At 35.2% G+C, this 72,089-nt stretch overlaps 5 protein-coding genes across 11 annotated transcripts; 3 read left to right on the top strand and 2 right to left on the bottom strand.

Annotated features, from left to right (window-relative positions):
• The first annotated feature begins 219 nt into the window (after nucleotides 1–219).
• On the top strand, nucleotides 220–933 carry LOC140005526 (secreted RxLR effector protein 161-like). The gene has a single exon (XM_072046532.1). It carries the CDS (start codon nucleotides 220–222, stop codon nucleotides 931–933), a length of 714 nt encoding a protein of 237 aa, XP_071902633.1.
• A 7,193-nt stretch (nucleotides 934–8,126) lies between these two features.
• LOC140006085 (cleavage stimulation factor subunit 50-like) lies at nucleotides 8,127–15,319 on the top strand. 6 transcript variants are annotated; one of them, XM_072047762.1, is made up of 15 exons: nucleotides 8,127–8,417; nucleotides 8,502–8,657; nucleotides 9,663–9,746; nucleotides 9,875–9,993; nucleotides 10,573–10,645; nucleotides 10,751–10,834; nucleotides 10,926–11,012; nucleotides 11,751–11,821; nucleotides 11,967–12,018; nucleotides 12,123–12,180; nucleotides 13,020–13,120; nucleotides 13,260–13,414; nucleotides 13,819–13,927; nucleotides 14,753–14,809; nucleotides 14,891–15,319. In XM_072047762.1, exons 2-15 carry the CDS (start codon nucleotides 8,544–8,546, stop codon nucleotides 15,044–15,046), a joined length of 1,320 nt encoding a protein of 439 aa, XP_071903863.1. In that variant the 5' UTR covers nucleotides 8,127–8,417; nucleotides 8,502–8,543; the 3' UTR covers nucleotides 15,047–15,319. The 6 variants fall into 6 exon arrangements, with proteins under 6 accessions (XP_071903863.1, XP_071903862.1, XP_071903864.1 ...); XM_072047761.1 differs by having other exon boundaries at nucleotides 8,130–8,417; nucleotides 8,507–8,657; XM_072047763.1 differs by lacking the exon at nucleotides 8,127–8,417 and having other exon boundaries at nucleotides 8,518–8,657; nucleotides 9,663–9,760; nucleotides 9,885–9,993.
• Nucleotides 15,320–16,720: 1,401 nt separating this feature from the next.
• LOC140006086 (small ribosomal subunit protein mL104 (rPPR9)-like) lies at nucleotides 16,721–18,781 on the bottom strand. The gene has a single exon (XM_072047767.1). The coding sequence runs from the start codon at nucleotides 18,764–18,766 to the stop codon at nucleotides 16,916–16,918; it is 1,851 nt and encodes a 616-aa protein (XP_071903868.1). The 5' UTR covers nucleotides 18,767–18,781; the 3' UTR covers nucleotides 16,721–16,915.
• Nucleotides 18,782–18,820: 39 nt separating this feature from the next.
• LOC140006087 (psbP-like protein 1, chloroplastic) lies at nucleotides 18,821–24,151 on the top strand. 2 transcript variants are annotated; one of them, XM_072047768.1, is made up of 9 exons: nucleotides 18,821–18,949; nucleotides 20,358–20,440; nucleotides 20,541–20,634; nucleotides 20,971–21,054; nucleotides 21,287–21,369; nucleotides 21,520–21,642; nucleotides 21,897–21,968; nucleotides 22,945–23,041; nucleotides 23,892–24,151. In XM_072047768.1, the coding sequence occupies exons 2-9, from the start codon at nucleotides 20,378–20,380 to the stop codon at nucleotides 23,993–23,995; spliced, it is 720 nt and encodes a 239-aa protein (XP_071903869.1). In that variant the 5' UTR covers nucleotides 18,821–18,949; nucleotides 20,358–20,377; the 3' UTR covers nucleotides 23,996–24,151. The 2 variants fall into 2 exon arrangements, with proteins under 2 accessions (XP_071903869.1, XP_071903870.1); XM_072047769.1 differs by lacking the exon at nucleotides 18,821–18,949 and adding an exon at nucleotides 20,107–20,280.
• Nucleotides 24,152–30,951: 6,800 nt separating this feature from the next.
• On the bottom strand, nucleotides 30,952–33,704 carry LOC140006088 (cytochrome P450 78A5-like). The gene is made up of 2 exons (XM_072047770.1): nucleotides 32,573–33,704; nucleotides 30,952–31,930 (listed from the first exon to the last, which is right to left on the bottom strand). Exons 1-2 carry the CDS (start codon nucleotides 33,593–33,595, stop codon nucleotides 31,331–31,333), a joined length of 1,623 nt encoding a protein of 540 aa, XP_071903871.1. The 5' UTR covers nucleotides 33,596–33,704; the 3' UTR covers nucleotides 30,952–31,330.
• Nucleotides 33,705–72,089: the final 38,385 nt, after the last annotated feature.

Consider the following 72,089-nt stretch of genomic DNA (forward strand, 5'->3'; position numbering starts at 1 on the left):
CTTTAAAATGAAAGATACGGGTGAAGCCTCTTATGTCATTGGCATGGAGTTCATAGAGATAGAACAAGAAAAATTCTTGGTCTATCTCAAAAGGCATATATTGAAAATGTTTTGGAAAGATTTGGAATGAAGCACTGCTCTTCCATTGCAGCTCCTATTGTCAAAGGAGAAAAATTTAGTTTGGATCAATGTCCTAAAAATGGGTTGAAATGAAAAGAGATGGATAGGATTCTGTATGCTTCGCTTGTTGGAAGCCATATGTATGCTCAAGTCTGCACCAGACCTAATATTGCTTTCACAGTTGGAATGCTAGGTATGTATCAAAATAATCCTGCAAAGGATCACGGGAAAGCTACCAAAAGAGTTTTGAGATATTTGCAAGGGACCAAGGACTATAGACTTATATACAAACAATCTGACTATTTAGAAGTAGTTGGATATTCCAATTCGGATTTTGCTGGATGTGTGGACTCAAGCAAATCTACTTCAGAGTATATTTTCCTTCTTACTGGAGAAGCAGTATCTTGGAGAAGTATAAAACAAACAATTGTTGCATCATCCACAACAGAAGCAGAATTCATTGCATGCTATGAAACTACATCACAGGGTTTATGGTTGAAGAACTTCATATCAGGCCTACAAGTGGTAGATTTAATAAATAGACCATTGAAAATCTTCAACTCTGCTGCTGTGTTCTTTACTAAGAACAACAAGAGTGGAAGTCGAAACAAGCATATCGACATTAAGTTCTTAATGGTCAGAGATCATGTTAAAAAGCAGGAAGTAATCATTGGGCATATTAATACTAAATTAATGATTGTTGATCCTATGACTAAAGGATTATCGGCAAAAGTCTTTCAGGATCATGCAATTCATATGGGATTCAACAGCTCATGCTATATTATTTCTATTTTCTTGATCATTTGTGTCTAGACATTTGTTATTAATGTTTGCGCGCATTAAAATTGATGCATGTATAAAGAAGTATTTTTTGATCCATAAAGTTGGATCCTAAGTAACTTATATGAAGTTATTCATAAAGTTCTTTTAGAGCATTTGATTAGAAAGTATAATATATTGTAATACATGGAAGGAAGTGTTCACAATAAGAACATAACCGCCATGATTCGAGTATTATTATTTTCTAGTTAAGCAACTGTTCATAACTATTGAGTCTATTAAGTGACAATAAAGACTTATGGCCGTTTAACCATCATTCAAAGGTTATCTGATTATGGCATGTGGGTCAAGTGAGAGAATGTAAGACTTGCCTCCTTTAAAGGCAATTATGACCTACATAATTGATTCTAAAGTGATTGATATTTTAATTAATTGATTGATATTTTGTCAATAATTAATTAGTATCTCCTATTAGATAGTGATTGATGATTCATATTCTGATTAATTGATTGACATTTTATCAATAATTAATTAATATCTTTCATTTGTTAATGATTGATTGGTATCTACTAGTAATTGATATCTTTTTCAATTAGTTAATCAATGAATTAGTCAGAAAATATTATTTCAGTTATGAATTTTGGCAATATTTCTTTGATGGAAGGAAATCCTAGGGATTTTTGTATTTGCCAGTAAGGGTCTCTAGCCTAACTTATAAATAGCTTGTGATATTCCATCAATTGTACACTTTTGATTAGGCATAGGTTAGAAGATTCTTACTCTAAATTTTCCTTCTACTTTTCTTCTTCTACACATCTACATAGTTTTTTTTGTTAATATAGACAAGAAGAAGGCAAGAAAACAAGGAGCTGTAAGGATTAATCTCTGCTCAACAACAATAGTTAGAGATAAATCATTTAAAACTACTTAGTACAACTCATCTGATTGGGGCTTCGCTCATCCTCCCTCTAGTAGAGGCTTTTCTCTCTCTTGGAATAAGAGCCTTATCTCTCTATTGATGGGAGTATTAGCACCATTTCAACTTTCAAAAACTTTAATTTCCCGCACCTTTAATAAAATCCAGATCTGTCTGAATCTGGCCAAAGCTTTCAATGCAACCAAAACCATTGAATTAGTGAAGTAATGAAAAAATCTGAGAAGTTGAAGTACAAGTATGAGCAATGCAGCAACTAAAAAGCTTCAAGCTAGGTAAAACTTGAAAGCTGATGATGTGAATTCGAATCCCCAAACTCCCGCTCTTGAATAAATGAATTGCACCGGTAGCGGAAGGATATATCTTGATCAGGTTATAGAATAAAAGTTGATGGAAAAATCTCGACTCCTCTAACCCTCGAAATTATGAATCTTGAATTTAATCAGCGAATTAAGATTTGTTGGTAGAATGACACTACAATTCAACGTGATCTTGAATTGATAAGTCAAACTTAAACAAAGGAGATGCAACTCACTTTGTATCAAAGGACGCTCCCAAAGGAGTAAGAAAGAGAAAACTCTCAATTTTAATTCATCTCATAATTGTCTAACTACAAAAAATATCATAAGTTTGACTATTTATAACCTTACAAAGAAGCAAACCTACTCTAAGTTGGAAACAATGCAAGTTTTCTTATTCGACTTGACTAACTAATGGACAATTTACAATCGGCCCAATGAAGACATTAAGCTAGCCGAACATAACCCAATAAAAAGTTAATAACTAACTCAAGTAATAGCAAGTCTAGAGACTCTAAATCAGATCCAACTCAACATGAGATGTTAGACTGAACTTATTCCTACCAAATTAACTAGAAATCTGAAAAATAAACTACTAAACTACTACTAAAATACTCAATCTCTTGCAGCTCAAAACATGGCCCATAAGCGACACATATTTTGCATCGTTCCCCTCCTATTAGAAAAGATTTATCCTCAAATCATAGATGGAAATGAATGACACCAGCAAGAGTTGGCAGTATGCAACCCCAAATCTCTACATATTGGCTCTCTTAAATTGAATGATACTTGCATACGTCATAATTATTATAATTCGGTGCACATGTCTCTTGGATAGCTTAAAAATGCTCACGATCAGCCATGGAAAACTCATGGCTTTACTCCAACGTCTTCTTGAAGATAACGCATGTAGCTTTGGTTCCATGATGCAAGGTAACATGTATGGTTCATTGGCAGCAAAGTCACATCTTCTTGGATCCTCCATAATGCAATTGACAAAATGAAGAACACCTTGAACATAATCAATTTCATTAGATTGAGTATCTCTTAGAACACTTGTTGTGAAATGGTAAGAAGGCATAGGACAAGATTCAAGAGCAATAACTCCCTCTGAAATTTCATTATTCCTCCCAACAAGCAAAGTAGGCTCATGGGTGCAGTTGAATATCAATGGATAGCAAAGGGATATAACACTTAAGATGCAAATTCCATGAAAATTCTGATATTCACCAATGGATTTAGGAATAGAACATGCAAAGATCAACTCAATCTCTCCTTGCTTAACCTGCATAAAAGAAGAAAAGCTAAACATAGCGAAGGTAAGTTCGTTAGGAAAATAAGCCCTCGTATTTTTGTCCAAAGTCAGTGCACTTTCTCCCTTTTCTTCCTTCTCATCTAACTCATGACAACTAATTTCTTAGATGGAACTTCAAGGTTTTCAAACTCAAGTTCATTGTTAGCATTCATAGACAGTTCTTCAATCAATGGCAGACTAGAAGGAACATCTCTTTTATTACCATTGGTTGACACATGATTAAGTTGCTTAAAGTATGAATTCAGCACTTGGCTAATTTTTCCCATCATAGAATCAACCAATTCTTTAGTCCGACTTCGAAAATCATCCTTTGATTCATGAGGCTTTGACTCAATTCGAGAATTCTTAGACTCCATGACTCGATTGTCACAACACTCCTTAGATGAAGCTAGTTTGGTTGATAAAGACCTCGGCTTGGATGCTCTACTCAAACTCCTTTGCTCACAAGTATGCTTATATCTTTCATATACACACAAAGTACGGAAATGATCCATTTCTTCCCGAAGTGAATGAAACTCATGTTGTGAATGCGACATTCTCGAAGAAGTTTTGGAACTAGAGTGATCAAAATCCCTTCTCTTGGAAAGTTCGTACTCCAAGAATTCTTGATGATATGAATGAGATGCAACTCCATGAGACATGGTTAAGTGACTTGCAAAATTGGTTAGCAAAGAAAAGAAATTCCTCACAACACACAAGCTCATGTGTATGCGCTCGTCACTCGTGTATCACTCAAATTTACACACTGTAATTATCTCACCACTCTTTCAAGTCCTTGATCACAATCCTCATGACAATATGGATTGTTTGATCAAGATGGCTCAACAATTCAATTAACAAGTGGCAATGGATAGAATTTCAAGAAAATAGCTCGAATGTGACTCAATGAGATTTGACTCAAAATCTGGAAAATTTGACTCAAAATTACACAAGAATAGAAGAAACAACGGGTATAATTGATAAAACAATGACTCGGCAGAAATTTGAAAACTTAGAGACTCTACCCAATTGTACTTGACTGGAATTTGGAAGTTTAGATCAATTGATTCTTAGATTTACTTTTGGAAAGCGAAATATTATTTTAAGGAGCTTTTCTAAGTGTATCAAGTGGCTTAACAAATCAAATTGGACAAGAATTTATATGACCAGATTTTGGCAACAATCTAAGTCAAATTAGGTTTCCAAATTCAAGACTATTTTCTTGTTTCCAAATTCAAGGCTATGATCCATCCAAGAACTTATTTCTTTTTTTTTTTCGCAGATCAAGTTTTTTTCTCCTTTTTTTATTCTTTCAATTCAAATCAAGAAACAAGAACAGCCGTAATTCCAAGTTCAAGAAGATGAACTAGGGTTTCAACAATCACAATATTTTGAAATTTTTTGATTCAAGATTTCCAAGAACCCAACTATACAATCTAAGAATTTTTTTAAAAAAAAACACCAAAGGTACGGAATTTTTTTTGTTTCGGATGAATGGTAACTGCTACAGTACGATGAACAGTAATCACTACAGTACTGATGTTTTTTTTGACTCAATAAAATACAAACAAAGATGACTAAACAAGAAATCAAGGAAACAACTAGAAACAAACGATACAAATAGAACTATGAAGATTCAAACCCTAAAGGTGGAACTTTTTTTTTGAATTGGGTAGGGTTTGGTAGAAGAATAAAGAAGAAAATAAGAAAAGAAAATGATATTAACCTAGATCAAGAGTTGAAACTCTGATACCAACTGATGTGAATTCGAATCTCCAAACTCCCGCTCTTGAAGAAATGAATTGCACAAGCAGCGGAAGAATTTATCTTGATCAGGTTATAGAACAAAAGTTGATGGAAAAACCTCGACCTCTCTAACTCCCGAAGTTATGAATCTTGAATTTAATCACGACCCACAACTTAACGAATTAGCGAACCAAGATTTGTTGGTAGAATGGCGCCACAATTCAATGTGATCTTGAACTGATAAGCCAAAACTTAAACAAAGGAGACGCAACTCACTTTGTATCAAGGGACGCTCCCAAAGAAACAAGAAAGAGAAAACTCTCAATTTTTATTCATCTCATAATTGTCTAACTACCGAAAATATCATAAGATTGGCTATTTATAGCTTTACAAAGAAGCAAACCTAATCTAAATTGGAAACAATGCAAGTTTCCTTATTCGACTTGACTAACTAATGAACAATTTATAATCGGCCCAATGAAGGTATTAAGCTGGTCGAACATAACCCAATAAAAAGCTAATAACTAATTCAAATAATAGCGAGTCTAGAGACTCTAAATCAGATCCAACTCAACATGAGATGTTGGACTGAACTTATTCCTACCAAATTAACTAGAAATCTGGAAAATAAACTACTAAAATACTCAATATCTTGCAACTCAAAACATGGCCCATAAGCAACCCATATTTCGCATCAACTGACTTTTATTTTCTTTGCCTTTGTAATAGTAGTAGCAATATTGTATGGATTCTGAGCTTCTTATCCGTGTTAGCTTCTTTTCTGTTTTTGAGTGGTTTTAGCTTCCCTTTCTGTCTAGTTTCTGTCTTTCTCTCTAGTAATATAGTAAAGTCGACCTCTCAGTAGAGATAGGACCCTGAGTTCCCACTTGCTACAAGATTCTTATTCCCTTTGCTTTAATTGTAGATCTAGTTTTTCTCTTTCGGGATTAGTTTTTTAATTTCTTTCCTTAGCACTAGAGTGAGGATTACCCTATAGTACCTCGTTATATATCAATGGAGGCGGATTTAGCAGAAATGATGGAAAAGTTCTCCTTAGCTAGGAACGAACTATCTGGAGCTATATTGGATATGGGTGACTTGAAAAGTGGAGTTAGAGAGTGCAAGGATAGTCTCATTGGAAGAGTTATGGGAGAGAAGGTTGCAAACTTCACAGGTGTGAAAAATTTTGTTACAGCTGCCTGGGGTTATCCCAAAAATCTGACAGTTTTGGAAATAGGACCTAACCTTTTCCAATTCAAATCCCCAACACAGAGGATAAGGAAAGAATAGTGGAAGGAGGTCCATGGATAATAGACAACCAAATCCTGTCATGAATAGATGGGAAGAAGGGATAGAAGGAAAAATAGAAGCATTTAAGATGGCCTCTTTGTGGGTACAGGTTTGGAACCTACCTGTACATTGGCTAGTAAGAGAAGTAGGTTGTAAGATAGGAGCAGTGTTTAAACAGGTTAAAGATGTTATAATTCCTCATATGGGAGGAAAGAAGGGAAAACATTTGAAGATGCTAGTGCTAGCAGATCTGTCAAAACCTTTTCTTAGAGGAACCATAGTGAAAACTGCAAGTAAAATGAAATAAGTAGCCTTCAAGTATGAAATGTGCCTAGATTTCTGCTATAACTGTGAAATCATTGGTCATAGTGAGAGAACATGTACCAATCAGCAAGAATTAGCAGGTGGATTTGCAGATAACCAATATGGTCCTTGGCTGAGAGCAGGTACTTTTAAAGGATCCCTACAGAAGGAACAAACAAGGAATGAGATGGACAAAGATAGACGGTACTAGAAATTTCAAAATATGAACTAATTGAAAAAGTTAAACCAAGAAGCCGCTTTGAGAAAAATCAAAGGAACTGAATATGATTCTAGAGAGTGAAAAGACTTATCACCAAGAGCTGGCAAGAGACTTGAACGTGATGTGAATTGAAGCTGAGCAAAATGTTCTTCCTCAAAGTATAAACCACAAAGGAATTCCCCAGGTTCAACAAGAGTATTAGCAAGACCGAGAGGGATTAGTGTCTGAGCAGCTAGAAGCAAACTGCAAAGACGTAGTAAAGACCCAAACTTTGGAGGAAGCTGCTGAGATGGAGGAGGATAGTAATGTAGGAATAAGTACCACTGATAAGCCTAAAACATTGGGAGGTGAACAAGAGGATGGGGTGATGATTCAAGAGACATATAATAATAGTGAGAGGGTTGAATTCTCCCATTAAAGCCAGGCAGCCTTTAAGAGAATTGAATGGCCAAGAGAAAAATCAGACAAGCATGGGAAAGAGGAAAATGACTCTTAGAGATAAGGAAATTGAGGAAGTAGGAACTGAGAATCAAAACTAGAAAAAAGTTGAATCAACAAAGTTGGTGGAAATAAGAGAGCCTTTAAAAGTGGAGGTGTGGTCCTTCCCTGATGGCGCCCCCAAGGACATATGAGACTTGTGGTGTAGAATTGTCAAGATATGGGGAGCCCCTTGACAATTCCCATTTGAGGGAGGTTAACAACCTTCTCTCTCTAGAATTTATTTTCCTTAGTTAGACTAAGAATAGAAAGAGGTATATATGGACAGAGTAAAAACTGGCTAAGGTTTGATAATAGTGTGGTAACTGAGACTATGAACAGTGTAGGTGGTATGTGTTTATTGTGGAAAGATGAGATCAGAGTTTTGGCAATATTCCAAACAATTTTCACTATTGAAACAAAAATAGAGGGAAGGGAACCACAGGAAGAGTGGTGGTTTATAGGAGTGTATGCAAAGCAAGGCAAATTAATATAAAACATTGGGTTGCTTCCTAATAAACGCTATTGTTTATAATAGTTGGCTCAAATCAAAAGTCATCATTTTTGGAGAATATTTCGGAGGGGATAAAGAACTAATTCCTCCCCGAATGTTAAAACTTCTCTTTCTATCCTCCATTTTTTAGCTTACCCAAACTCCAAACCATCTACATTATCAACAAGAAAATGTTAGCATTATTACAATATATATGAGAATTTTTTAAAAAACAATTCAAACAATCCCAAAGCCTACTTGATTTTTTACTTTGTCTATTTGAATTTTAGGACTAAGGACATCTTTTTCTTTATTTCTTAATATTTTTTTGGGTTCAAAATCGTTTTCAAATTAGCAAAAATATTCTTCTCCTCCTCTTCACCAGGAAAATTCTGAACGCCGATACACCGTACGTTCAGGCCACGTTGCCCATCACCCATCTTAACAAAGACGTATTAGCAGTAAGATTTTCTTGCTTATGTTCCAAGTAGATTTTCTTGCTCATAGTCTGAGTATTTAACTGTAGTTTTATTTATCCCGAAAAGTGCAGCAATAGCGGCAGCCTTGCCACCAGTACAAAACAGAGAATGGAGAGCACGAATAACAATAACAGGTTGGAGCAGACACTTCAGGATGGAAAGCTCTATCGACACGTTAATTCACTAATTGTTGCTCATCTTCGTGACAACAATCTCAATCAGGTATTTCGATACTGCTAATAGTTTTTAGATTTTTCCTGCATAATTCTCCTTTCCGTGATAATTTTATTTGTTTTTGTTCTGTGGAATTTTGTTATGTTTATAAATTTATTGTTGTTGTTGGAGATAAACTAAATGACCAACAGATCATTTTTTGGTGACGAATTTGGTTTTTAGTTTGTTAACTTGAATTTAGAAGCTCAATGTATGAGATTAGTTCAAGGAATTAATTTTCACATCTGGCATGAGTTCATTTCTGAATTACAACAATTTTTTAGGAGGGATTTGTCCATTATTCGGTTTATATTAAGTTGAAAATTCACTTGGCATTGAAGTTATACGCTTTGAAGCATGGATACTCTGATTTCTCATAAGTAGCTGGACACTGTTGATTACAAGTTCAAGAACCATGTCACTGCTAAAAAGTTCCTAGTAAAAAGTTTGGACGCTTTCGGAGTTGATAATTTATGAGAGGGTGCTATACTTTATAAGAAGGTTGGGTTCATCTTTGTTAAACAACGATGAAAATGATATGTATGAGTTTCTAGGAAATCTTAACACAAAACATGTAAAAGTGATTTTTTATGAAAAGGTGAAATTATTAGGGAAACATAAATGCATAATTATGTTATTGGATGAATTAGAGGAATCCAATGATTGTTTCTACAACCTCTGCATTTAACCTATGAAACATATGATTGTTGGGATAATATGGCTCTCTAATCCATTCAGTTGTGTGTATTTTTCAAAGAACCTGAACATGTATCTATGCTAAAGTTTGATGTATGGCTAGGATTATATCCTACTCATGCAATACAGTCTGCCTGTGTACTTGGTTTTTGAAAATTTGTATCTTCTGTGACTACTTTATGGTTATATCCTATAACCTACTTGTATTTTATGTCCACATGTTCATATACATTTTTATCCCCAGTCCTGTCTTGCGCTATATTTGCTAATGAATCAGGCTTTTCAGAGTCCTAAGCCACTAGTTCGAATTTTTCACAGGCTGCAAGTACGGTGGCTTTGGCTACTATGACTCCATTAAATGTTGAAGCTCCTCCTAGCAAGCTTCTTGAACTGGTGGCCAAGGTTTGTATTCTTTGGTAAGGTCCCGATTCTGAGTTGGCCTACTTTGTTGGTTCTTCTTTGTGTGTTTATGTTTAGTTATTTATTGCCTATGGCAAAATGGATTTCTAGTATTTTGAAGTGGTTAGCAGGGTCTTGCAGTGGAGAAAGATGAGATGTTAAGAGGAGTTTCTACAGCTGCATTTTTAGAGTCAAATAGACATGCAGGATATGATTCCATTGCAGCTCCACGTGCCGCTCTTGATTTCAGGCAATCCTCCTTTAAACCACCATATTTCCTCATCAGTCTAGGTTATGCGATCTAATTTGTTACATCTGAAGTACTTATTGAATACCAATTAAAAAAATGAAAGATATTAGTTATTCAAACGCATATAAGGTAGTCAGGAGAGATACCTAAGTCAAATATCAATCAAGGTAAAAGTGAGACTTGAAGTTGCATGTTAATGGGATAAGTTTTAGTATGAAAACTCTCATGGTTGTAATTTATATATAACCCCAAACCAGAAAATTTTATTAGTTCATGCTGTGTGCATAAGTCCTAAATCAAGAACTAGTAATGTAAAATTTCAGGTTTGGATTCACTTGAAGTAGATCTGAAAATGAGACGTGGGTGAGAACTAAGGTTCTTTCTTCTGGGCCAAAATGCCACTTGTTTGTAGTTTTTCAAGTCATGCATTTCATTGTGTTTTGTTTACTTCCCATCCTACAACTGAACGAGCATTTTACACTTCAAAATGCAGCACACTACTTGTTGATGTTCATGATCTTTGGAAACAGCAATGATATGTACTGAGTGCAATTGCTTTTTGCTTCACTTGCCTAATAGTGCCATGCTTGATACTAAAGGATCATCAAAGAGCTTTCCAAAGCATGAGACACGACATGTCTCAGAGCACAAGGTGCCCCTTTGATGTCCATGATAATATTCTTCTTATGATGTACTATTCAGAGCTACATTCCAAAAGCTAATTCTTAAATTCATAGGAGATAATGTTTTCATGCAGAATGTCGCAAGATGTGCAAGATTTAGTCCTGATGGAAGGTTTCTTGCAACTGGCAGTGTTGACACATCAATTAAACTGTTTGAGGTGTTTATCCCTTGTGTCTTTTTTTTTTTTTTTGTTATGCATGTTTTCATTTCATTTCTCACTTCCTTCTTGGCTACTAACCCATGTGCAGATATCAAAAATCAAGCAAATGATGCTGCGAGATGCAGGAGATGGCCCTGTACGGCCTATCATAGGGACATTCTATGATCACGTTCAAGTAAATTTTCACATTTATTGTCTTCATCATAGTAAATCTAGATTTTATTTGTGTTGGGGAATTGAAGTATTCCCTGACTCAGTATATACGCTAAATCTCTAGCACACTCTTTCCATTGAGCTTCTATGGATCTTACTAGATAATTGAACTTGGAGTAGTCTAGCACATCCCTTCAGTTTTGCTTGATCAGTTGGTAGCCATTGCTGAATCTTTCTGAATTATACCTCTGGTTTTCTTGTATGTCCAGTTAATTACAGAATGTAGACTGGCAGAAAAACATTAATGTATGAGGAATTGCTTGGGTCTCAATGTTAGTCGTGTCTAAACCTTCCAAAATTACAGACACTTGGTCCTGCTTTTTGGAGAATGTAGTCACTTGTATTTTCTACTGCATTTTTTGTTTAAAGAAACACCTTGCATAAAATTATTGCAGTTCTACTTATTTTGATTTTTGTATCTACTCTAGTTTTTGGACTTGTTCTTTACTTTCTCAGAGTCTATGTTAACAATGAAAAGGAAAAAATCAAATGAGAGGGAGAAAAGACAACAAGGTTTCTGTTGTGGTTTTGAAGCCTAATTGAAGATAATGTATATGCTTGTATAACTCTAATGCCTCTAACTAATGATTTATTTTCAAAAGACCTAGTTATTGACTTGCACAATGGTTTTTGGTTGAGATGATTTTTCTCATGTTAAAAGTTCATCTAACTTTTATCTAATGCTCTATTTCCCCTGCAGCCAATAAATGACTTGGATTTTCATCCTCAAAATACAGTTCTTGTATCCGGGGCTAAGGATCATACAATAAAGTACAGTATTTAGCATACTTACATCTGGATTCTTTTTGTTTTCCATTCATTGAAGATAATTATTGATGATATGCTGGAAAATGTCTCTTGTGTGTTCTCGATAATGCAATCCTGGATATATCTTATTGAAATGCTTTTTCTAAAGGTTCTTTGATTTTTCCAAGACGGCAGCAAAGAAAGCATTTAGAGTTATTCAGGTTAGATTTTTATCTGTTCAGATTCATTCTTGAATGGAGACAAGAATTTATGATATATGTAGTTTTCTGGCAGTTAGTTTTCAATTTTGGATCTCATTTGACAGGATACTCACATTGTGAGGTCAGTATCATTTCACCCTTCTGGCGAATTTCTTTTGGCAGGTCAGTATATTCTATTACATCTGTACTTTGAATACAAAGGATAGCTGCATCAGTCTTGAGATTGCTGTTTCATTGTTTTATCCCTAGCTATTATGAAAACTTTGTGTAGATTTTGAAGCATAATCCTTTCGTAATATGCATGTATGGACCATACCTTTAGGTTAATCTTGGTAGAACTAGTAATGGTTTGAAACTCAGCCTTCTAAGTTGTACTTAAGGTGCATGACTGATATTTTGATGTACAATATTGATGTTTTTAGCTGTCCATAAAAATCGAATTTTCATCGACTTTCTACTCAATCTTTTTGCTTCTTGGACGACTAAACTTTTCTTCCCCACATGTTTAACTTTATGATATTTATAATGAATTAAGTGGCATTCAGACACATTGGACACTACTACTTTCTTTGGAGTTATGAGCTTCCTAATGTGACAGATTAGTTGGTGATCAAGTGTTGGGAGCATTAATGTGATACACGACATGTTTGGTTTCTACTTATTCCTTCGTATTACATATGCTATGCACTTTAGCAATTGATCACCATTGGGGTTTATATGCCAAGCTATATCATTTTTGTGTATCTTATGCTACACGGTATTTATCAATCATTGTAGTCATATCACTCTATTTTGAAATCTCTTGTTAAGATTATAGTCACAGTGTCTAAACTATATCGCAGCCACACAGCATCTTTGTTGTTTGATACTTCTAAGCGTGACTTCATGAAATACGCTGGAAGAGGTTGCTTCCAGACTAAGTGATTAGTACCTGAATTACTAGTATTCTGAACTACTCTCCTGTCATATTGGTTTCTAACAAGGAGATGAAATTAATACAGGAACTGATCATCCAGTTGCACATTTATATGATGTTAATACTTTTCAATGTTATTTATCCGCAAATATCCAAGATATTGGTCTTAATGGAGCCATAAATCAGGTAAAACTAGCACCTTTTAGACTTGAGACTCCTCCCTGCTTTTATCTTCTTTTGTGCATTTGGGGTTTGAAGCTACAAAGGCATTGGTAGTCCACTTGAATAATAATGCGGATGCTTCACATTAGTTTGCATCTTACAGGTGAGGTACTCATCTACTGGTGGTATGTATGTTACTGCATCTAAGGATGGTGCTATACGGTTGTGGGATGGGATAAGTGCCAATTGTGGGCGCACTATAATTGGTGCACATGGAGCAGCTGAGGCCACAAGTGCAGATTTGACAAAGGACGAAAAGTATGTAAAACATTGATCGTGAATGGTGATAGCCGATAATTACCACAGTCAGCTATGCTTATTGCTGCAAATATTTCTTCTGATCAAAATTTTGTTATTGGGAAAGAAAAAGAATAGCAACATAATCAAGTTTGAAGAAGGTTTATTTGTCAAATAATCTTGTCATATCCAGCTTTTTTTTATATGTGACAAAATGCTTTGCAACAAGTGCAATTTTTCAATCAGACATTGTTTTTCCTCCTTACGTAGAAACAGAGGCTAATCTATGGATCTCTCACTTGTATTATCTACATGTTGAGTCATGTTTTATGCACCAAGCCACTTTTATGTGGAATGGGAATTGCTACGCATGAATTGCTGTTAGAATTCCTACGAGTGACCCTATTCAATTATTAAACTCCCAGGTATGTTCTCTCTTGTGGAAAAGATTCTACTGTGAAGCTCTGGGAAGTTGGCACTGGAAGATTAGTTAAGCAATATCTTGGAGCCACACATACACAGTTGCGGTGCCAGGTATGTGACAAGGTTCTTTTCTTTCTCTTGGTGTTAGTACACAATCTCATCTTCAGCTGGATTATGGTAATTAAGAGATGTTTCTAGTAGTCGAGTAATGTGTACTAGCTTCTTTCTGCTGTTTCTGTTTTCATTGTATCTTACTATGTCATTTTGAAGAAGTCTACATATCTGGCTTGGCATTTAAAAAATTTTTAAAAAAACATAAATAAAAATCTGTCTTGACATTATGGTTTCTTGTCCTATTGAAGATTAAATTTTATGATATTGATCCAAGGTTTCATGAATGAGATAATTGCACAATAAAGTATATTGGAACATGTTATACTTATAATCCAAATAATCATCTTATCTTCAGAAATATCTAATATGGTCCTTGACAGTCCTTAAAATACCCTTCTTAATTTAAAGAATCAGTTGAATATGCAGTACCTGATAGATTAAGTCTTACGGACATTCTGATGTGAACATAAAGCTCGCAAAGATGATTATATATGCGGTTAAAAAGGATGAAAAGAAAAAATATATTGGAGGGGGAGAGGAGGGATGGATTGGGTGACATGGGGGGAGGGAGTGTAAGTGAGAGATCTTGAGTTCGAGACCTTCCACTTGCACAAATATATATATATATATATATATATATATATCAACATAGGCGGCAGGCTAGCCAAATAACCGGTGCAAGAAACTTTGGCCTAGTTATCCATAGTCCATAGTCCATTACATAAAGTCCTGTCAGCATTCAAACAGTTTACCAGATCTCCAGTCAGATACTTGTGCAAATTGCATGTGTGGACTAACAAAAGCTCGATGTGTTTGAAATAGGCAGTTTTTAATGACACAGAAGAGTTCATCTTGTCCATTGATGAAGCCACAAATGAGGTTGGTCAATTTTTTGGATTTACTAGTGTGAACATATAATTACCATTTATTCGAGATTGATTGTTAGATTTTGAGTTGTAGATTGTAGTTTGGGATGCACTTACAGCAGAAAAAGTGGCTCGATGGCCTTCAAACCATGTTGGTGCTCCACAATGGTTGGAGCATTCACCAACAGAGGCAGCTTTTGCTTCTTGTGGGGCTGATAGGTCAATACGGTTCTGGAAGGAGATTCTCTAGGTGCTTTGAGAAGGTTTTGTCATACCATTGTGGCATCAAAATTGGTGTGAAATGGCACGGATGATGAAGAGCCTGGGCAGAACAACTCATCTTTAAATTTTCTCGTGTTTGGCATTGAATTTTGTAGTTCGTCGCATATAGTTTGATTAATACTCCCAGATAGGAACTTTATGTAGGGTTTTGCACTTACAAATCAATTTCACTTGACTTTGACCCTTCTTTGAGATTATGGCATTGTGGAGCCTCTCCCTTCAACCGTTTTTCAGTGGTAAACGGCATAGTTGGATCAAAGTATTATAGAAGATCTTGTTTTGGCAGAAAATCCAGCACTGGTGCGGCGAAAAATTGGCGAATTTTGCTATGTTCTAGTGACCCGCCGCTTTCTTTCCACACTCACTTCTGCACCAACGCAAGAACAGGATAGAGGGGTACTAGAATTGGTTGAATGGCACACTTATATCATATTAATTAAAATGAATGTGTGTAATTAGATTAACTAGTAAATCTATTGAACTGAACCTTTCCTTAGCGCTAGAGCGTGTTTTACAAACAAAATACAAATTTTTTTGTCTGGAAGAAGATTTGGTCACCACAATAGATTTGAGACGGCAAGTGAGATAAGAAAAATATAAGCAATGAGTACGAAATCAAATACAGGAACCCAAGTTAAAACTGCATTAAGCAACTTGACAGCTCCCATGCGAATAAACTGGTCTCATGCAGTTTATTTTTACCTCCTGGTTGCACAAAGATCCATGTGGATGTTTTACATGACCGGAGATGGTGTGAAGATTTCATTTTGCAGCTTAAGATAACCAAACACGGATTTATGGATCCATTTAAAATTCCCTTTAAAGAGTATCTGAGTATTACGTGCACAATATCCTTTACATATCTGTTGAAAGGCTGAAGACACACCAAGCAAATTATACCTCAAAAGTAACTGACAGGCACATAGGCACAAAACATCAAATAGAAATACAACTAAAGGTGACTGGCGCAAAACTTGCATAAAAGGCCTACCAATGATTCAAATAATTACAGCCACCCAACGAACAACACACCATGTCAGAAATTAGCTATGTTACTCGGACTAAGGCACGGGAATCTCATCACCACAGGTACTCTAGTGCAAAATTAAGGGTCACAAATAGGAACATAGTGCAAAGTGAAAAGTCTGAGTAACCTAGGAAGTTAGATTACTCGAAGGTAAACAACTTCAAATGGCAAAAAGAAGGGCTAGGGAAATAAATCCAGTTGTCTACCAAAGGAATAGCAATCAGCAAATGATTGGCTTTCAGGCAAAGAGTAAACCTAAAATCCATCAAATTTAGATGAGAAATTCATCAACGAACCAACAAGTATAAAGAACAGAAATTTAAACGCAATATCTCAGGTAGTCTAGATTATAGAGCATAATGGCATGCATCCTAATAAGATGAATCATATACTTAATGCTTAGCGAAACCATACGGCTGAAAGTTTCTAATACCCGTATGTTAGGTAGAAATATAAAAGAAAAACAAAACAGTGACAGGAGATACCTGTAATGGCGGTAAAGCTGCACAAGTTGAGTTGAATTATATGCATTGTACAACTAAATAATCATGAGCTGCAAGACCACAAGCATCTTATTGCCTACAATCGTCATCGACAATGCGAATTCAACGTATGTTTAAAAAAAGAAAATCTCATGATCACATTTCCATTTAGCCAACTGTAATATCAAAATCAATAACCAAACAAAAATAAAATGAGAAAAGGGCATTTTCTAAGCAGCCTATCTGTAAAACATATTTTAAAGGAACAAAAATTCCTTGCATCTCTTGGAAAATGGTATCGATACAATCAAATTGGTTATCAGAAAGCTCAACGCATCATTCGCTTTGGCTTCTTTACATAACTTAGTCTAAGCTTCTTAAGAGTTCTCCTTTTCCTAGCCATTTTCTCAGGCAAAGTTTCCCTCTTCTTCTCCTTCTTCACAGCAGTAGGTTTCTTCTTTACAAACCTAGGATCTAACTTATAAGCTTTGGGTTCAACAGGCACCCCATTACTCTCTGCTTCCTTGTAGAGAACATTTGCTTTATCCAATCTCCCATGAGCACATAATTTCCCCATCAACAAGTCATAAGTCTTGATCCCTGGCTTGCAACCATCCTCTTTCATTTTCACAAAGACAGTCATAGCATGATCAATCCTCTCAATCCCGCACAATATCTTCAGCAACCCATAATATTCTTTTTTATCAAGTGCATCCCCATACCCCGCCGATTTCATTCTATCAATCATTTCATCACCCTCTCCGACCCTGGCTGCTTGATACAAACTCCTAATCAACAAAATAAATGTTGTTTCGTTTGGATAACACCCCCACTCACCCATCCTATAAAACAATTTCATGGCATCCTCTGTCATCCTAATCTTACACAAGTTATTAATCAACACATTGAAGGTCTCCACGTCTCGTGGAACGCCTATCTCTTCCATCTCCACCAACACCTTCTGAGCCTCAGATTGAAGACGAAACGGATCCTTTTTCCTACAAAGCCTACACACACAATCGAGAATAGCATTATAAGCCAAAGTACTAATCTCAAACCCTCCCCTATACATTTCTCCAGCTAACCTCTTCGCCTCGTCCAGTTTCTCATCAACACACCACCCTCTAATCAAAGCATCACAGATGTACTCATCAGGGAAAAACTCATTAGCCAAACTTTTCACCATTTTCTCAGCATAACTAGCAAAACCATGTTCACAGAGCTTGGACACGATCAGTTTCAAATAATCCAAATTTCTCTTCAGCCCATATTCCGTCTCCATTTTCTCAAACAATGCTACAGCTTGCGTGGGCCGGCCGGCCCTAACTAGCCTATCAACCAAAGATTCAAAGGATTTCCACCCAGTTTTTCCAATCCCATCAACAAGAACATCATGGGCAGCCTTAAAATCCTTCCTCCTCCCAAAATAATCCACAAAATAGGAAAATAATTCATCGTCAACATCAAAAGCATTGGGTCTTGAACTTACCCATTTGAGAAAATCAAGAACTGTCCGCCCAGCATCAAGGGAAAGACTGAGTGTGTTAAAAACCAAGGAAGGCGTCAGAGTTACATGTGCAAAAGAGAGATCCAATCTTTGAGATAAGGACAAGGATTCCAAATCTGGGTCTTTGAGAAGCTCATAAGCAAGAGACTGGGCAAGTGTTTCTTCTTCTGCAAAAGGGTCCCTCTCTGTTGCTGATAAATCATCATCGGTAGGGGAGGAGGAGGAGGCGCAGAAGCGTCTCAAGGAAAAGGGGTGGTGCAACAGAAAGTGGCTGGCATTGGCGGCACGGGTAATGGTAATGGGGTGGGAAAATGGGTGGTGGAGCGGTGGTGGAGATTGGGAGAGGAAGAGATGTTTAGGGGTCCGTTGTCTGGTGACTATTACTGATGAAGAAAAGGAGCGGAGAAGTTTCCGAAGGTGGAGAGGGGGTAACGGGAAGGTGGGTTTAGGCATTTTCAGTGTGTGCAGTGCGTCTAACAGACCGGGGAGAAATGGTGGAGTCTGAAAAGCTCCCCATCTGGGGGTTTTTGGGGGTTTGGGAGAACGTTTGCTGTAAACGGGTCGGTTTCGGATTCCAGCCCTGTACCGAAAGGTATCTTGTGTTGTGGGTTGCCAATCGGGTTGATATTGAATTTGCGATATGACGAAAAAGGCCTTGGTTGTCACCTTCATTTCCAGTAACTGAGGGTGTTTTGCGTCTTTTCATAAAAACAGCCACACAAAACGGGGAGAGTAAAGTATGTGGACATACAGAAGGAAAGATTTGATAGATGTGGTATCAGCAAATTCTGGGGGAACTCGGAAGCTAAAGAAAGAACCAGGAGCTGACTTCGCCGGAAAAAATCTGAAGGCCGGGTAAGGCACTTTCTTTGCATTCATTTGTGTTCTTTTTCAGTTTCTTTGGGTAGAATTCTGTCATGGGGAGGTTGAAGTTGCTGCATTCTTATTCTTTTTGGGCATGTTGTTTGGATAAATGCAAAATCGTGGTGGCATGATAGTTGTTGGCTACATTCTTCAAGAATTCATAACCTGCTATAATTTTTCTTTTCTTTTGCTTGAATGTTGTTTATTCAGAAGGCAAATGCCACAATCTTTTTGTAGTTTTTTGTTTGGTGGAAAGCAATTTTTGTAGTTGCCATTTATTGTAACTGTTGAAGTGTTCTTCATTTCTTGGATATGAAATTTCTTTGAGAAAGGCCTAGTTTTTAAGGTTGTAACACTTTAGACATGGTATTCGGTTTGTAAGAATTAGTGAAAGTCCCGTTGGGTCCAGTTGGCTGCATGGCTTAGGAATGGGTTAACCTCCTCCTAAATATTTTTACAATGAAAACAAAAACAGAAATTAAAAAAGATATTAAAAAGTAAAAGATTTAATAAAAATCTCTCACAATTCAACTTGGGCAGCCGGACTTAGATTACAACTCCATTCCCTTTTAGATTCTTATGACTAGCATTGATCTTGAGATATTTGACTGTTATTCCTATACAACTGCCTAATGGGAAAATGAGCTGCTATTTCAATCTGGGAATGTTTTTGTAACACCCCGCACCCGTTGGGCTGACCCAATACATTTTTGAGGTGAAACCACGGGTTCAAAATGGTTAATCCAAAGTTATCAGTAACCCGATAGGTCGGACGTTATATATTATATTTCATTCCCTTACCCTTCTCCGTCCTGGTGTGGGACATTTCACTCTCCCCCACCTTTAGAGCTTTGTGTCCTCACAAAGCCAGTTACAATTCAAAGTATCCACTTAGTTGTGCGCAGATTCTAGAGGTGGCCCTGTGCCCAATACCCTTTTTCAGCTGAAATCACGGGTCCAAAATAGTTAAACCCAAAGTTATCAGTAACCTGATGGGCCGGACATTATATTTTGTATTTCATTCCCTTTCCTTTCTCCACCCCGGTGTGGGACATTTCAGTTTTGGGCTGTTAATATTTGACTGCAAAAGAATTATTTGAAATTAATATCAGTTGCTTTTTGTCATGTGAGGTGGATTCGACTGCTTTAATACCTATTTTGTCACTGCATCCAAATTCTGCAGAGATACCAACTTAGGCAAACTCCAAGTTTTCCTTTTTCTTTTGCCTTCTTTTCTTCTTTTCTTTTCATTTATTATTTTTCCTCTCTCTCTCTCTCTCTCCCTAGGTGGGGAGGGAAGAGGCAGTGTTAGAGGTGACAAGGTAATGACAATCACTTGCTAAGACATGCTTAATTCAAGATTCTGTGACCTTCATTATCGTGTTAATTGATTTTGCAGTTTAAGAACTGTAACTTGAGATGATGTCATTGCAAAATACACTTCTAGTTGATCATTTGCTGTTGCCAGGTGCATCAACTCAGGTTCCCTTCGAATACTCTTTGTGCCCTAGCAATGCGAAAAGTATATATGTTCGCTTCTCATCCTTGTCCTCGTATTTATATAGTGAATTTGATGCATCAGTTAGGGCTGTATAGGTATGGCCAGTGTCGAAGAGGTGTAGCTTTACTCGTCAAGGCAGAACAAGTACATGAAGCTTCAAAGTCCCCTTGCTTAGGTTGGTTCTAGTCTGAAGCCTTTCTTCTAGCTATATATGTGTAGATCAGATTAAGGAAAATGTCTAATATTTATTTTTATGAATCCGGACCAAAAATAAAGCTTGTGGTATTGACATTCTTGCCTCGACTGAAGTCTATGTCAATAGCTACAAAACATATGCCCATATATAGACGCATTGAACTTTTAACATCTCTCTAGGCAACATAACTTGTGCGGACAATTTATACTTCACGCTAGTACTTTGGCATCAGGGTGTAGTTCTTCGTACCAACTTTCGACCTTGTTAACTTGTCTATATGACCAATATCTGTTTTTCTTTTCAAATTCTTTTCAGATGAACCAGGTAGGCGCCAACTGCTTGCGCTGGGAGCAACACTTACCCCTTGGCTATTCTTGCCATGCAAGACCTCAACATCATGTATGTTATACTTTCCCCAATTTTCTTTAGTTGAATTTTGCAGCCATAGTTTGTATGTTTTGTCTTTCTTCCCTTTGCTTGTCAATCATGTGCTTTCCAATTTTAGTTGCAATTTCAACTTTTGTTTTCTCTTTTTATCTTGGGGATACGATTGGGGTGGGAGGAAATTTGTGCTACTATGCTGACTTATTGGTGGCTCATATCCTAAGACCACACCTTTGATATGACTCAGTTGCTGCAGAAACTAAGAAGGGATTCATCTCAGTCACAGACAAGAAGGATGGATACTCCTTCCTGTACCCCTTCGGGTGGCAGGTCTAAGTCTCTGGTTTATTCTGCATTTTTTAGTGTAATTTCTCATTGCACACAGTCATTAAGGAAGCTCATTGTGCCGATAAAGCTTGACTTTTCCTTCTTGTCCTGTGCCTTCTTCAAATGCTCATGATAATTATTCTCATGAGCCAGGAAGTCGTTATTGAAGGACAAGACAAGGTTTTTAAAGATGTTATTGAACCACTTGAAAGTGTCAGCATAAATATGATTCCAACAGGAAAACAAGACATTCGAGACTTAGGTTCTCCCCAAGAGGTATGCTAATATTCATGCTTTGTTCACTTGATAGAAGTGAGCTCTGACCATCTATGTCGATAATGTCTTTAACTACTTTTCCTCGATACAGCAACATGATTTTGAGTAAAAGTTTTTGTTGATTGAGTGATTCTTTACTATCTTATTTTACTCTTCCTTATACGTCATATAGTCTTTGAAGGTTTAAATGACTTTCTCTGGGTGACCTTTTAGTGAATAAAGAAGTCTCAAGGTTGGCAATTTGTTAATTTCAGGTTGCTGAAACCCTGATAAGAAAGGTTTTGGTTCCCCCTTCCCAGAAGGCAAAGCTGATTGAGGCATCAGAGGTAAAAGTTTCTACAGTTGATTAAAGCAGATTCTGTCAATGTGTTGAGCCTCACACCAATTGGAGATTATGCTGCTATCATACTAATTTTGCAGCAAAGTGGGTGCCTTTTTCTTTGGAAAATGAAGTAATACTACTGACAATTCCAATGTTCAGTGAAAGCAATACACGCCTACTTTATTTTCATTGCTTTCACTATTTTAATAATCAACTTTTTTGAGTTACAGTGGCTTACTGTATCAACTGATAAACCTGACCTGTCATTGATGATCTTTTGGATGAGTGAAATTCTTAGTCATGCTATTATTAAGATTACAAGGAGTACTTCGCAATATAATCCAGTAGGTCTTTCCAAATTTTGATAAATATTTGTGAAACATTCTACATACTCTAGTGTATACCTGTTTGTGTGTGGTAATTCTACTCTTTCTGAAAACTTGATAATAGTGTATCATGCACTTTTTAGATGAAAAGTGGTTTCTTATCAGTCTTGGATAAACAAATCTTTTCTTTATACCCTCTGGAGTGGCCCTGGTTTCATATCCATTTACCATATAGGTAGACAATTAGTCTAGTTTAATTAACACAAAAAATTTGATCGTTAGTCACTTAAATTGAAGCATCGGGCGAAAGACATCCTGCACAAAATTGTCCATTATCTTGAGCTGGTACCTTGGTGTTCATAGTCCTGGATATTAGTCAGTCAAACTTTTACATGTATGGCATGAGAAGATGGCTATTATCCCTTTGTCCAGAAACTTTGGCATCAATATGCCAATTCTGCTAGCTCAGTTGCATAAGATTGCTAAAGGATTAGATTGTAACAGGAGAAGAACTTATGGTTTTGGATAACATACAGATTATATTGTCTTTGTCTTCTATTATATGTATTCTCCCGACTTAGTTGTCCGCACCTTTGTTTTTCTCCACTCGTGTACCTTGCATGATTTTCTAATGAGTCTGAACATGGCTTGCAGCATGATATCGAGGGGAAGGCATATTATACATTTGAGTTCGTAGCAAAAGCACCAAACTTCATTCGACATGCTCTTACATCTGTCTGTGTTGGCAATGGTATGGAATTCACTTGGAAACTTGTAATTATTCACTTTCATCCTTCTAGCAATTCAGCTATGTGGTTGGCTACAACTGGTGGACCTTTCAAGATAAATAAGAATCCAATTTTTGTTGAACTATGGTCATTTTCCTAAAATACCTCAAATTTTCCCAAGAAACTAATTTTAAGACCTTTTTTGACTTCTATTTTTAACCACACAAATTTTTCAGTAGTAACATTTTGACCCCCGAAGAATATGACTAAGAAATATTCACCTGTTGACCTCATGTTATCTCCAGTTGTTGCAAACTTCTAGCAAAACCCAGACCAACAGCCTGTCACTATGAAATCCCTCTGACGACCAGTCCTCGAATAAAGTTAGAACTTAGATTGAGTGAGCACAGTGGTAGTTTTTCCCTTACTTTCTCACATTTTGTTAATAAACTTCACATGTGATTGAGTCTAAATATGATTGCTCGCATTCTTGTTTCAAAGTTTCCCTTCTTTGAGGGGATAGTTATTGTTTTGCATCACATTTTATAATTGTCCTGCTACTTGACGCCTTAGGACTATTCTAGCAATGATGTTACATTTAATCAGAGTATTCTTTTATGCTGTAGGAAATAGGAATTGGTAAGAAAATTTGGTCTGCAAAGAGTTTATTGTCCTTAAGGCTTTATGCTCCCTGAAATAAGAGTGAAAGAAAAAACTCTATTTAAGGTTTCTTGAGACTATTAACGGCATTTAATGTCCTCCCGTTACCTCTCTGCATACCCATGAAGCCTCTACGTGGAGAAGGTATTCATGAATAGCATTCAAAAAATTTCTGAAGCTTGTGTATTTGGGCTGTGAATTGGATTTATGCAGGGAAGTTCTATACTTTGACAACCGGGGCCAATGAGAGGAGGTGGGACAAAATGAAAGACAGATTGCACACTGTGGTGGACTCCTTTCAAATTTTCAATGTCTAATGTGCCCCTGTATCATTTTTTCATTTCATGGATTCAGCCCTTCTATTCTCATTCGAAAACATGCTTTAAAAGCATTTGGATAGGAGGCTATTCAATTCATGTAGATGTGAGCATTTTTTGTTTGAGAAATGAAAACCAACTGTTTCATGCCAAAAATAGTTGCACTTCCCTGGCCTTTCAATTGTTGAAACCTTTTGCACAGGGCTAATTCTTCACTTGCTATTTTCATTTGGATTTAAAATCTTCTGCAGTCTGCACTGTCTTTATTGTGATGTACCTTGCTTTGTGATGTAACTGAAACCGGTTTTTGATGTACTTGTTTGCCAATTCCAGTGTCATGTTCTTATTCTGTTTACAGACTAAACAGGCTAATTGAATCTTCATTTTTGCTACTTTAATTAGTATAAAACAGTGGAAACCTTGCCATACATGAAGCTTATGCAAAAGCTTATTGACTCAATTAGAATGAAGAGCATGCTTCAATTCTTTTTCAGATGACAAATCCAATCCTTCATCAATTTCCCAACATTCTTTGAGAAAACATTTTACACTTTCAAGACTCGTTTGATTCATTTTTATGGAACTAATTCACCTTCCTGTCATTAAAGATTAAGAGGCACCAGTGCATCAAATTAATTAACCAATATTTTCCAAACTAATTCACCTTCTTGTCATTCAAGGTTAACAGGCACCAGTGCATCAAATTAATTAACTAATTTTTATGGAACTAATTCACCTTCTTGTCTTTCAAGATTCATTTGATGCTTGTGTTATGTAACTTCACTGCTACCCTTCCACCCACAAGAATATTGGAATGTGTATGCATATGTCAGGCAGCACAAACTCTCCAGCTGGGAGATAGGCACCAAACCATTATATATCGCCATGTATACCTTGCCCTCAGAGATGCTATAATCATTACCATAATGATGTAGCCTCAAAGGAAGAAAATGACTTATGTATGGATGCCAACTTACCAGTGAGATATCCTTGATGATGTTAAAATCATTCATTTGTACCAACTGCATGCTTCACATGTGATTCAAGAACACAATTCCTTACAAATTGCTTCAGCCTTTAGCCAGGAAATCTGTACCTTTTACTCGCGTGAATCTGAATGTTTCTTTATAGATGAGGTGCAATCATTGGAGCTTGATCAAAATCTTTGCAACATATGAATTGAATCAAAAAACTAGTTTTGGATCATAATTACTTCCATCTATACATTGAAAATTTTTATATTGCTGAAGCATGAAGAAATGTAGCAGTTCAGCTGTTTTCTGATGATGATTCCTTGTCATTATAGAACGCAAAATTAGATATGGAGATGATGATTCAATCATATGCTTCGTTACAGGAATTTGTGCCTTAGTAAACTTTGAAAGGCACCTATCCAAAAAGAAAAAAAAAACTTTGAAAGGCACCTAAACAGCACTAATTTCATTCTTGTTTCAAAAGTATCTCCATACGTGTTTGTAGCCTTTTTGTGGCCAAGATTATCTAATCAAATTTGATTGAGCTAGAATCAAGTATTAGTCTATTACTTTGTCTAGCTGATTATTTATATCCACGCATGTACATGACTTTCCCGATAATGGACAAATATCGATACCATTCCCTCTTCCTTTTTTTATTACAACATAGGATATCCGCGAGCATCGGCATTTCTTGAATTCCTAATTACGTCATTAACTTGACGGTTACCTTCATCAAAAGAAATCTACTAAGAGAGAGATGGAAGGGTTTGTTTTACGAGCATCCACTGTGATTTTCAGGGTCATTCTTTTTTTAAAAAAAATAATTAGTTAAATGGAGAAGTACTTGAATGTAAGGGACAATAAATATGAGCATGCATTTATGTGATAATTTCGGTATAAATTTAATAGGTTCACTTGAAAAAGAAAACCCATGATGAAAATAGAGAGAGATGATTTTTGGGGGAAAGGAATTAAAATTCCATAGCAAAAAAGATGGAAGAGTTAATCAAGGATTTCAAACCAATGATGAAAATAGAGAAAGATGATTCTTGGGGGAAAGGAACTAAAATTCCATAGCAAAAAAGATGGAAGAGTTAATCAAGGAATCTATTTCTGATGCACATCATCAATTGTAGACTTTTCTTTTTTTGATAAAAGAAAAAGTAGCCAATATTATTAATAAACTAGTTGAAAATCGTTGAGTATAATTTGTTTGACAAAGCAATCTGCACTTATAGTAAAAAATACATAAAACGTGTATTATTAATAAACTGGTCGGAAATCGTCCAACACGATATGCTTGATAAAACAATTTGCACTAATGACAGAAAATACATAAAACATGTCACAGATATATTTGATCTGCAAAATCATTAAATTTAATGGATTTACAAAATATAAAAGATTATACTTATCTAAGTGTCTCTTCACATCATTAACGACATTATTGTGCCTACAATGATAAAAATGATAGGGAAAATGTGATCTTATGGCCCGATTATGGGTACAGGAACGGCCCATACACATCAAATTTGCAGAGCAAAGATTTAGTAATTTTGAAGAAGATATGCTCAAGAACAAAGCAATTATTTCCGTTCACGTTTCGGCTTTTTCTTGTTTCTACGTACTTCATATATAGTACCTATTATTGTTACCACTGAAAAGGTTCCAAATTCTTCCGACAAAGGAGACTCAGGACCGGCACTAATCAGCGTACAATCGAATCAACTATGTACATGTTATATACAATCAGCCTTTTTTACATATCTAAAATATAATACTCCATTTTATGAAATTTACACTAATTACAGAAAATACATTAAACCTATCAGGGATACGGTCTGAATTGAAAAATGACTAGATTTCACAGATTAAGAAAATCACGAATAGCTTAATAAATATGTGATAGAGAGAAGGTAGAGAAAGTTTGATTAAGAGAGAAATAGATAGCCTATTCACAATCAGCTTTGCTGAGAGATTTCACCAACTGGACAGAGAACTTTGGAAAGATCGAGTAATCTGTCAAAAATTAGGCCTTGTTTGGAAAGAAATTTTCTACCAAAAAATCTCTACATTAAAGATATTCGACCAAAATTAAAGATATTAACTCTTACTTTAAAGATGTTTGGTAAAAATTTCTACCAAACTTAACTTTTACTTTGCATCTTTGGATTCTCCCGGTTGTTATCTTGAATCAACATTAAAGATATATCAGTTCAACTTGTCCTACAAGTTTATTTCGTTTCCTTTACATCCTAATATGAATTTCTTTAAAGTTAAATGAGAATTGTAAGAATGCGTCATTCAGAAGAAATTACTATCACTGGTTAATTTTGTTGTGTAAAGCCCTTGTACTAAATTCTGGTTTCTGGAGTACAAGTTCATTCGTCACTCTCCACTTTTGAAGTACATAAAAAGCTGCCCAAAAATGGACATGAAGACCTTAATAGGTGGCTAAATTGAGACTAATTACTTTTGTGTTCCATTAAGAAAAAAAATGCATTGCTTTAATTAGTGGCAATCACTGTTTTACTGAGAATATATTTGCCTTTTAAGTATTCCTGATCTTGCCTTGTATGCAGCATGCCTGCATTATATTAAAAAAACTGAATTTACTCAAAGTTAACCAGAGTTGCACATGAATAAAAATCTCCACCAACTACTAAGCTTTTCTCTTTTGACCATGCCACCAATGAAAAGTCACATCTTCTACATATAGAACTTTAACAAAATACTTTTTATACTGTAAATATAGGATTCATACAGGAACTAATGGGTCTAAAGATTCCATGCAGACAAGCAAATGTGGCTGCTCTGCTCAATGTTCCCAAGAAAATCTTTGAATAGAGAAGCTATGCACAATCCAGTAGAGTAAAGAAAATCCTATTGGCAGTCAAAGGAATAATCCCTATAGCATGCTGAATTTTTTTTGATCAATCCTTTAGGCCAACTAACAATTCACTTTGATGAATACTGATTCATAAATCACCTATGGAATACTGGAGATGCCCATTAATAATTGTTAATCCTTTCCCAAACTTTTACGCGTATCCACCGCAATCTTTGCACAGGAGGATATATATTTCAGGGTTCCTTCCATGCATGGAAACAGATTTGGAACATTTGACATCAGTTCTCCACGTAAGTTTCTGTGTAACCCACCATAATCTTTATCTTAGTTCATTTGGCATTATGTAGAGATACCTATATGTGGCATTGAGATCGTCCTTTACACCGTTTGTATTACACTAGTTTTAAACAACGTTATGGGTGATTATTATTGTTTTTTCATTTGAATTCAGGAGATCCATTTATCCTATAGGGCATGAGGTTGTAACACATCCAAGCATAAAATCAGAGATTTCAATTAAAGTCTTTATTATTTGTGATAGATTTTGCTGTAGATGATGATTCATGTGAATTGTGTGTTTGTACATAGTCACTTGGTTGATTTGGATTCAGGATGAGTCAACATTTTGAGACACTGTTCACATAGATCTGGTCTATATAAAATTTTCTATATGTACAGAGAAAAATCTTGTATGCAGATAAGTATATGTTATCGCATATATACGAGTAAAGAATCTTGAACGCAGATAAGTATACGTTATCCCATATATACGAGCTAAAGAAATAAATTGGAATTACAATAATAAAAAGATGAATGTGACAAAGAATCAGTACCAACAGGAGGACATAAAGCAAATTCACCTTGTTTCATATGGATGATATTTTAACTCACTTGGTGATTTGGATATTCAATTCCCAAATGCATCTGTGTCTTTACTTTACAGGTGGGAAAAAGGAGGAAAGCTTTTTGTGAACAGCTTCCCCAGAAATATATTCTCTCAGCAGGGAAGAAGGATTTGGATCCCACAAAATGTGAGCCATATCATTGTTCGGCTGAGGTTCTTATTCTTCAATCATTTGAGGCATTGTGCCTACATTGTAATCATCAAAGACAACCAAAAGAAAAAGATCTTTTGCTTCATTATCAAAATTCCTAGCCTACCACATTTGTTTTCTGAGAATCTTAGAGATTATTTTAGTGACCTATGCGACGATATACTAATTCTTTTTTCTTCATATTCAAAAGGGCTGTTCAGGGGATAAAGCACAAAGTTTGTAAGAATAAAGATAAAGAAAACTAGGGGAATACAAGTTTTTTTATTACAACACTACTACGTCCAAAGGATGTGTTAAATCGATCCACTAGCAATGAAAAACTTGTTAATTAGAGCCTAAGCTTCCTTACTTCTGCAGAGCCACTTTATATATATATATATATATATATATATATATATATATATATATATATTTACACACATATATATGTATATGTATATGTATATATATATATATTCCCTTTGTAATTAAGCTCAATTAGTATTGAAAATGAAAAAGAAATTTTACAACTCTGCTAAAAAGTCCTAACACAGTCTAAAGCCAAAGATTCAGAGAAATTATAGACAAGTAATCAAAAAAGAAATCATGCTAGAGCAACTGCAGACAAACTAAAATATATATATATATGGATATATTGCCAATTATGTCACCCATACAGGATAATGAGATATATTTAATTTGTTCTAATTGCTGCTTTAGTATTCTGTACATGAAATATTAGAACAATATATAAATTTACTGGCATCCCTATGCTGCAACGAAATGGAGCTTACAAAATGGCACTATATTGCAAGTGACAAGATACACCCTTTATTATTATCATATAAAAAAATAGAAATAGGTTGGTGAGATAATGTAATTCCAGAAACTTGAGGGGCATCTTGTAATTGTGATAAAATTCTTTATGGTAACCATTACACTGCTTTCCAATGGAACGTTGGTTTTTCTTTCCTCCAAAAAAAAAAAAAAAATTGGCTTTTCTTTCCTGTCTAATGTTATTAACATTTCGCGTGTTGTTAATGACAACCTATTTTACTTTTAACAAAAATTATTATGGAAATGAAAAGTGATACTAAAAACAATTGAAATTCCATTAACAACAATTTTTGTTGGAATTATGCTCTTTTAAATTCTTTTCTCATTTTTCAGGCCATGTGTAATAGTTTTCCATATGGTTTAAAAAAAAAAAAATCCCCCAACAAAAAAGAGCAAATCGAAAAATGTGGAGAAAAGTTTAAGTTTCATCACTTCAGATGAACATATTCGAGCGGAATATAGCATGCTGGCATTGCGCATATGCACGTGGGACTAAACAAAGAATTACTTCTTTGTTTATGTAAAAGGCTATTAGAATACCAGCCAAAAAGTACCTAATTAGAAAACAAATTACGAGTGAAACCTATCAATTGCTTGCGTTAAACAAGTAACAAAACGTATTAAGAGAATAACCAACATGCTTTTACACGTTCTCCATCAAAAAAAAGGTGCAAGAATAACGGTTTTATCACCCATTAATTAAGTTAAACAATTCTTAATGGTCTAGGCAAGAAACTCAAGCACAGGACCACCCGATTCTTGTTCCACGATATTTAGCATAGTAGCTTACTATCATTAAAGATTGAAAAATTGATCCCTATCAAAGCTCTAGGAGTAGACCATATAAAGCAATATGTTCTTGATTAGGATGGTTTGTACATCAATTTTTTAGACCATATCAACTATTGCATACACGGTCATTTATTGCCACCATTGCATTTTGTAGATTGGATGGCAAATTTTTGAAAAAAAAAAAAAATTATCCTACAATGATGTGACCTAATTGGAGATGTGTCAAGAAAATTTTTCTGAAAAATCCTGCATCCAATCAAGGCTTTAATGTCGTGATGGGACAAACGATGTAGACAAACTAGTGACTAACGGAGACAAATTAGTGGCTGGCGTCCATAATTTCTGTGAATTCGACCATTGCAGAATTTTCTCATTCTGGCCCCGAAAAATTTTATGAGCCGAAAAGATTATCAGTTACGAATGTAAAAAAAAAAAACTCTTGAACTGAGAGAGAGCCCCCTCAAATTAATTAATACTAGCACCAGCTAATGTTGCTAGTTGCCACTAGATTTGAACTATTACACACATAGGGCATGCGCAGGAATACATTAATTTTCCATCAAAACCAGCGCAAACATTTAAAAAAGTACTGCGACATTTCTTGAACACTACCATTACTTCCCTACTGTTTTTGGTTAACCTCGTAATAATCTACTAAAAACTTGAAACACCACTAAGGATAGATAGACACCATAATCAAAATATACCAAACCAAGCAATACTAAAATAAGTAATTAACATATTTGATCTCCCCATTCAAGCTTTTTTCCAAAATCATGGTCGAGATCCAACTAGCACCAGAAGCCATATGTCCAAACTCAACTAGAAGTAGCCAGCCAAACTTTCAAGAAAACCTAGCAACAGCCTTGCAGACCAAAGGATTCTTCATCTCCATTGACAATTTCAGGCATTCAGACAAATCCACATTACCAGATGCAATCCATTCGAAGTTCTGCAGCAACTGAGCCAACCACATCTGAACAGTGGCTAGGCCCAAAGCTTTTCCAGGACACACCCTCCTCCCAGAACCAAAAGGGGCCAACCTCAAATCAGAGCCCATGATGGCAACATCCTCATTCAAGAACCTTTCAGGCATGAAATGTTCAGGCTCTGGCCAGACCATCTCGTCGTGCGTTATCGCCCACATGTTCACCATGGCAGTAGTTCCAGCAGGTATGAAGTGACGGCCAACATGAGTGTCATGGATGGCGAGCCGAGCCCAAGAAAGAAGAGGGCCAGGAGGATGCATTCTGAGAGTCTCTTTCACTATGGCATGGAGATAGGGAAGGTTAGGGAGGTCGGCATCAGTAACCATTCTGGATGTTCCAACAACACAGTCGATTTCAGCCTGAGCCTTGCTTTGGATGTCTGGATGCAGGACCATTCTTGCAATTATCCACTCCAGAAGGATTGCAACGGTGTCTGTTCCTCTAAAGATCATTTCCTGATATCAAACAAAACAAATTCCATCACTAACAAACATGCAGTAGTATCACGTATCGTACCCTCCCGAAAAGGATGTATTTATTCCTTCGCCAAGTAGTAGACGAGAAAACAATGGAGACGGACAAAAAGGATAAGAACAATACACGATTTGTTATCATGATTACAAAGGCAAACAGAGGGGGCTAGTGACATTTATTCAGATTCTCCATATCTCAAAATAAACTAAAAGAGAAACTTTAATAGATCTATATGCCGGAATCCATTTACCAAACTACTATCATATATGTGGAAAGACAGAAAAGAACTAAACCGACATTCAAAAGTTGTAGATATCACATGGAAAGAAACACATGACTGATTACAAACCACTGCACAAGTATCAACAAATTAAGTGCATAGACTGCTCATATTCTTCGTGCTTTCACCATATTCATACAAAACATTGCACTCAAATGCACAGCTGCCAAGTAACCGAAAGAAAATAGTACTACAGTATAAACAAGATGAAAAAGAAACTCCTCAATTAACAAATAACCAACGTTAATAAAAACACGTACCCAGTTATCAGAAAAAAAAATTAATCCATCTTAACATAAGCAATTATAATGATAATCAATGAGCTAGTAGAAGGAGAAAATACCCATAAAACAGCAATCATGTCAGAGTTGGTCAGGCTGTTGTTCTCCTTCTCCAAATCAAGCAGGACATCAACGAAATCACCAGAGCCTTCATCATCATCAATAGCTGGCTTTCTTCCATCACCACCACGATTTTCAGCCATCCTCTTCAACCTGTGCTCGTCAATGATTTTCCCAACAAAGACATTCACTCTGGCCACCAACTCTCTGCATCTTTTTCTCACACCTTGCATGTCAAACCATCCCAAAACAGGAAAATGATCAGTCCAGTTAAATATCCCCAGCAACTCATACCCTTCACTCACCAGACCTTCCAATACAGAACCATCATCCCCATCAAAATCATAGCATCTCCCAAAAACACTCATCATCACATTATTAAGGGACCCGAAATGCAAAACTTTTTTCACCTCAACCTCACCATTTCTCTCCATCAACCCTTTGATTTCCTCCACCATTTTCACCCCAATATCTCTTCGGAAAAGCCCAGAACAGGCAATCCTCTTGGGACTAAACAAATGGGTAGCAGATATTCTCCTCAAATTCCTCCAATACTCACCATAAGGAGCAAAACCCATTGCTCTATGAAAAAGCAGTTCATAAGCAGACTCCTTCACAGGCCTATCAGCAAAAGCAGAGCTATTCAAGATTTCTTTGGCAGTCTCAGGGTGGCTAGAAATGATAAAACGAGTGAAGCCAACTGAGAAAGCCATTAAAGTTTCAGCCTTTAAGCTCCTGGAAATCTTTCCAAGAACTCTATGAGTCAAGGAGCCAGTGAAGGCAAGGACTAACCCCAGAAGGGGCAGCCCAGATGGCCCTGGAATAGCAGCAGAAGTAGCATCTTTTTTGGAAGACAATTTCTTGTTAGAAACAGCTAGTGCCCAAGCAAGGCCTCCTGGCGTAAGCCAGAAGGCAAAAACAGCAAGAAACAGTAGAAAGCACAGCACAAGTTCAAAGTTGAGGACAGTTGAGGGATAGCCAGTTAAAGGGATGGAGGAGGAAAAACAACAAGGATCAGTAGACATCTTTTTTTATTTCTCGGATATTTTTCTAGGCAGAAGAAAGATTGGTAAATGGGATCGAGTCGAATGGGAGATGAGGAGGAGAGAGAGGGGACTGGAGAAGGTGGCAGTAGTGATGAGACGAAGAGTGTGAGAGAGCGGTTAAATAGACGGAGGTTAAGTGAGGCGAGGAGCCACTCCAGGCCAACCCCAACCTTTTCAACGAGTTAACCATGGTTAAAAAAACTATTAAAATAATGGGACCAGAGATTTTATCTTGGTTAATTTTTTACCTAAACAAACGTTATTAGTAACGTTTAACAATAATGCTTTAGTATTAGTGACAATAATGACATGTACTATATTAACATTACTGGCAAATGCCCCCACGTGCATTATTGTTTTATATTTTTTTAATATTTTTTTTGTTTTACATTTAACTATGCATAATCTTCGGGGTTGACAAATATATATTACTAGAATTTTTATTTTGCTTAATTATAGCCAAAGTTTTGGGTGCCAAGATTGCTTTTTGCCCTTTTTTTGGTTGAAACGGTATCGATGTCAAATTGGACACTAGTGTTTTTGGATAGACATTATTTGTATAAAAATTATTTACTTGCATCATAAATATATTTTTTAACACATTTCTTTATCTTTTTAATTTTTTTTCAGTCTCTCATACAACACATCATAAAAAATGTTATAATAATTATTCTAAATAAACTCCTATTATACACGATTCTATCCATTCAATCATATGAATTAGATGATAGGTAATTTTGGTTGAATCATGACTATGTACGTTAAAGTATACTTTTCCTCTATTAAGTAAAATAATATGTGTAGAACAATTATCTTATGATAATGTGTTTATGACAGATATAAAATTTTCGTGGATTTTACACAAAAATATAAAAAGAAAATTACAAAAGAAAATGGAACTTTTAGCCTCTTTTTAGTTTTCATAATTGCGCTTTCCAAATATTTAGAAAAATAGCATTCGACAAAACATCGAGTGGCTCTCAAACTATTACGAAATTTAATTTTTGACCCTTTAACTATTAACTAATAAATTTTAACTCTCAAACTAATTAAAACATATAATTTTAACCCTTCCGTCAACTTGAATCCTTATGTGTCACAGAAATAGCATGACACGTGACTTAGTGGTTCTCAAACTATTACAAAATTTAACTTTTGGCCATCAAACTATTAACTAATCTGTTTTAGCCCCTTAACTAATTAAAATGTATAATCCTAGTTATTCCGTCAACCTGAATCATTATGTCAAATAGAAACATCATCACGTGTGCGAGAGGGGGCATACTAGGATGTCCCCATTTTGTGTCTAAAGCTCAAAAATATACAACACATTAATGTCACAATTAATATACAAGCAACAACTATGAAGCAATATATCATTGTTTTAATCTCCCTAGACATGCCTAAATTTGATCAATATAACCTAAACCTGGTGAACATGTCCTATGAAAACAAAAATACCTCTCAGTTATACCCCCTGTTGCGTGCGTGGAGATATCTCAATTCAACATAACAACTCAAGTTGACAGAAGGGTTAGGATTATATATTTTAATAAATTGGAGACTAAAACTTATCAATTAATAGTTGGAGGGTCAAAAGTTAAATTTTATAATAGTTTAAGAGCCTTGAGGAATCATGAATTCTTTAGTTCAAGTTGACATAACGACTCAAGTTAACACTAGAATTATATGTTTTAATTAGTTGGACGGCTAAAAATTATCAGGAGGGCAAAAATGTAAATTTTGTAATAGTTGAGGGCCATTGGAGAATTTTGCCTAAATAGCATTTTATGAGTGAAACTATTTTTTTGATCAAAGTAATACAAATGAGTCCGTCTGGATTAGCTATTTTTTGGAGTGTTTTTAAAATATTTTATTGTAATAATGTATATGAAAAACTTTTATTGTAGATATTTTTTATAGTATTTTTAAAGGTGTTTTTGGGATATTTTTAAAGTTTAAAAACTTTTTAACATATTTTTTAAAAATTAACACTATCAACCACGACTACCACCACCCCCTCCCTCCTCCTCCACCTTCCTCCTCCTTCCTCACCTCCCTTCCCCTTCCCCTACCCTTTCCCACCACAACCCCACCACAACCCCACCCCTTCATTTCCCTCCTTGATCTGGTCGTAGCAAGATCACAGCTAGAAGATTGTTCAACCCTCTGGCCGCAACCAGATCGGGGAGGAGGGAGGGGAGGGACATGGTTGTGACGGGAAAGGGGAGGGGAAGGGGAATGGAAAAGGAAGAGGGAGGGGTGGTGATAGATGGAAGAAAAAGATGGTGTAGATTTTTTAATTTTTTTTTTTGTATATTTGGAGTTATTTTTTATATATTATATGGATATGGTGTTTTTAGAGTTTTTTTAATTTGTATACTACTATAGTATTGTACACGAAAAACTTATTCAAAAATGGGAAATCCAAACAGAGCCCATAGTTTTTTGAGAAAATAAAAACCATATATAGGTAATTTTTTCCATTGAATAGAAAGTTCATCTTTGTGTCAAAAATTTTTTTAACCAACAAAAAAAAAGTCTAATCAAAACCCTAGTTTTATTTGTGACTGACCGTTTTCTCAAATTTATCATATTTCAACCGAAACCCTAAATTCAATTTATGGAATTGTAAAATCCCTCATATTTTCTTAAAAATACCCTTTTAATTGGAAATTATGATTTTATAATAGCCCTACCACCCAATCACCCCACAATAAGTGCAAATGAACATGAAAGTAAAGGTTTTCACTTTTCGTTTTCAAGTTGGAGCAAGTTAGGGTTTTCACTTTTTTCCGTAGGGTGATTTTTCGGTACGGAGTGAGGATCAGATTTGGTGCTTAAGAGTGACTTTTAGGTGAGAAATAATATGTGATTAGAAGCAATGATAAAAGTTAGTGAATAGGAAGTAAAAACCCTAGTACATGTGATTTAAGGAAAAACGGTGCGAACCGACGTGTACCGTGTACTACCGATTGAACCCACCACTTGATCACCACTTTCTTACCATATAAGCTCATTAATACTTGAGCAAAATATCCTCTTATTTCCAGCTGGCTTTGACCGAAAATTGTGGCCGAAAATGCAAGGAAAAGAAAGAGAAAATTTGGATGGTTTTGGTAGTGCCAAGTGTTGGCAATTTGTGGTTTTGACTAAACTTAATTTTCTTACCTTCTTATCTTGTAAATTAGCTCATTCTTCCTTATTTTTCTGCTACCTTGGCCGAGAGAGAGAGAAAAAAAAAACCCAAGGGAGAGCTGCCCAAATCCATCTTGAAATTGGATCATCCAAGTGAGGAAATAAAAAACTAAACCGATTAAAACCTTCCTTGAGTGTTTAGCTAGTGAGGTGTTGGTGAAATTTTGGAAGGAAGAGCTAGGGTTGCTTTTGGTAGTCACTTTAGCAAGGTAATGATGCTAATTTCCCCATTTCTTACTCTTGATCTTGTTTAATTTGGCTTAGCACCTTAAATTTGTGGTGGATGATAGCTATTATCAAGATTTGGGTGGATAGTGTATGTTTTTTTTTTAGTTATATGAGTTGCGGTTTGAAAGATTGCTGCCTATACTTGCTGTATGGTTAATATATGTTGTATCTAAGATTATATAAGGGGCTTTGGTAGTGATTGAGGCAAGAAATGAAGAAAGTTTCCATTGAAATCCCAAAATTCCAGATTTCTGGAAAATTATAGCCCTGTTCTGTCCGGTTCTAGTTCATGATGTTAGAGGCCGAATTAGGCTTAGCATAAAACATGAAAGTTGTATAGAATGATATTTTATAGTTGCCTACAAAATTTCAGCCCAATCAGAACAACGTAGCCTATGAAAAGACCAAAATACCCTCGCTGCCCTAGGATATTTCCAGTGATCCGTTTTAGACAGTTCATCCAGTTGACCGTGTTTATTCACTATGATTCGTGCTGATTTAGCCATTTGCCAAAACATGAAAGTTTAAGTACTCTGTCTTAGATTTTAAACGCCTCAAAGAATGCCTTAAACGGACTTTGGTAGCCTAAGATATGACCATTTAAATGTAGTACGGTTAATTAGCCGATTAGTTGGAACCTGGTTCGGTGAACTGGGAATTTGATTAGGTTACACTGGAAATTTGACCAAGTGATCTTCATGAAAGTTGTAGGACTTTGTCTTAGGTTCGAAATGGTATACGTTGCACCCCAATCTAATAAGCGTAGCTTCGATTGTGTCCGTTACGCAAAACTCTATCAAATCTGTCTCTTGTTAAACTTGATTTCCACACTTGTTGTTAACTTGAATTTTGTCCTTGTATTGTCTTGAGCCTATTGGACAGCTATTGAAGTTAGATTGTTGTGTGTGTACCTTTGGGTTTGAATGAGAAAAATAATGAAGCTAAAATGATTGGAAAATTAGGTAAACACAAAGGGCATGCTGCCCAAATTCACGCTCGAGGACTAGAGAAATACCCTTGCGACTTGGGTAAAGTTGATAAGTGAATATCACTTGAACCATCTAGGACTTTTGCTACTTTGGTTATCGAGGGTTATACATTAAACCTAGCCGAACTTGTACTCTTGAGAAATAAAATAATGACTGCTCGGAGTATGTTTTCCTTGTACTTTCGACTCAAATGGCATTTCCAAGTATAAATGTTACAAAGTTATATAGTTCGAAAAGCGAGCGAGTGTTTCACGAATATTCTCCAAGTGAATTTCCATTTCTTGATTCTTATTGAACGAAACGTCTAAGTTTCGAACCTTGGTCGATTTTTAAAGTTCTTAAACAAAGTTTTATCGCAGATTTGGACTCCGAACCCGGAGTACAACCCAGATACGATCACTAGAGGCACTACTTTTGGTGAGTGCTTTCAAATATCGAATTGAACTTGATACTTGTATTTGATACGTGACCAACGTGATTACATGTTATATAAGTGAATTGTTAGGGCGAGAGTGTACTTTATCGCACTTGCCTACACGTGATATATACTTGTTTATTGTTGCACTTAATTTGATATACTTGTTTATGATGTGCGCACTTCCTGAAATTTCAGAAACCCTGCGGCAAGTTACTCGAGTCGAGCCAACAAGGGCTTGGTCGATTGGGTAACGAACCCTGGGTCTCTTGTTTTGTCGAGTGGAGTGATATCTCCTCGACTAATCGGTATACTCGAGTATTACCACCCGTGTTTCTTGAGGATTTTGGGCCCAGTAGGGGGTTTGAATGGTGGACGGAGAGTAGTTAAGTGGTACTCTATTGGATTGGTTCCTTTACTTGAAAGTTGACAGAGTGTCAACTACTACGTGATCAAGCTCCTGATGATGAATGGAAGTTGGCTCCTGAGAGCCATCCGTATCCTTATGCTTTGGAATGATTATTGCTTATTGGATTATTGTTTATTTTGAAAAACTTTTACACTCGTTCATTTTGAGATTGCTACTTGACGTGTTATTGCTCACTTTTATGGACTCTTCATGCTCGTTACTTTGCTATATCAAAAACTTGTACTTATAAATAATGGTCAATTTGCTATTTGGAACCTCACTGGGCTTTTAGTTCATTCCACTCCATTTGTTTTCCTTACAAGGGTACGAGCGAGGCGTGAGATGTGTAAAGACTAGCGTAGCCTAGTTGTTTTTTACTTTTGACATGCACTCGTGCTATCACTTGATTAGGATGATTTGTACTTGGATTGTATACACTTTAAACCAGTTTGGGTATGTAGAGGCTTTGTATCTTGAATGTGCATCGATGTAAGTTGTAAGTGTGAATTGCGATGTTATTTATTGTCTATGGATGTATGCACGTGATACGAGTGAGTGAGTCCTGGCGAGAGTTGGGCAGGCGGTCCGCTAAACCCTAGGGTACGCCCAGGGGGAGGTGGGGCCGTCACAGTTATACTTTCTGAAATTCAAAAACTATTCTCGTACTGCATTTTTCATGACTAAAATTATTCAAGAAAAGTAATATATGCAATTTGTAAGAAACTTAAAAGTAATATATAAATAGTTTTGTTTTAGCTGGAACAAAAATATCATCTTTTTCCACCACAAGTCTGTTTAGCCAAGAATCAAAGAGCCAAAACTTGGTTGTGTACACACAAGATGGCATTCACCTAGCGCTGAATTAGAATGTTTCTTGATTAATTACTTTATTTAGTTTTCCACTTTGTTTTATACTTTTTTTGCTAACAAAATAATCCCAAATCAGCTTCCTCATGTTTGTCTCATTTCCTTCATTTTGTAATGATAATTTTGAACAATATATACACCTTAGTTCATTTTTTTTTTAAAACAAGGAGTTTATTTTGAAATTCTTTCAAATTAGTTGAGAGTTGATCAGCCCTTTAACTTCACATTTGCAATATGTTATTAGTCTTAATACCATAACTTTCTATTTAGTCTTAACACCTTATTTTTTTAATTTCATCTCATCTCTTCTTATGTTTGCATGACTTTGACACTCTCTCCTTTTTATTTCTTTTTTAAAATTTACACTTATTGTATTATTATAAAATAAATCCAAGATACAATCAGTCACATCTTCTCAATATAATCAATAAACCACACCTCCTAAATTCAAGAAAGTTATTTAGATTTGGATAATGTTTATTTCCTTCCACCATCTACTATCTATGTAAAAACAAATTAAAAAAATAACATTCACATGGCACTGACTTAGATAGATCTTTTCGGATTTAGTTCCTCTGCAGTTGGTAGAAGAACCTGCGCTAGGGTGGATGGCTGGAGGATTTGACTTTTTACCTTTCTATGATTAGTTATCATGTAATTGTTATCACTTGACCTGACTATATGCTCATTAGTCAAGCAATATAGAATTAGCTTCAACTTTTATGTAGACTAATCACTTTTCTTGTTCCCAAGATAGAATTATCTTAAAGTAGAAATTTAAGACTCTTCAAATATTACTTTTCACTCTGTGCAGAGATTCCAAAGTCTATTTCAACAAGAGGGCATAAGGGATGTATGCATCTACTATTCCAAGGGTGAATCCATTATTGATCTCTCACTATCCTTCCATATTTCATGTTATGCCCAATCTCTATCATACAAGTTACTTAGTTACAACTTACAAGCAACAACTAAAGAGAATGTAAACTAGTACTCGAATAGTTATCTACACAGGATGCTCTCAAGGGGTCAATCCAATATACTTGTTTTCTTACAAGTTCATATACTAGCGTAGGTGTCTCCATACCATAGTTGATTAGATCAACTACTTCCTTCAAAGGAAAGCAACATAGTACATGCTAGTTTATCCGAATTAGTAATACCCATTGTTATTAATTTTGTAACTAGGAACATTTAAGAATAATACCTTAAACATAGTAAGAATCTCATCATCATAACTCTTTATGATTTCTTCTATATGGTAATTATTCTAGGGGCTTTATCATTTCTATTGAATAGAACAATATGTACAATAGAAAAATGATAAAGATTCCATAATCATACATGCATAAAGATGCCATAATTATGCTCTTAAATGATCAATATTAATTACTTATAATTTAATTTAAGGAGTTTATGTACAAGTAAAGAAGTCTTCTAAGATATGAGTCATTTCAAAAAATACGAATCTTAGTCTTTAAGAAAATTGCCTAGGTAATGTTAGACATAGAATGTAGATATAGTTTTACTTTTAATTTCACCTTAAATTTGCAATAGACTAATTATTACATTGTTAGCCGTAGACGAATTCATATATATTTGAAATTCAGGGAGGTAAAATGTTACAAAAGGCTAAGTTCAGGGTAGCAAACTATAATTAGCCCTATAATTTATTGAAACATTTTAAGATCTAAATTTTAGTTATTACACATAATATTTGCATTTTGACTTTTTGTTGAATGCAATCTTAACTCTTGAAATTGATATGATTCTTCAACCTTATAATTACCTTTATCATTCTCAAGTTCTTCCACTCAATTCTTACAAATATAATTACCTTTATTGTTCTCAAGATTTCACTCAATTCTTTCATATATATTTGCTCAATTCCTTCAATGAAATTGTGAAAATAGTTTGATTTCAACGATATGATATTTTAAAATATTTTTTTATTAGATTGATTTTTATAATGTAAGACCATGATTTTTTTTTTATTAATCAGACAACGGAATAAAACCCCAAAGTTATCAAGTTTAATATTTCATTGGCTAGAAACATTCAAGTAAATGTTAGTTTCACTACATAAACAAAAAACTATAACATCGGACATTAGCTTACACATAATTAAATTCAAGTTGGAAACTATTTTATTCTTAAAACTATTGAGTTCACCCCACATCGATTATAAAAAGAGCAGGGTGCTTGATTATAAATGTGAGAGAAACCTCAGCTCATGAGCTATCTTTTGGGGTAGAAAGGCCCAATAGCATCTAACATTGGTATTAGAGCCCGGTTAAGATAACTCTTCCCAGTAGACACTCGGATGAAATGTCGCCCATCGAATGAAAAGGTTGAAGTTGTTCCAACCTAGATCCCGATGTGGGAGAGGGAGTTTATCCCATATCGATTGTAGAAGGAGTAGGGTACTTGGTTTTAAATGTGAGGGAAAGTCTCACCCCTTAAGTTAGCTTTTGGGATGGAAAGGTGCAATGGCACCCAATACTGGTAGTAGAAGCTGCTTATGACAACTTCTCCCAATAGACACTCAAATGAAATGTTGCCCCTTCGGAGTTGTCCTGACATGTACCCGTCAGATGAAAAGGTTGATGTTATTACAATCTAGGTTCCAATGTGTGAGGGGAAGATTGTTGAATTTATCCCATATGAATTTTGGAATGGTTGGATGTTTGGTTATAAGTATGAGGGAGAACCTTACCTCATAAGCTAGTTTTTGGGGTGGAAAGACTCAGTAGCATCCAATAAAAACTTCATAGTATCTTTCCATATAACTAGATCTCAATATTACATATAATAGACTTGCAATTTGATTTCTTGTTGAATAAAATATTGACTACTACATACAATGATGTATAATTACTTTTCTCGATCTACTCAATTCTTAGGTATATCTTTGCTCAAATTGTATGATAAAATATTTTAAGATTTTTTATCCAATTGATTTTTCTAGTCTAAGGGAGTGAATTTTTTTTTGTTAACTATAGATGAAAAACAAGGAGATAAAAATTCCAGATTCATCAACTTCAATATTTCAGTGGCTAGAAAAGAGTAAATACTGCCTAGCCTATTGACAAAAAAACCAAACTATTTAGAACTTTATTAGTTTTAGAATTATATTTTTTATTTGGCAACTAGATTTAAATTGGTGCCAAAGTTGATTTAGAAGATATAGTTAAGTTGTGTTTAGGTATTAGTATTAGAGTAAGTTACATTATTTTATATGTCTATTTAAGGATTTAAAGTCTTATGTTTGTAGTTAGAGGTGCGCCTTAATTGAGTAGGTTGACTCAAGTTCATGAGTAGCTCACTCAATTATTCCACTCGAACTTGGCTTTGACCGAACTTGAGTCAAACTCAAGCGTAAATATGCTAGGATCGAGAGATCATCGAGTAGCTCGACCTAATGCTATATTATTTAATTAATATATTATAATTACTATTTTACTCTTTTAGGCTTATTAGTTACAATATTTACAACCTTAACCAACTTAGTTATAATGTTATGGAATGGTGAATAAGTAATTTCATCAGGGAAAATTTTAATTAATTAATAGAAAGAAAAGAAAAGAACAGAAAAATATTTCATTTTTTTGCTCTTCATTCTTCTTCTTCTTCTTCCTTCCTCGAGTTAACTCCTAGCAGCTCTGCACTTGCGCCTTCTTCGTACTTCTAATCCTTCGCACAACCAACTGCCACCTTCTTCAAGCTTTTTCGAAGTTCTATTAGTATCATTTGCAGGCGGCAAATAGCTAGGTTTTGTAAGATGTGTTTTATTAGTTTAATTTTTCTGCATTTGGTTTTAGTTGTAAATCCTGAAACCTAATCTCAATTTAGGTTCTGCAATTAAATAGGCTTAGAAACATATTTTTGAGCACTAAGAAGGGCTCAGCAACTGGAGTGTGGGACTATAGAAGTGAGAGCATGAAGGATAGCTTGATTCCTTCAAGTAGTGATTTGGTTATTGGTGTGAAATCAACAAAAGTGAGACCAATGGGTATGTGTAAGGTATACATTGCATGTATACCACATGATCACCAAAGTTATTCCAATTTGGTGTAAATCGAGCTAACCTTGAACTCGATCCTTGGGGATAGGATAAATTTCTAACTTCCTGAAGATAAGAGTGATCTTAGTTGGTAAATAATAATGACTATCTTTATCTTAAAAAGGATGGAAAATCATCATCTGAACCAATGTCTATCCAACTGAATAGAAAGATGTAATCTTTATCCATCTATCTCGCTATCTCTTTATCACTCTCTTATATGAAAACTTATATATAAAGGTACAACCCTAAAGGTGAGGGATTTTTTTAGATACATAACACCCACTCAAAAACTCATATATTTCTCTTTAGTCAGAAACTAACTTTGAGTATTGGAGTGACCTTGGGAACTTGACCCAAAGCCTCCTCATTAATTGGTTCTTTCCTTGCAATCTTTTAGAGAGTCTACCTTCATGTATTGAGCTTCCTCCTTACTTGTCTAGTTCAGCTCAATAGAAGGAAATACAGCTTAAAAAATTAGCATTGTGTGTGGGAAGTTGAGTAAAATAACTTCCTTATGTCAAAGACATGCTCTAAGAAGACTACTAGCAATACCAATCAAATTGACCTTGAAGAACCTCATGACAACCCTAGGCAAACTCAGGGTGACAATGATGATCAGATTCCAGAAGAGAAGGGAGAGTAAATTATGAAATTTGTATTGAATAGTCTCCCTTCACTTGAGTATATTGTCTACCAGATGAAAAGAAAAGGCAAGGCAGAAGAGGTGCAAAATTCAAAAGCTTTGATATAGAGCAAAAAAGGGCATGCTTCGTCCTTCATAATAGTTCAAATGATGATCATCCCTCTAAGAGAAAGCGGGTTCATTATCCTTTTAGGGAGCACATTTCTATCTCAGAAGTTGGTCGATACAGCTCTCATCGCTCTCGTGCTTGGTTAATAAAGAGCCATTTTGAGTACCATGTGCCTAAGGATCTAGTTCAAGATGAACTCGATCTGATCCTGCAGCCAAATCAATATAAAGATCTTTACACAGTTTCTCCCTTTGTTAATTAAATTAGCATTATCCTCTACCAAAGAGATTCAAAATTCCTACTATGGATATGTATGATGCATCCACAAATCCAAAGGATCACCTATTCATGTTCTTACTCATATACGGCTGCAAACCGTTGCCAACGAGATCCATTTGCAAGACCTTTCCTATGTTTTTTAAGGGAAGGGCTCAGCTTTGGTTCCAGGGATTACCTCTAGGATCAATCAGGTCTTTCTTTAAACTGGCCAGGTGATTTGTACTACAGTTCGTCTTTTCCAAAGTTTACTCTAAACATGTAGCACATTTAATGGCAATAAAGAAAGGCATGATGAGTCTTGAAAGTCTCCAAGTTTGAGATTAAGATGAAAAGATGATGATAGCAGCATTTATAAATGGCTTGAGAATTAATGAGCTATATTATAAACTTGCCAAGAAACCATCTAGGACATTAGAAGAGCTATTGAATAAAGCTCAAGCTATAGCTAATGCCAAGGAGGCCGCTCGTCTTAAACGAAAATCCAAGAGAGATATTGAGGATAGGCAAAAAAAGAATGAAAGCGTTGACCCTAAAGATGGGTAGACCAGGAGAAACATTTTCGACTGGCTTTCTAAAAGAAACAGTCAATCCCAAGGAAAAGATCTCACACCCTTAGCAGCATTGAGATCTCAAATTTTGGCAGTAATAGGAGTAAAGGATATTAAAAGGAGGTGTCCCAAAATGTCTGGTTCCAAAACTACCAATCAAAGGTTGGTGAACTAGTTGTTTCAGAAGCAAATCGATAAGATCAAGAAGGTGTATGTAGACGATATGTTGGTGAAGAGCCGAACTACTCAACAGCTCATTCTTGACCTAAAAAAGGTTTTTGAAATCTTACATGATAGCAAGGTGCATTTGAATCCTAAAAGGCGTACATTTGGGGTGAAGTTTAGAAAATTCCTAGGATACATGGTATCCAAAGATGGAATATGACCTAATTCCGATAAGTTCAATGCTATCATGGAAATGACTTTTCCAAAAAATGTCAAAGAAGTATATAGGCTCACAGGAAGGATAGCAACACTGAATAGACTTCTATCTAAATCGACAATTCAAGGACTTTACTTCTTCACAATGTTCAAAAGAGACATCAATTTTAAATTGATGTAGAATAGCCAGAAGACCTTTGAAGAGCTAAAAAAGTATATGGCAGAGCTGCCCACTTTTTACCTCATCTAAATAGGGAGAAATCCTACTCGCCTATTTATATCTATACAAAGAAGCCACCAATGCTTAGTCTAAGAAAGCCAAGGTATTCAGAAACAAGTGTACTATATCAATAGAGCACTTCATGGAGTTGAGACATGGTACACACCTGCAGAGAAGCTTGTCTTGACTCTTGTTCATGTAGTTAGAAAGCTTAAACCTTACTTTCAAATTCACAATATAGTAGTGGTAACAAATCAGCCACTTAAATAGATACCTACTAAATTGGAGGTGTCAGGAAGGATGAGGAAATGGGTTGTTGAGCTAGTTGAGCATGATGTCTCTTGCAAGTCAAGAACATTGATAAAAGCACAAACTTTAGCCGATTTCATAACTAAACTAGTAGCCATATCTCAAACTAAAGCAAATAGCTTGGATAAAACTAGATCAACATGATGAAAAAATATGAAGTAGACCTATTGGTGATTAGCCCAACAGGAGAAGAGTTGACATATGATTTAAGATTTGACTTTAAAGCATCTAATAATGAGGTTGAATATGAGGTACTAAAAACTGAAATGAAGTTAGCTCGGTAGCGAAGAACAACTTCCTTGAAAATTTACAGTGATTCTCAACTCATAGTTAATCAAGTAAAAGGAAACTATGAGGCTAAAGAAGATCCAATAAAGAGTTGATCAAGTAAACTATGAGGTTAATCAAGTAAAAGGAAACTATGGCAGATGCTCTGTAAATTAACTTCTTCAATCTCTTCACATCTCAATAAGGATGTCTTAATAGAAGTATTCAAGCAGCGTAGCTACAAATAGCAGAAAGTTCAAGTGATTTTTAGCTCATATTCGTGGATGTCACCCATAACTAAATATCTCAGTTCAGGAGTGCCGCCAAAAAATAAGGAGAAAGCATGTAGAATGAAACTCCGACCAACTAGGTATATCTACTCTCAAGGAACTCTTTATAGGAGGTTTTATTTATATCCGTGGCTAAGGTGCATCATCCCGGAAGAAGGAGACTATGTACTACTAAAAAATCATGAAGGGATATGCAAAAGTTATATTAGATCAAGAATGTTGGCAAAGAAGTGTATGCCAATGGGCTATTACTGAACCCTTGAGTTCCATAATGGGGAGAACAATTCAAAAACTCTTCTAGAAGAATATCATGTGCATTTTGAGATGCCACACGTGCTGATCTTGAACAATGGAAATAGTTCATGGAGAATCCCTTTAAGGAGTGGCGTGAAGAGTTAAAAATAAAATAGCATTTCAATTTGATAGGACATCCATAAGCTAATAGGTAGGTAGAAATGTGAATAAGACAATTCTGTAGGGGTTTGAAGCATGCAAGGTCAGGATGAATGGATAAACTGCCTAGCTTTTTTATGGGCTTACCAACCAACTCTGAAGACAACAACTCAGGAAAGTCCATTTGCACTTATTTATGGGACAAAAGCAGTTATACCAGCAGAACTGAGCCTTCCTTCATCTAGAACTCAGCATTTTATTTCGATAGTAACTAATGAATAAATGAGATATAACTTGGATATGCTCAAGCAAAAGAGGGAGAAAGCAGTAATAAGAATGGCTAAGTATAAAGGACAAATAGCTCAGTACTATAATACTAAAGTTTGGCAAAGGAGTTTTAAGGTAGAAGATCTTTTCCTGAGAAAAAATTCTGTTAGTCATGTGCATGTAACTAATAAATTAGATCCTAATTGGGAAGGTCCATACACGGTTACAGAGGCTAGACAAGTTCGATAGTATAAACTAACTAGACTCAGTGGACAAAAATTCCACGAACTTGGCAAGAAACTAATTTGAAAGTTTTTGTCTAGTAATAAGGAACTGAATCTTGATTTTATACTTCCCATTTGTTTGAAATAAAAATATCCTTTCTAGCCTAAATTCTTATTATATTTGAATACTTGTCATTTAAATTGAATAAACTTTTAGTTATCCAGTAAACAGGTGACTCTATGAATTTAACTTAGTATATTTCAAAAAATTTTCTAAATATGCTAGGGGAGCAATATAAAGATATCTCAAGAAATATTACAGAAAAATATAAAATAAGGCAACAATTTGAGGAGTTCATTGAAAGATTTTCATTGAACGTAGAAATGTGTTGTACAACTACATATAGAGTATAAAGGAAGAAGCCCCTAGACTATAGGTTGTTTGTCAATAGCTTTGCTAGTGACCTCTTCCTCATGGACAGTGCTGCCCTGGTTTAGTTCCTTCTCTAAGTTCTTCTTGGGTTGCTTGACTAGCTCTAGCTCAAGATTGGCAAGCATTTCCTCTAATTTGTAGCCTTTGATATAACCGTCAACCAACCTGTCAATCTTTTAATTAGCCTTAAGATCATAGTCTAGAAACTTTAACAAGTTGAAGCCAATGAGGTTCATTGCCTCATATTCAGCCAAAACTTTAGAGTAGCCATACTGGAAGGTTGGTCTGCTGAGAGTGGTTAGGTCTTTCTCAAATTTAGAGAAGCAAATGAACTCTCTGATGGATTTTCTCTCCCCCTTTTGGAAAGAATTAACTAGCTTGATATTGTGTTTCCCTTCCAATTTGACATAACTTTTTTGAGCCTCTTGTAGGCTAGTTTGAAATGAGGCAACTTAGGTATAGGAGGTCTTGAGTTCATCTTTTGCCTTCAGAAGCTGAGCTCGAAGAGAATCTAGCTCCTTTTGCACAGTGCCGAGCTGCTTCTCAAGGGTCTGATTCCTTTTGGTTGCCTCTCTAAATTAGGCATTAACTCTTCCAAGCTGAGGCATTTTTTTAGAAGAGAAAACGGCGATTAAATTAATAAGGAAAAGAAAGAATTCTTCTTAATGAGAAACTTGTTTGAAAAAAAAAGGTGCAAAGGTTTCAACTTCTTACCTGCGCTAGAGCAAAATAAAAGATGTTTAATAGTTCGGAGTTGGAAGCCCGTTCCATAAATCTCTTGCCCATGGACAACACTGAACTGTTGGTCAACTCGTGGGTGATGTACGGATACTGAGCCCAGTCGTTGATAGAAAGACCCCATTGTGGACAAAAGTGACGGGAGTCATGGATAGTGGGATGCTGGCTCGGCTTTAATAGCGTCGCATACCCGAAGTTCCATGTTATTGGTGATGGCATATGGAATGCCTACTGCTCAACTGAGCTAAACCCAGTCGTTGATAGAAAGACCCCATTGTGGACAAAAGTGACGGGAGTCATGGATAGTGGGATGCTGGCTAGGCTTTAATAGCGTCACATACCCGAAGTTCCATGTTATTGGTGATGGCATATGGTATGCCTACTGCTCAACTGAGCTAAACCCATAATGGACCATCCCCCAGCATCAAAACTTCCTACAAGAACCTGCTAGGTTGTAGACGGGGTAACCTTCTTAGAGGGAGGAGATGGTTGGTTATACTCGAGACGATCCCTCTTGGGTGTGGTCTTTTTGCCCTTACTTTGCCCGTTATTCTGTTCTATATTAGTGAAGGGTTAGACAGGAATAGAGTTGACTTGTTGGGTAGGAGAGCCACCTTACTATTGGCCTGCTGAGAGCTAAGCAGCAATTCTAGAGAACAGAAGTTGAAAGAATCATCTCAATGTAAAGAAGAAAAATAAGAATTATAACTCTAAGCAAAAAAAATGGGATGGAAGTGAAAGGAAAAATTGCAATTCTTGTATTCCTCTTGGATTAAATCCCTATCCTAGTCACTAGACAGAGGATGACCGACCTAGCTACCACAATTTGACTAAAAGAGAACTCCTTGGTGTGTGATTTGACTCTAGAATTCAAGAGCACGTCAAAGGCATCCATGTCTAGGTTAGCTGTGACGATCCCACTTCCCCCTAGGGCATACCCAAAAGTTTGGCAGACCACCTGCCCGCATACCCAAGGACTCACTACATTCACTACAATCAATTCTCAAAATAACCTTTCAAACCTCCATATAAGCACTGGAGTTCTACAATTCAACCAATAATTCAAACTTAATTACAAATCAAAAGTGAAACATAGGGTATATTACCAAAATATCAAAATATATAGGATTTAATCAAAGAAAGTTAGGTTTAAATCCTAGAAAAGTTTTCCAAAACTTTCCAAGTTCCACTCAATCCATTTGATAAATTTCTCACTTTTGGTGACATTCTTTAAAAAGGTATAACTTGAGTTTCATAGGTCAAAAAATCACAAATCTTACACCGTTAGAAAATAGACTTGAAACACTAATAGGCTTTAGAAGACATCTTCATGAAATTCAGCTCATAGATTAGTCAAATTTCAGTTTAAAAATCACTGCTATCACAAGTGCAGAAACAGAACAGTCATGATTTTCAAGAAACTTTGCAGATTTATTGGTATTTATAGAAATTGAACCAAATCCTAAATTTTATATCGTTGGAAGCTCTATGAGTTTAGTTTCAAACACAATAAACGAAACTCAATTCTAATTTTTCTATACGAAATTATAGTCAATTTTCCAAAACTGCACAGAGCTTCCTGCTAAAATTTTCCAGCAAGCAAATAGTTTCGAAAACTAGGTTTTTCCCTTCCTAAACCTCTTTGTTTTGGCTCAAAATCAACATACATATGAAGATTAAGGTCTAACAAAATATCTTAAGCAAAAACCTTGCCAAAATCACCACAAAATTCTGGAAAGTAAAGCTGAAAAATCTCTCTCTCCTAATCGGCCAACTCTAGCAGAAATTTCAGCAAATTTTCCCCAAGTTTTTCCAACAAAATTTTCAACTTCCAATCTTAATTCCATGGTAAATACACAATATATCTTATCTAACATGTCATGAGTTATATAGCAGGTATTCTTAGCAAAGAATTTCATCACAATTGCAAATATAAAAGTTTACCCTAGACTATCATTTCATGCATCAAAATCAGCCATCAATAGCTTAGAAAACAAACAAAATCTTCCATAAAGTCTTTTCCTTTTTGCTCACAAAACTTCATATGCTAAGTATAGGAAAAGAAAGATAGATTGTCCAAGAAATGTACCTCTTGTTTGCCACAAACTCAAGATGAAAAGCAACCAAGAAGTACTAAGAGTTTCTTCCTCCAAGAACTCCTCCAATAGCTTCCTCCCAAGCTTGATTCAAAATTTGATGGAGTAGATTTAGGTTTCTCTCTTGTTTCTCACTAAATAGGCAAGGAATCAAGGCTAGGAATGGAGTTGTTTTCTCTCCCTTTTCTCCCCAAATTTCTTCCAGCCTAGGCACAAGAAAAAGAAATGTTCGTTAAGTGAAATGGAAGCTTAGTTATAAGAGAGTTAGTCTTGGTTTTGGTCAACCCTAGTTAGATGATTGACAAGTGGCAAGAAACCAAGTGATATCTATCTAATTGCCTCCAAATATCTCTCTTTCTCCTAATTATCTATTAACACCTTTATTCCAACAATTTCATTTGCACAAAACTCCCTCTAATCCTCCAAAGTTATCGCACGCACCTAACTAGTCAATCACACTAGTATCATGCACTATAAAATTTAACATACATCAAATGAAACATGCACCAAGTAAAATAAAAAAAAAGGTCAAAATCATGATTCAACTAATAAAACAACCAAGAATTCAAGGCAAGTAAATGAAAATCAAAGAAAATATGTAACTAACTGTCGGGTCACAACACAACTTGCAAACATCTAAAAGTGAGCAAAAATGAACAAAACCTTTTTTTTTGTTTTTGGTCAAAGTTATGGTTTGAAATCTTTTGCATTAAAATCTCTTTCTTTCCATAAATATGTCATGCCACAAAACGTTAAGCAATCAATTAAAAGAAGCAATAAGGTACAACAGTCCGTTATCATTCACTATATATACAAGCAAGTAAGCCAAATTGAAAGGTATGAAAATTTTGGATCCTCACATCAGCAAGATAGGGATTGGTTTCAACTTTCCCTACCTTCCAAAAATTAGGAGGAAAGAAGCTACTTTTTACAAAAAAGAATTCATTCTTCCATCTTTTAGTAGAAGAAAAAATTCTGTAGAAAATATCACATGTGTCCTTACTATCTTTGCCAGAGCAATGTCTAGCAAAGTAGAACCACCTGAACTAAGAAGTTTTAAGTGTATAGTATGCTAAGAACAAACAGAGAAAATAAGAAATTACAAAAGTATGACACTAGATTAAAATGGCTATGATGGTTCTAATAGAGTTGGGATGAAGTTCGGTGATCCAAATTTTCCAATAGGTTAAAATATCGAAAAGAACAGTAGGAATGGGAAGTCTTAGCCTCAAGATAAGGTGTTTCGTATGGATGGCGACGTGTCCAGGAAGAGATCGGTTGACTCTTTCATTAGGGTTAGTTGCTCGGGCTCTAAAGGAATCCAAAATAGAAATAAGTGGCAGCTAACTTGTCCACATTCCCTTGATAATGAGTAGAGGAGAAATTGGGGATGTAGCTAAAGTTGGTGAAGTCAGGGTCAAGTAGGTCGGCTTGAGCCTTTTGGTTATGGCCTTGATCGCTCACCTCAACCTGACCCTCTCCCTGCTAGATACCAAATTCTTCTGAACGAGCATGTTAAACAATAGGGGGCTACTCAGTAAGATTAGCCTACTCTATAAGATTTGCTCTTAGATCAACAGATAGGGTTTTAGAAGAAGAAATAGGAGAACTCATAACTTCTATAGGCTTAGATAGTTCTGGGAGAAACTTAGGATTGAAATTTTGGTTGGGAGAAGCAAAGCACAAAGATGAAGAAGAGATAGAAGAAGAAACGATTTCTACCTCAATAACCTCAAGAATCTATCTATGTCTTGGTGAAGATGTAGTGTGTGACAGCCCCACCTCCCCCTAAGGCGAACCAGAGGGTTCGGCGGGCCGCCTGCCCAGCTCTCGCCGGGACTCAGTCGCTCACTACAGTCCTCAAACAAATATAAGATAAAACTCAAATATTACATCAAATTTTCCAATAATTACATATCAAAAGCGAAGCGTCCACGCTTCCGTTGCGCCACTCTGATCCTTGATACCAACCATTCACACGGAGAACTTTAATACAAACGTTTCCTTCGCCTCGAGCCCTGTGGAGGGGAATAAAACATTTTTGGGGTGAGCTAGAAGCTCAGCGAGTAGCCAGTAAAATCAGTAATCAAATATATTTCACAATATTGCATTTCGATCCTTTCGATGATGTCATGATTCAAAGAACAAATGTCCGTTTATTGCTCTCGTGAGCCAGTGAAGTCATAGCACTTGAACACCCAACGCTCAAATAGATCATTTAACATTAACATTAACATTAACATTCAGAGGGAGCCCCTTTTTGAGCTCCGGAGCCATTTGCTCCAAGTAAACAGAGGTAGAGACGTTGGTGTCCAGCACAAGACTCCCCAAGAACTCATTGAAGCCAAACTCATATCATGAATTCACATGCAAGCACATATGAGATGCAGTCGAGTAAATAATGCAAGAAACATTTCATAAGAAGCTTTAACAATAGTTTGGGGTCACTCACCTCCATGGCTCAGGAACCATCCATCATATATCATTGCCTTGCTCAAATCCAAATCTTAGTTCACAAACTCAATGCAAACAAGTTCCTTCAAAGTTCGGACAGCACTTCCCCTGAATTTGTTAACTTTTCCAGCCATCATGGCTTCATTATTTCCTCATTCCAACCCAAAGGTACACACACAACAACAAGTTCATCCAATAGCCATTCAGCAAGCTCCAAGTAGTACTAGTACAAGTCAAGCTAGGGAAAAGTCCGGAAATGAAAGTTAAGCTCAAAACCAGAAAAATAGGTTTTGACGTCATTTTGCGGCAATGGCACCAAAGGTACTACGATGGTCGGATGAAGGTGTAAGATATACCGTTTCGAAGCTAAGAGATAGGGCTACAATATTGTAGAAGGTCACTCAACCCAGTTTCGAGTGTAACCAGGTCAAAAATGCAAAATACTATACCAGAATCACAAAAACAGATTTACAGAACGCATTCTAGCGGAAACATCATAAATCAGGCTAGCCAAGTCCAAATCCAGAAATTCCAAAACCAGATGAAAGCTAAGAAACAGGGGTAAATTTCATCAGAAGACCTCAACAACCAATTCGGAAGCAATTCCAGCCAAAACAACCAATTACAGGCGCAATTCTTACATTCGGGTAAAACCAGGACAGCAATAGTAATTTCGACTTTTCTCATTCTACACTACTTCGATTGACCTGAAATTTTGTAGGCACCTCTAAAATGTCATTCCCTACAACTTTCATGTTTTGAGCTAAGGCCAATTCGGCCTCTATCTAGGACCTAAAAATTCGGACAGAATGCTCCCTTAAGAACCCTAGGTTTTTCAATTTTCTTCCAAAACAGAAATTGGTTGCAATTAATCACTTTTCCCACCTCTTTAAGTCATTATAGACCATTTCCAATCATCATAGATAGCCACACAATCATGCTTATATTAAAACAGAAAAATCCCCAAAAAAATATAAAAGTTCATCAATTCAACCACAACTCAAAATATAATCCATAAAATGGCATCTCTTACTACCACTAAGCATGATTTAAGCATCAATCAAGGAAGGAAAGTGGTTCTTCACAACTTACCTTAGAAACAAGAGAGATAGAGCAATTAGTCACCTTAGCTTTCCAAACAACTTCACAACCAAGCTCAATTCCACCAAACTAAGAGGTTTTATGGAGTAATTGGAAGATTAATCGGTTTAATTGAAAGATTGGGTAAGATTAGAGACTAGAAAATTGAGAGCTTTTCTTTCTTTCTTTGAGCAAGAAAGTCGGCCAAGAGAGGTAAGAAATGAAGAGATTTTTGGCCAATTTTACTTAAATGGTAAAGTTATGAATAGTAGTCAAACTCAAGGCTAAATCTTATGGTGACACTTGTCACCTTTAGGTTTAAAACTTATCTTTTTGTCTCTCCAATACAAATATCTTAACACTTTGTAAAATAATATCACTTAATACAAAATTCCAACAAGTTGTCAAAAATATAATGCATTTACCGCACTTGCGGGTCCCACGTTCAAAATACGCTCTTAATTTCTCAAAAACTAACCGATACTAGAAAAATCATTTTAAAACTATCTTTGCTCATAAATTTTATCTGGGGAATTTTTCTAATAAAGAAAATGTAGAAAAGGCGGGCGATTAAATAAAATAAACCCTAGAAAATTAGAAAATTTCCGGGTTCTCACACTCATTCTTTTCGGGGCGTCACATAGTGATATCAAAATGATTGGATATGAAGGAATCAGAAGAGAGACTTACTGATTAAGATGTAGATATGAGATTGCCAAGAAAATGAAAAAAAGAAGTGTTCACCGAAAAAGAAAAGTCAGAATTTTCTGGAGAAATAGTTATGCGAAATTAAAAGCCTATAGCTAGGAGAAGAATACTAGAAGCCAAAAAGAGTAAAATAGTTGTAAGAAGCCCCCTATTTATAGAATGAAAATAGGGGAAAGAACATAGACTTTTTTGGACTTTTGAAATTCAAAAAAGGTGGTTGCATGTGAAATCTGAAAAGGTATGCAATTGATGGACGCAACTTCTTAGTAGAGTGACATTTGGATTGCCGATTGAGCCATCCAAGAAGTAATGGTAATCTAGCTTGACTGATGATAGATTACCACATGCATGGTTCATTAAAGGTCGGACCGATTCAGACAAGAATAAAATCTATCCTTGGGGGGGCCAGTGAAGAGGTATACGTTGCATGTATACCCTGTGGTGAAGTTATCCCAACTCAACATAAATCGAACTAACCCTGAACCGGAACCTTGGTCATAGAATAAGCTTCTGACTTCCTGAAGATAAGGATGATCGTAGTTGGTAAATTTTAATGGCAATCTTTATTTTAAAAAGAATGGGAAATCATCAACTAAACTAATGTCTATTCAACCAACAGAAAGAAATAATCTTTACCCCTCTCTCTCTTTATCACTCTTCTCATATGAAAACTTATATATAGAGGTACAACCCTAAAAGTGAGGGATTTTTTTTAGATACATAACACCCACTCAAAAAACTTATATATTTTTCCTTAGTCGGAAACTAACCTGAGCATCAAAGTGACCTTAGGGACTTGACGCTGAGGCTCCTCACGAATTGGTCCTTTCCTTGTAGGTTTCTTAGAAAATTCTGCCTTCATATAATTGAACTCCCTTCTTGCTTGTCTTGTTCAACTCAGTAGAAGGAAAGACAACTTCAACAGTATGCAACTGGAAAATGGCTTTAAACGTACGATGTGAATTTTCTATGAATGTTGAAATTTCCTTCAACTATACTCGTCTATGAATCACTTTATAACTTTGTATAAGATCATCTCAAGTTTCATAAGTCTATCAATTCTTCATTTGATATGAGTTATATGTCAGCAAATTCACAGCCGATATCATGTTTGGGATCATCTTAATATGTTGTGCAACTTTCAACTTTGCTACACTCATTAATGTTTACAATTTCAAGAGTTGTTTGGATGACATTTTCTAGAAGATTATTTTGGCCTACCAATGATCATGATATATTAGCTTGTAGTTGGCTTAAAAAAGGTACAGTTTGATAACATTTGCTTTTGCTTACTCAAGGTCTAGTTTAAATTCTAGATAAGTTCGGTGATTAAGTGAAGAAAAATCAAAGCCATAAACTATATAATTTGCATCAATGATAAAGGCATATGCATCTTGAAACAGATTTTTAGTAGGAGTAATAGGATCATCAAGAAAATTGTTAATTTTGATGAGTATATTAGCAACAAATACTCTGGCTTTCTCATTTAGTATGGTGCTTAATCCAATAAGATTAGTCTTTCGATCTTCTCAAGGATCTTAGGAGTGGTAGAGGTGCAAGTATGGCACTGTGTTATTCTTTGACACACTTGATGAAAATCAATCTCCTTATTTAGTAGTATACATATAATGTCATATACATCTAAACATAGATCTATAGGAAATTATAAGATAACAATTAAACAACTTCCTAAGGTTACAAGATTTTTTTACTATCTATTATTTTGAAAGAGTTATGACTTTTGAACAATTTTGCGTAAGATTGTAACTTAATAGCAAATTATGGACATCATCCCTATTTGGTTATGACTTTTGAAAGAGTTACTACTCTAATAGTAGTATTTAGAACGTGAATTTACTATTTTAAATTGGACAGCCCAATGTAATGACTAGCTTTTTATTTTTTTAGTAGATAGGAGTTGTGGAAGGAAATTTTTAATTAGATCACTTGGTAGAAATAGAGGTATATTTACACTTGTTAACTGTGTGATGATCTTAAAGATACCAAAGATTTGGTTGAGAATTTTTTCATTCATAATCTAAATTTTTTTGTATTAAAGGCATGCCTACTAGTCCGCCTGATGTTTCTTCAATGCCATGTGTGTCCATTGGTGATTCATTCACTCCACTAATGTTGGACAGTCCAATATTTTTGAGCTGTGATAACATAGGAAATGAACAAGTGGTGATCGGGGATACAAATGTTCAACAAGTGGCAACCAGGGACATGAAATGTTCAATAAGGAGAGGCCAGTGAAGGAGTCAATTTTGCATGTCTGAAAGAAATAAAACATTTGAGGCATGGGAGGATTTCGATAGGATACATTATGCTATCTGTAAACATTGTCAGAAGAAACAATCCCGAGGCAAAACTAAACAAACTAGTAGTACGTGGAGGCATAAAGATAATTATCTAGTTAGAAAAACCAAACTTAGAAAGGCCGAGCAACAAACAAAAATCAATTTTTAGCTGGTGGATGGCTATTTTCCAATTGTACTAGTCTTGCACATGAGTAAGTTCGATATGAAAAAAAATGAGGGAGGCTGCTGCAAATTGGATCTTGATGCACGAGCATCCTTTCACAATTTTGGAGGAATAGGGCTTCAACATTATCATAAAATGTGGGTTTCCTGAGTGGCAAAAGATCTCACAAAGACAAATAAAAATGACAATTTCCAAGTGTATGAGCTGGAAAAAAAGAAGTTAGAGAATATGTTGAGACACATGTAGAAAGTGAGCTTGACAACTGATAGATAACAATCAAAGAACTGGAAGATTGAGTATATGGTTTTAACCAATCATTGGATTGATGCACATTGGAAACTTTAGAAGTGGGTATTGAATTTTATTCATATTCCATCATCTCGATGCAAAGTTGAGATCTCGGTTGCAATCTTCATGTGTGCAAAAGAGTGGGGTATTGAGCAAAAAAATTTGTACAATTTCAGTCAACAATGCCATGAATAATGATATGGCCGATCAGCTTTTGAAAGATGACTTTGGGAAAACAAAGAAGTTATTGGGTAGAGGCAAATTGTTTCATATTCATTGCTGTGCCCATGTCTTGAACCTAATGGCAGTGTGGATTATATTTACAAGTCTAACAAGGAGTTGCTATTTGCTGAAATTGCTCAACAACTACAAATACCTGAAAAAAATTGCTCCATCACTATAGGGCAAGGTGGAATTCCACATATGAGATGTTAAGCTATGCAAAGTATCATTGAGTCGAGCTTGATCTCCCTCTCCATTACTCACTTGAGTCCGAGCTCGAGCTCAAGTACACCTCATATAAGTCTAGTTGACATTTGAGTATGGTGATACTCGACCTCGACTCAACTCGACTTGATAGCATCCCTATTTGTAGTTAAGGAATTCATTGAATAAATTTTTAGAACCTCCCATGCCTTCTTTTGCTCTTTGTTCTTGGGATCAATAACCATAACTTTGTCTTTCTTGATGAAGATGTATTGTAACTTTGTATGTTTAAATCTTGGTCTGGCCTGAGGACGTTTTTTGTCCTTTCCTTTGTTTATTAGCTTTAGATGGCATTTGTGAAGTTTTTAATAAGTTTCGCTGCATGATTTTTTGTACTAACAAGGGATATTAGAACCCTAAGTTTAAGAGTTTGATCCTGGGTGTCTTTGATACCTGAAGGGTATACAGAGTTTGTGATAGAGAAACTTCTGCCATGAAAGAGTATAAGTGTTGTGGTAGAGTACTCATATATTGAAAAACTAGACCACAAGAGTTGGTCTTGGAATACTTATTCGTTGATTGACAATTAGAAAAAAAATTCATCCTAATTGGATAGAGGCCCAAAAAAAGGGATTTTGTCAAAATTATTGGTGTTAACAATAATAAGAAAATCTTGTCAAATAATTGTATTGTGCGAAGATCAAGAAAAAAAGGTTCTACCAAATTTTTATTGTCCATAATGAAGTTTGATCAAGCCTGAAGTCAAGAAGGCTAAGAAAGCCATGAAATTCAAATAGGGAAGAAAAATATTTGTGAACGTACGTAGATTATTTTTAAATTGCAACTGAATAGAGAATTTGTTAAATTTTCCACACATTGAGTACTTTTGATGACAGATTAGAATAGGAGGCAATAACGAAGAAATATCTCAAAAGGTGTGATTTGGATAATATTCTTGAAATAATTTCTTTCTATGGTTTGTTGAAAGAAGATAAGAAGAAAAAGACAAAATTGTTTTTCAAGTTATGTAGAAATCCATGGTTGAAAAAATTATGAGATTCTTTATTGACTCTCAATCGCCTCAGTGGTTTGGTCAGATCTCTGCTATATTTTGATGGAACTTGACTATGAGTCTGATTATAAGTCAAAATTTGATTTGACATGGGAAGTTAATTTAAAAGAACATATATTTATTGATGTGGGGGAGATTTTTAAAATTTTTTATATGGTTGAAAATTATGATTTGCATTTGGGGTGATTGATTAAGAAAAACTTCTCAGTGAATATATTAATTTGGTTGTTGATGAAAAAGTAAAAGATATTGTTGGTAATTGAAGGATGGATGAATCCATTGGCAATCATAGAATTGGAAATTATTTGCAAAAAAGAAAAGCATAATTTATTGGTTAGAAATTGTATGAATAATTATCATGTGAGAAATAATGGTGGTTTCATTGGTGCATGGATCAATATGAAGGAGTTTTTCAATCAAATGAAATTAGCTGACGAATTGTATGTAAAGTACAAGCATGTCCTACTCACACTTTTTTTTGGCAAATCTCGTACACGGGGAGAGATGCTAGCCTTAAATTTTATTAATTAAAATAATCAAAAGAAAAATGAGGAGGGGGACATAAACTCGACCTCCATTATAGATAAAGTGTAATTACTAAAATTAAATAAGGAGTATTACTTCCTTACAAGTAGCAATCTAATATTTAAAAAATTATTCCTATCCGAATTAACTAAAGCTCTAATACTAAGTGGAAGTTGCTACAAGGTCTGAAAAACTGCATCCGATTCCATAGACAAAGCTACTAATCCATCTGCCACAGAATTTGCCTGATGATAAATATGACTTTTAGACCCACTAAGCTCTCTCAATAAGTCTCTAATCTTGCCGAGAAAGTGACACAAAGACCATTTCCCAACTGCTTGCATAGTAATAAGCTGGACTAAAACAACCTAGTCAACTTCAACATGTAGATTACATATCCTCTTTGATTTGCATATCAATAGCCCATAGAGCAAAGCAAAACATTCTGCATTAAGAACTTCACAATCCCCAAATTCTATATAGAAGGCAAAAATCATCATTCCATTCTCATCTCTAATATGCCACCTCCTTTAGCTCTGTTAGAACAAACATTGGCATAAGTTGATCAGGCAGCGGAAGGATCTATCTTGATCAAGTTATGGAATAATAACTACCTTACTAGATCTAAAGAGAACCCGTTACTAGATCTAAAGAGAACCCGTCTCTAGAAACCTAGTGGATTGGTTACTGGCTTGAAAGAACAAGATGATGTGATCATCTTGTCTTGAACACCATAGGTATCCATGCTAAATATTTGATAAAGTCCAAGAAGAAACTCAAGTTCCATCAAGAAATTCCATAAAAGGAGACAACTTACTTTTATTAATTTCTCTCTCAAAAAGTTGTCTTACAATGGATTAGAAAAGGTCTATTTATAATTAAAACCTAAACTACTAAGACTAATCCAATTTGGACAAGGATTCAGTCACTTATTTTCCCAACTACTTTTAAATGGCTCAAATAGCTCACATAACTAGCCATATTTATTCATAATAATGACCAACTAAACAACTAAACAAGAAAAAAATCAAGCAAAACAAAAGAAATCGAAAATCCGAAAATCACATAGTTGGCGCTCCATCCTCTCCACGATTTCATGTATTCCAATGGAGTCTTGATCATCATGGATTGGGTTGAAAAGACTTTTAAGCATCGTGGCATGAGCTAGTGATGGTCCTGCTGCTCGTATCATTCCCCTCCTTTTGAAAGCGATTTGTTCTCGAATCAAGATTTGGTCAAAAGAAACACACAAGTATAGCAATAATGGATGACTTTTCATGTGGTGAAGGGGGATGGAATTGGTAATAGAAAAAAACTGAAAATTGGACTCAAAGATACTCAAATTATTGCTGGATAGATTTGAAATTAAGGACTAAGACTCAAGACACAAATGCTGAAATTTAAAGGAGTTTAGAAATTTACTCTATCCGATACTATGTGGCTGGAAATTTGAGAAAAATCTGATTGGGGATGGGAATTTCTATTTAGGAAGTAAAAGTGGTTTAAAATCCCTTGTTTCCAAGTGGTCTTTGGACTTGAAGTGGTTTCATAATTGCTGGAAAATAAATTTCCAAATTTGACAGATTTAGGAAACAAATCCAAGTACGTTTTGGATTAGGAAACAAGCTCGTAGCCTTTTCACGCTCTTCCTTATTTGAATGTAACTTGGATGATTGATGGACAAATGTATCAAGAAAGGGCTGTTTCAAGATGATAGCTGCGTTTTTTCTTCTCTCCTTTTTTTTCAATTTGCAGCTTCAAGAAATGCCATAACAGCCATGGTTTTTTTTCTTTTTTAAGAACTTGAAATAGTTGTTTCAAGAACTCAAAGAGTAATCAGAATTCAGTCCAAGATTTACCACAATCCGAAAATATAATTCAAGAACTTCAAGATATCAAGAATGGAATCAAGAAAATCCAAGAATTTTCAAGATTTTCACCAAGAATCCTAAGAATCTCAAACAAAGTTCAAGAATCAATAATTTCCAGCGACTTGACATAAGAACAAACACAAAGTATGATTGATTTTTTTTAACAACTCAAGATTCGAGACAACAAGACAACGATTAAAAAATAAGAATAAGACACAAATTGGATTTCGGGTAATAACAAGAAAAATTGGAAACTGACAGCAACCAAGGACACAACTAGTGAAAGGAAACAAAATCCTAAGACCCAAACATAAATTTTTTTTTATTCGGATCAACAATGCATAAACAGTAATGTGAACAGTGACAGTGAATAGTATGATGAATAGTAAAGGTGAAAAATACGATTTTTTTTTGACAACTCAATACAAGATTGTAACTTCACTTGGAAGAAATTTAATGGGAGTTAAACCCTTGAAAAACCTGTTTTCAAGAACTTAATCACACCAAGAAACTTCAAACCCGATCAATCAAGGGGGTAGGTTAGATTCAAACGATAAAATCAAAAAAATAAGAATCAATTTTTTTTTTCTTTTAAATCAAAAGGCGGCTAGGGTTTTGGTAGAAAAACAAATAGGAAAACAAGAAAAAGAAAAAGAATATTAACATGAATCAAGAGGCGAAACTCTGATACTAACTGATGCGAACTTAATCCAACAAGAACCTGTCTTGAAAATTCAAGTTGATCAAACAGCGAAAGGATCTATCTTGATCAGATTATGGAACTATAACTACCTTGCTAGATCTAAAGATAACCCGTCTCTAGAAACCTAGTGGATTGGTTATTGACTTGAAAGAACAAGATGATGTGATCATCTTGCCTTGAACACCATAAGTATCCAATTTAAATACTTAATGCAGTTCAAGAAAAAACTCAAATTCTATCAAGGAACTCCATAAAAGGAGACAACTCACTTTTATTAATTCATCTCTCAAAAAGTTGTCTTACAATGGAATAGAAAAGACCTATTTATAGTTAAAACCTAAACTACTAAAACTAATCCAATTTGGATTAGAATTCAGTCACTTATTTCCCTCACTACTTTAAATGGCTCAAATAACTCACATATCTGGTCACATTTATTCAAATAATGACTAACTAAATAATTGAACAAGAAAAAAATCAAGCATAACAAAAGAAATAAAAAACTCGAAAATCACATAACTGGTGCTCTATCTCCTCCACGACTTCATGTGTTCCAATGGAGTCTTGAATATCATAGATTGGGTTGAAAAGACTTTCAAGTATTTTGACATAAGCTAGTGATGGTCCTGCTACTCATATCAAGCGCTTTTACACAAGAGTGAAAGAAAGTTGTGGTCGCATCACTTTCTTGTAACCATTTGACAGCTGCTTTCTATTTTCAAAAATTGCACTCCAAAGCCAATTCACGCCAGGGGGGGATACAATTTTGACATAATTTAAAATATGCCCCCAGAATTTTTTTTAGAAAAAATGTGAAAGAATGGGTCACAAAATTTATATCATTTATTTTCCCCATTTTCCCCCCAACAGGGCCAAATACCAATTATATCAGTCATTCCTTTTGGTTCCCACTCCCCAAGTTCCCTTTACTCCTATGGTCCCCCATTTCCCTTCACAACCGGCTCCTCTTCTTCCACACCCAAGCCAACTACTCTTTCTTTTTATCACTTCATCCAATTATCATTTACTTCCTTTGTCCCCACTCCCCAATTTCCCTTTCCTCCTTTGGCTCTCGGTTGTCCCCCACTCCCCAACATACATACGAGAGTCACTTTTTCCTCTACAACCAAAGCTTGTTACTCTTTCTCTTGATCACTTCATCCGATTTAGAAATTGCACCAGAATCAATTGATCTTCTAGGACCTGGGTCCGCCACATTTTGCAGCTCCTTTCACCAACTTTAGGAGACCATCAAAATCAGGTTCTAAACAATTACTTCTTATTATTATTATTTTAAATTTGTTTGCAAATATATTTCTAGAGCATGAGACTATTACTGTTTTAAAGAAATTTGAAAATTGATTAGTTAATGTAATAACTAATAAATGGGTTATTTGATAAATATTTTAACTTTGTGAAATGGTGATTTTATGCATTAGACTTTTTTTTTTGCTTAAAAAATTAGAAAAAGAGTAGATAAAAAATTTTAGTGTTATTTTTACCCCACTAAATTTTTTTCTGGCTCGCCCCTGATTCACGCATGTGCTAAGCTCTAGATTCATGTAATTTCTTCTTAGCCTCATCAGTCTGCAATTGGTCATAGTCCAACTCACACATCTTCATAAAGTCAGCCGCCTTTTGAAGCCTAGCATTCATATGACCAAACACCTACTTATTCCACAGTTTAAGCTTCGACCTCGTAGCAAGAAGCATACGGTAAAAAAGCTCCATCCCAACTCCCGTACATGACGGATAAAGATAAAAATTGAGTTGGAGTTGCACGTGAGTTATACTGTTACAAAGGCTGCAATGACGCTTGAAACTCGTGATGATATTAGAAATGAAAACATGAAAAGTTTGATTTAAAGAAAGCAACATTGACATAAAAAATAAATCAAGCTATTTAAAATTTTATTAGTTTTAGAATTATATTTAGGTATTAGTATAGGAGTAGATTACATATTTTATTTGTCTATTTAAGGATTTAAAGTCCTACATTTGTAGTTGAGGAATTCATTGAATAAATTTTTAGAACCTCCCGCCGTTGTTTGCTCTTTGCTCTTGTGATTAATAACCACAGCTTTGTCCTTCTTGATGAAGACGAATTGTATCTTCGCATGTTTAACTCTTGATCTAGCCTCCAGACGCTTTTTGTCCTTTCCTTTGTTTATTGGCTTGTAAAGCCGTTTGTGTGAAGTTTTCAATACCTTTTGCTAAACATAACCAACATTCAAGTTATTTTTAGATTCACAAGATATTAACACGAAAAAAATCACATATATCAGAAGTTTATTGGACTACAATTTTGAAACATATTTTTACTTTCGAAACTTCGTAATTACTCTATTTACTTGCTATATAACTAGATTGACCCATGTGCAATTCTCCAACTAAAACAAACCCAAAAAAGAAGGGATCCGGGTCTCTTCAATTGAGATTTTGTCCAATTTTATTTAGTTGTATGAATTGGCATAATTTTAATATTAAAAAATATATTTTTGATATAATCATGAATTTTGAATCTACTCATTTATAATTCATGTTTATGCCAAAATTATATCAATTTATATTGAAAGTCTCTCTCAATTTACACAACTTGTAACTAGAGAGGCCCCGTATCAAAAAAAAAATAAATAAATAATGATTTGGGGACCGCGTTAGGGGGCGGGGAAAGGGGAGTGGGTGCAATGAAACAACATACGAACTAAAGTTTGTAGGTAGAATTTGACATGTGGCTTTTCCCATTTTTGCTGGATTTGCACTAGGGGACCTCTCTACAAAACTCGGAATCAACTTTGGTATTTGGGCGGTCCCTCGGGTATTGGGAGGCAAATAAAAATGAAAACAAACCCAACTTTGTACTATAGTGTACCTTTGTTTTGAGGTGGTATTTTGGGACCTATAAATTATGTTGTTCGGTACGTATATGTTTGGTGGCGTTTAAACTTTAAGGGGGTGCTTGTTTCACATATTGGAATCGTAAATAGAAATGGAATCATAGACTCTGATTTTAAAATTAAACTTTTCATTCCAATATCTAACTTGGTTCACATATTGGAATTAGCATCATTCCAATTCCTGATACTTGGTTTAATGAGTGTTTCAGAATTAAATGCAATTAAATTCCAAATTTACCCCTGATATAACAATTCTTATAAAACAAAGGAATAATTGCAGGAACCTCCCTTATAAGAACAGAGTACCCATTTTTCCATAAATAAATTTATTTATCGGATAAAATAAAAATAAACTCATTTTTCAATAAAACACTAGCTTTTTATGGCTTCCTCCATTATAAGAACAGAGTACCCATTTCTCCATAAATAAATTTATTTATCGAATAAAATAAAAATAAACCCGTTTTCCAATAAAACACCAGCTCTTTATGGCTTTCCTCCATAAATTATCCATTTTCCCATTTTTCCATAAGCTAATTTATTAGTTGGATAAAATCAGAATAATGTTAAATCACAAAGCCTACAAAGTCTTGGATTTGGGTTTCCAATCTGTAATTGCAGATTTATTGCAGATTTGGGTTTCCCATTCTTATCTAATGACATAACCCACGGCTCAAACGATTGCTTCATGTTATTCCAACTATGTGACATCATCCAATCGGCGAAAAGATCCATCAATCCTTGAACATCCAGGGTCTACGATAGCGCTTGCAATCGAGAACCTGCCCGTTGGTTGAAAATCCCCAACAACATTAGGGAGGAGGAATTCTCACTGAGGGATGACAGGTAAGGGTTCCACTAGTTCTGATTGTAAAGCGGACTGCCGGAGGCCAGGTTAGGAGGCAATGACATCGCAGTGGAGGTGGTAGTGGTGGTGGTTTGCGACAGAGATATTGGCGGAGGTGGTTCGGCTAGTTGAGCTTCCTGGGAAAGAAACGGAAAAGTGGAATTGGATTTGAATATGGTTAAGTCATGGTGATGGAGAGAAAGAGAGGGTAGAGGAGTCATAAATGTTGTCCGAAGGAATAAGTTGAGGATTTTGTCCAAAATCTCCCAATTTGCTCGGGAATGATTTTTTAGAAATGATTCCAAAAATTGCATTCCAATAGACTTAACCCAAACAACAAATACGGGATTTATTCCATTCTTTGATTCCCAAACCCTTTAACCAAGCATCCCCTAAATACTGACCTTAACAATGAGTTGGGAAAGCATGTGGGGTTGGTGACTAGAGAGTGCAATCTGGAATATTAGAGGATCAAAATGATGCCACAATCAAATTAACAAGAAAATCGTAGCAGTTTCTTGCCAATAAAGAGAAAGAAAATCATAGCCGTTCACTCAAGTTCAATTATTGTTGTTCCCTAAGTCCAATCATAACAAGCTCGAGACATAAGAATAATTCGTTTCCAAAATTGTCTGGACAAATAACACATTGTATCTGTCTAATTTGAAGATCTCTCAAGTTTAAGGCAATGCTGGGTCATTTTTTGATGCGGCAATCACGTGCTAGGATATCGTTTCCTAAAATTGGTTCTTGTCTTTCTAAACAGCCATTAGCTCAAGGGATTCAGAAAATTTGTCTACAAAGGTTGAAGCATTTGGTATAATTTGAGGTACGATGTCAATTCTAAGAGCTAGAATTTGAAATTTGGAAGGAATAATGATGGTCTAAATGGCAACATAATGAATTCTTACAAAGGTGATGGTGCAATGTCAATTCTTGATTCAATTATCGGTCCATAATTTAACCTCTGATCCATGCAATCAAGGGATTTTTAGCATCTTTATAGGGAATACGCCAGAAAGAGAGAAGGAGACATTATTCATGACATGAGCAAAAATTGACATACACGTAAAGTTGAAAAATAAATCAAACTACTCGATACTTGAATCGAGTTCAACTCAATAAGAGCTCATTGAATTTAATTTGTCAACTAATCAAATCAATATCGAACAGTAATTTGTGTTTAATAAACTTTCAAACTCGACTTAAATTTGACTTGATTAGCATATAAACAAAATTTACATATAAAATTTTCAAACTACTCTAGTTCAACTCGAATTTAACTTGATAAACACTCATTTGACTTTGGTTCAAAAAATAAACAAATCAACTTTTAACATAGGCCCCATTTGGCAAGTGAGTTTTTAGGTATTTGTCTGAAATTTTACTGTAAAAGTTTTTAAAAAAATTTTTGAAGTGTGTTTTTTTTTTATATTTTGAAATGTACAGTTTAAAAATTTTAAGAAATTTTCTGAGGTTACTGAGTTTTTAGAAAACTTATACCAGACAAACTTGGCAAAAAACTTGTCTGCCAAACAAGGCCATAATTTTAAACTCATCAAAATCATCAAATAAGTTCGAACACTAGGGTGTTTGGTTTGTTGAAACTCAATTATACCCCTGCATACACTACAAGCATAATCAAAATTAAAATAGTTTAATACTTTAATGACTTGTGATGCAGTTACATTATTAAAATCTTCAGATTGAGGTTGCCTTAGATTTATGTACTTTATGGATACCAAATGCTAATTTGATTGGAGGATGGTACGTATAAGGTTCTCTACTCTTCCACTTCAAATTAAAATGTTTATACATTTGACTGTTATGTAATTTCTTGAAGATTATATATAGGTACTTTTCCTATAATATATTCCCAAATTAGGTTACAGAGCAATGATTTTTTTTTAAAAAAATTATATATTAGTTATGCAAACATCGAAAGCAATCGACCAAAATTTGCAAGAATACCAGCGGTGGCAGAACTCATGAAGATGCATTTGCGATGGTCTACCTATATTAATAGATTGAAAACATCATTTTGTGATTTTTTTTTATTTTCACAGTCCTTGCTCGAAGAATTTTTCTTTTGAAGGACTTGCTCGAAGAATTGAAAACATATGCTTCACATGTAGCATATGTTGCAAAAATCCACACATCAGCTGTCATACACTAACCCTCTATGAGTCCTTTGAAACGAAAAAAGGTAATACCAAAAAAAATAAAAAAATCGGAGGAATGAAAAAACATTTCATCTTTTACTTCTCGTAGGAAATTGGAAATTCAGCAATATGGAATTGTCAATTCAAGACCTTGTGCAGGTTTCATTGCGTGACATTTTTTCAATTCCAGCATTACTTCAATTTATGTCATCATAATGTTCAGAAAAAGTTCTAAACATTATATTCAAACACACTTTAGTTAATGAAAAAAAAAAAGACTCAACGAGATATATGAGTTCGTTTGGATTGTAAGTTTTTGAAGTTTATGTAGAAAAATATACTAGTAGACTATTGTAACGGTATGTTACATATAAGGTAAAAATTTCAGAGTGGCCTTGTACGATCGATTCTTTCGCATGATTTTAAATTCTAATTTTAAAAACTATAACTTTGGATTTTTTGATAACAAAAAAATTAAAATCTAGAATTTACATAATAATGTTTTGTTGATTCTAATTAATTAATTACCATTTTGCAAACTCTACCCTAATGGACGGCAGGCCCCCAAGGAATGGTAACTGCATTGGTAGTGGCGTTAATTGGAACGGAAAGACGGACTTTACCTTTGAAATGAACTAACCATGGTTAAAGTACAATTGTGTTAGTACTAGTACATAAATTACCAAAAAAGAAATACAGAAGTGGCATTGTATGCATTACTGTAAAGGCTGTAGTAGTACTATAGCGAGCTAGGCTGCCGTGTTAGGGTGTAATGAGGAGTGAGAAGGACCAGGCGGCAGCGGCAGCAGCCAGGGAGTAGGGAGCAGCAGATAGCGTGGACACCAAGCCAGCCAGCCATCCGGCCTTGCTTTATTAGTAGTACAAATGTACGATGCTCACTTTCCCCTGGTCATGCTGATGACCAGGTCATATTATCACGCCCCCTCGTCCACGTGGCTGTCGTCTACTGCTTTCTTGTTCCGGAATTGCATATTTTCGTGGGGTTAATTTTACTTTGTCCCTCCGTCTATATCTGTATTCTCATTTTGGTTCTTAAACTTTATAATAAAATATTTTAGTTCCTAGAATAAAAAATTTATCCTATTTAAATAAAATCAATGATGAAAGTGAAACATATTTTATATTTTAAAAATTAAAGTGAAATAAAATTTATATTTTAAGAATTAAAATGTTTTTACTTTAAAGTTTAAGGTGTAAAGTAAATTTTTTTATATAGTTAAAGGATATAAAGTGAAATTAACTTATTTTCGTGAATAGACGGGGGATATTTACAGCAAATTAATAGTGCCAACGTTGAATTAATGCGAGAGAAGAATACGGAGTTCTTTGACAGAGCAGTTAAGTCAGTAACATGCAAAGCAAAAAAGCCTGCCGCGGCCCATGGTCGATGCTTTAAAACTGCTCTGCTGCTTAATGACTAATGGCATCTACAATTGTGGCGGGTGATACGGTAGAAAAAAAAAACTGCTATGGTACAAGGTTAATTTTCATCAGCAAATATGGTAAATATTAGTTGCGCTTCACTTTTTGTTAATGATACTCCCATGAGTATTTGAGTAAATCTATTATACACTAACAGTGTATACACTATTACGGTTAGATATATAATATATATGCATTATTTGAGTTTTAAATTTAAATTCAAATTATGTATCATGCATCCAATGATAAAAATGTATACACTGTCAGTAATATATGAAATATTAATCATTAGTATTTTTATTATATAGTTTTTATTTATTAAATTATATAATAGCATTTTTATCAAATTTTTTATTAAAATTTCTTGCAAATTTTGATGTTTATTAAGTTTTTGGCCACCATGTCGTAATTGTAAAAACTGAACTTCATTTAGTACCTATTTATATTGTGCTTAAATTTATTTGGGATCAAATTGTGTCTAATTTTACACAATTTGTGAGTTGGTCTGTTTGATTACAAGTTATTTGGAAATTTTTTTGTTTCATCATACAAGCGTTTTACAATCTTCTTTAAAGTTTTCAAATAATTTTCTTTGACTTTCTAATTTTTTTTATTTCACGAACTTCATATCACAAATTTTTTTAAAATAAATACTTTTACAAAATTTTCAAATAATCTTCAATCCAAACTATCCTATTAGTTTATGTATTAATTTTTCTTACATTGGTAGAATGATAACTATGTAAAATTTGAATTTAAACTTTAACTTTTGCAAATATATCATGGATCAAATGGTAAAACTATACACACTGTCAGTGTATATAAAATTTATTCTTAATTTATTACTAAGATAGTGACGTTCTGATTGAGTCATGTCTACTGAGTTTAACACTATTTTAGACTTCCTCTTAGGCCAACTGTGAAGGATTACTCATTCAGCTGCAAATATAATTAGTCACTTAAATTTAGACCTTAGTTTTGTACGGTCCAAATCAAACCACATCAACTACGACTCCTTTGAGTTAAATCTGTCCTAATCTAGATTGCTATTTAGCATTTATAGTCACAACTCACAACAACTGCTCCAAAGCAATGTTTTTCAGAACCGGACCGGACCAACCGTTCGACCGGTTGAACCGCAAACCGAACATACCACCGGTCCGATCTAATATCAAACCTGCCAATTAATGAAAAACCGTTAGAAATCGGTCAAACCATGTGAACCATGAAATACCGTCCAAACCGTAACCCGGCGGTTTTTAAATTTTCAACAAAATGTCAAGAATGAGGCAACTCAGAGTCAAACCTTGGGCCTTCATGTTCACATAATATAGTCTTACCGCTAGACCACAGTCGCGAGACGACTTGAGTTTGTTGAGAATTCTATTTAACTTTACTAAAAAATAGATTAAAAAATGAAACCCTGACATTAACAAAAGAAACAACAGAGTGCATATGCACTTTTCACTTTCTCGGACGGCTTCACCTTCATTAGGCGGCCAAAGGCTCTCCATTCTCCTCTTGAATTTTTTTTTTCAACTTTTTCTTATTAACCCTTTCAAACCCAAATATCCACAACAAGATTTTCTCAAGCTTTCACCATTATCATCAAGCCATTATCTTTAGCATATTGTAGACGACTTGGAAATTTCAACTTTTCCTATTTTCCATCATCTTGGTAAGTTTAATTTTTCCTTTTTCAAGGTTTTTGTTTTCTATATTATTATCTTTAGCTGATTTTTTTGCATTTTCTTCTTTTTCCCCCCAATTTTCATCTGTTTCCCCTAATTTTTGTTTTATTTTTATTTGATTAATTAAGGATGAAATTATTGCAAAAGTAGCACACCTTCGTGTAGGAATTACAAATAATAACATTGGGCTGGTAAAAAATATGGTAGTTGGCACATAATCGAAGCTATTGATCATTGAATTTAAAATAATTAATGGTATAGGATCATGGAATAATGAGGATCCAAACTAAAATATTCTTGAACCTTTTTGGCGACAAATGAAACTGGTCATCATGCGAAGTCGAGAGTATGTCCTCTGGCTATTTAAATGCTAATGGTAATAATTTGCATTTGTGTGAAGTCCATTCTACAATAAGGCATGTTCTTTTCATCTGTTTCCCCTAATTTTCCCAA

Source organism: Coffea arabica, chromosome 4e (assembly GCF_036785885.1).
Source record: "Coffea arabica cultivar ET-39 chromosome 4e, Coffea Arabica ET-39 HiFi, whole genome shotgun sequence".
NCBI classification, from domain to species: Eukaryota; Viridiplantae; Streptophyta; class Magnoliopsida; order Gentianales; family Rubiaceae; genus Coffea; species Coffea arabica.

What these genes read in the sequence shown, in the direction of transcription:
- LOC140005526 (XM_072046532.1), top strand. Translation starts at nt 220, where the DNA reads ATGGATAGGATTCTGTATGCTTCGCTTGTTGGAAGCCATATGTATGCT.
- LOC140006085 (XM_072047762.1), top strand. Translation starts at nt 8,544, where the DNA reads ATGGAGAGCACGAATAACAATAACAGGTTGGAGCAGACACTTCAGGAT. An exon ending in CATTCTATGATCACGTTCAA is followed by an intron (nt 11,013 to 11,750) that starts GTAAATTTTCAC and finishes TTTCCCCTGCAG; the next exon opens with CCAATAAATGACTTGGATTT. An exon ending in ATACACAGTTGCGGTGCCAG is followed by an intron (nt 13,928 to 14,752) that starts GTATGTGACAAG and finishes TGTTTGAAATAG; the next exon opens with GCAGTTTTTAATGACACAGA.
- LOC140006086 (XM_072047767.1), bottom strand. Translation starts at nt 18,766, where the DNA reads ATGAAGGTGACAACCAAGGCCTTTTTCGTCATATCGCAAATTCAATAT.
- LOC140006087 (XM_072047768.1), top strand. Translation starts at nt 20,378, where the DNA reads ATGATGTCATTGCAAAATACACTTCTAGTTGATCATTTGCTGTTGCCA. An exon ending in TGCCAGGTGCATCAACTCAG is followed by an intron (nt 20,441 to 20,540) that starts GTTCCCTTCGAA and finishes TTGATGCATCAG; the next exon opens with TTAGGGCTGTATAGGTATGG. An exon ending in TTCAAAGTCCCCTTGCTTAG is followed by an intron (nt 20,635 to 20,970) that starts GTTGGTTCTAGT and finishes AATTCTTTTCAG; the next exon opens with ATGAACCAGGTAGGCGCCAA.
- LOC140006088 (XM_072047770.1), bottom strand. Translation starts at nt 33,595, where the DNA reads ATGTCTACTGATCCTTGTTGTTTTTCCTCCTCCATCCCTTTAACTGGC. An exon ending in ACATGATTGCTGTTTTATGG is followed by an intron (nt 31,931 to 32,572) that starts GTATTTTCTCCT and finishes GTTTGATATCAG; the next exon opens with GAAATGATCTTTAGAGGAAC.